Source organism: Carya illinoinensis, chromosome 10 (assembly GCF_018687715.1).
Source record: "Carya illinoinensis cultivar Pawnee chromosome 10, C.illinoinensisPawnee_v1, whole genome shotgun sequence".
Classification (NCBI taxonomy): Eukaryota; Viridiplantae; Streptophyta; class Magnoliopsida; order Fagales; family Juglandaceae; genus Carya; species Carya illinoinensis.
The window spans coordinates 13889917-13962005 of NC_056761.1; the positions used below are offsets into that span (position 1 = coordinate 13889917).

At 35.8% G+C, this 72089-nt stretch overlaps 1 protein-coding gene and 2 long non-coding RNA genes across 3 annotated transcripts; 2 read left to right on the plus strand and 1 right to left on the minus strand.

Moving 5' to 3' along the window:
- Positions 1 to 28060: 28060 nt before the first annotated feature.
- LOC122278450 lies at positions 28061 to 28753 on the minus strand. The gene is made up of 2 exons (XM_043088638.1): positions 28430 to 28753; positions 28061 to 28384 (listed from the first exon to the last, which is right to left on the minus strand). Exons 1-2 carry the CDS (start codon positions 28751 to 28753, stop codon positions 28061 to 28063), a joined length of 648 nt encoding a protein of 215 aa, XP_042944572.1.
- Positions 28754 to 42167: 13414 nt separating this feature from the next.
- Positions 42168 to 43927, plus strand: LOC122278327. Its single transcript, XR_006229329.1, has 2 exons — positions 42168 to 42307; positions 43651 to 43927. It is a non-coding gene; the product is annotated as an uncharacterized LOC122278327 (long non-coding RNA).
- A 2692-nt stretch (positions 43928 to 46619) lies between these two features.
- LOC122278946 lies at positions 46620 to 47580 on the plus strand. Its single transcript, XR_006229396.1, has 2 exons — positions 46620 to 46969; positions 47277 to 47580. It is a non-coding gene; the product is annotated as an uncharacterized LOC122278946 (long non-coding RNA).
- The last annotated feature ends 24509 nt before the right edge of the window (positions 47581 to 72089 follow it).

Genomic DNA, 72089 nt, shown 5'->3' on the forward strand with positions numbered 1-72089 from the left:
GAGAACCGGATGGGGATGCTCTTACAATACACACAAATAGAAGTCCACAAATATTAGAGCAATGAAGGCAAACAAGCCCATTCTTCTATTCTCAGATAACAATGACAGGAGTTCTTCTCCTTTTACTGTTGATCGGATTGTAACATATCTATCATTGTGTGTAGACGTGCTCCCAACATTTCAGCAGCAAGGGGTTGAAGTCAAGAATCTCAGTAATCCTGGTTTTGGCAACTTCGACAAGTCTCCTTAGTAAATTTTGCACTCTCTTCGTGAGGGATGTGGCATTGCCCCATTTTAGAGTTGTGTATATAGTAGTGACAGATCCAGAAATGATCTCTCTTTGGGGTTGCAACCTCCATTCCAATAATAAGTTTTTAATTATGATGGATATTGGTTTGTATAACAATACGAAAAGGATACTTCAAGCATTCAAGTTGTTTCAAGTTTTGACCCAAATCATGGTTAATAACAGATCATGAACAATGAAGTATGATTGTCTCTCTTCAACATAGAAATTACTATTTCCATCCAAAATTAAGATTTTAAAAAAAGAAAAAGAAAACAGTTGAATACACTAAGATATAATATATATATATATATACATATATATATATATATATATAGAAACAGATACATTGTTCCTTTTAGGGAAAAAAATACATCTTTTGACCTTTTAGAAACTTGTTGAGGTCAAACTTTTGAGCTTAAGTAATCTAAATAACTCAACCAAAAAGCCCTTAAACTGATTGACAAAATTATAACTTTTTACAAATCTTTCGGACGAATCTTTCCAGATTTTAGCAGCAATATTCATATATAGCAGTAATACCACGTCGTTACACGATGATCCAAGCATGCATGTACAGAGGATAGTCATCTATTGGTTTGCTTAGTGTTACATTATGTAAGCAAACTTGTTTTTAGTACAAATTCCCATTGACATTGACTGCCTCCCTGGATGAAATACCAGCACAACTCCTGAATTTATCCATGACTAATAAAAAAGGTTTGAAGGACCATCACAAAGATTAAGAACCAGTAAAGAAAGAGAAGAGAGGCGATAGATAATTTTACAAGAAATTTGACATCTTGATCAATTGTGGAAAGTATTACTCTAAGATCATGATAAAACATGAGAACCCAATGAAGCTTATCTCAAGAACTGAAAGAGAAGATAAGAACAGGGCACAAAGTAAGAGGAAAAAAAAGCAGAGAAGAAATATAGAATTTCATTTCTATTATCCTTTCTTTTCTTTTCTTTTCTTTTCTTTTTTTCCTAATGAGAGCAGTGGGGCTTGTCATACATGACTTAATTAAATAGGGCGATGGTGGTTGCAAGATTTTGAGTTTCCTACATGTGGAAGTTTAAGGACTTTATTCCTAGAAGTTCAAGAACTTTTTTATAGGCTAGAAGTTCAAAAGCTTGAACGCTTTCAAATTGTCCACTTATGTTAATCTTGGATTTGGGCTGGGCGTTGCTAGATGTTGGGCTCTAGTGGATTTATTTGGGTCTGCCGCTTATGTTCAAAACAGGAACTCTTCTCAAAAAATTAGAACACCTTCAAAGTTATCATTTAAGATGTCGGGTTCTAAAGTTGTCACTTCAGAAAAATGCATTCAAGTCAAGTCTAACTTATAGTTGGAATATATTAATTATAGACTTGAACTTATATAGTTGTTATCTTCGGCCAAGAAAGATTGATTTTTTTATTCAGTTTTTCTTTTATCTCCTAAGCATATGTATGTGAGAGCATGATAACAAAGGGTGTTGTATATATCATATCTTGTAGAATTATTTAGATTTCCGAATACATTATAAGAGAAATTTAGAAGGACAAGAGTGATTTAAAAAATTGTATTCAGGACAAGAAAATGTGGCAGTAGATATATACTATTGAAATGCCCCCCTATTTTTGGAATTGGTCCATTTGGCAAATTAATTTGTTTGTAAAGAAATTGACATTTTGGAATAAAGTTATGCCCAACAAAGATTGTTACTCAAATATTTTCTACAATCTAAATGAGATATATATATATATATAGTAAGTGGCCCACATTGTATTTGATGTTGAAATTAATATTACTTATGAATATTAACATTCAGTGCCGTGAGCTACATATTGTCTATTCTGAAATAATGCTACGTATATAAATCTCAAAACTTTGAAAATTTTATCTGAAAATGCAAAAGCCTAATCATTGCATAAAAAATTAACTAAACAAGAATCAAAACGTGAATTAAAATAACCTCAATTACTTGCAACGATTTAAATACTCAAGATAGTATAATACTATCAACATAGGATCTATTAATCTTAGGAGTGGTAATATGTTACATGGCCCGTTAATCCAACACAAACAAGACATGATAATAACGGGTTAGGATTTAGTCTTAACGGATTCGAGCCAAAATAGGTTGACCCGTTATCAACCCGTTACGTAATCGTGTCTTAACGGGTCAACCCGTTATGACACGTTAAGAAAGTTAAAATTACAATTATACCCTTATACTTAAAAGTAAAATTGTTAGAATTTCAATTTTGATATTTTTATTATTTAGATTGTAATTTAGACTTGTAGTTGGCTTTATAATTTTTATAAATATTGTGATTTTAAAATTTATATAAAATTATGTTAAATTTAATCAAATCAAACTTTTTAATTTCAGACCTATTCAAGTCATTTACATAAACAGTTTGAAACGGATCGTATTGTATCGTGTTAATCTATTTCATAATATTTACTAATGAGTCAAAACAGGTTGACACGACACAACCCGTTATATTAATGGGTCTTATTAGGGTTTGAGATTTTGATACGATAAGGTTAACGGATCGGGTTAAGGTTGAGCTATATAGTATAATATAAATATTTTGACACGATACAAATATGACCCGTTAACACGATTTGATACCCCTAATTAATCTACCTCTTTTTGAATGATTGAAACTGTTTCAATAAAAAAAGTTTTAAAAATCTCAATCCGTGTGTCGTCTACGGTTGTACGTTATGAATTAAGCAGTAGGGCATATGTCACAGCTAAGAGCTATAATGACAAATTATATATGAACAATTTATTTTACAATTATATTTTAAATGAGGGAAATTTTGATAAATTAATTTATACAATTAACATCGTTTTATAAAAATATCCTCAATTCAAAACATTTATAATTGTATATATAAAATATTATAAAAAAGATTAAACATATATTATTACTAAAAAGTAATTATATATAATACATTAACTTTGTCATATCCATTTTATTATCACATTCATTGATACTTATTCCAATAATACTTCGACTTTAGACCCTTGGGTACTGCTAAAAGACATGCCCAATATTACTATAAGAAAATGGAGCTTTTGTGACCAATGTATTACAATTAAAAGACTATTTGTAACTAATTTTAATTGAAAATAATCATTTCGCTAGAATTAACTGGTCACAAATAAATAGTTTTCTTATAATAAATTAAACAATATAATACTACAAAAAAAAGGAGTAAATTGGGCTACTTTTATTTCTGGCGACACTAAAATCATCGAAAATAGTCATATTTTTATTTCAGGCAAAATTTTGTGGCTATTTGAGAGGGTAGCCGGAATTAAAGACTTTTTTCCGCGAATTTTAGTCGCAGGATATAGTCATGTCGTCTTAATAACTTATTACAGTGACATAAATTCGCCACAATTTATTTCGCCGCTTAAATTGACTTATTACCGCGACTTATAGTCGTTGTAATAAGCCAATTTAAATCCCATCCTCCTCTCTCGATTTCTCCACTTTCTCCCTTTGTATCTCTCTCTTTTTCTCTAGGATTTAACATTCTCACAAATTTTTGACCGTTGCCACCGCCGCCGTCTTCTCTTCAACGTGGTCAGTTTCTCATGCTCTCTCTCTCTCTCTCTCTCTCTCTCTCTCTCTCTCTCTCTCTCTCTCTCTCTCTCTCTCTCTCTCTCTCTCTCTCTCTCTCTCTCTCTCTCTCTCTCGGATTAAAGAGCTACATTTTTCTGTCACTATCTATCATGGAGTCCACCATATCTCTCCATTTTCTCTTTGATTTTCTTTCCGTTGGCTATCAAAAACTCTGATAGCAACATTTCCTTCGCACGAAAGCAAGCCAATCCAGATTTGTGACATATTTGTTTTATTGTGATTGTAATCAAGAGATTTTCGATTTTAGGGTTTGTAATGAAGGGATTTTAGGGGTAAACCTATAGATATACAATAATATTGATTTGTATTCTCTCAAGTGAATTTTAAGAGAGTTGTTTCCTGATGTTTGGTTACTAATGTTAGGGGTCATTTTCATATCAGTTGTATTTTTCCATCAAACAAATTCAAGGCCAACCTAAAGTTATTGAAATGAGTTTTTTATGGAAGGTTGCTGTCATTTTCATACAGCATATATTAGATGTTTGTTTGGAAGAATCACTTGTAAAAATGTTTAATATAGATCTGTTTCTAAAACTCTCGGGTAATCATCTTCGAGCTGATTTTTTGTGAAGGATCAAACTTCTGGAGTTGATGTACTTCTTGGTGATGCTAATGGAATATTCCTTTCCATTAAGGTTCATTTTTGTAGCACCTATTCCTTTGAAGTAGTTCTAAGGCTGTCTAGGAACCATTGGGGATAACCCTTGGAACTTGCCATGTTAGACCAGTCTATGCCATGTTATCATTTGCTGGGAGGAAATGGTTTATCCATGTGATATTTTCTGTCACTGTTCTCATAGTGTCACCTGTTAAGTTACATTTTAGGTGACTGCAGAATGTGGTGTTGCATGCTACTTCATATCAATAGTCATCACATTTTCTATTTATGCTGGAGGTTTTATTATTATTTTTTATTAGTATACAAACTTTATTGATAGAATAGGCATTGCCCAAGTAAATGGGACATATACAAGAGCAACACGTGCATTTGGGTTCACAACACATTTGTATTCTGTGTGCAAGTACTAGAATTCTTTTTGTGGAGTACCCCTGCCACTCTCTGTCATATGAATTTAAACAGGCTTGCCAGAGAGAGACTACTTGACCTATAATCGGTCGATCAAGTTAAGTACTTGAACGACGATTGAATTATGTTGCAGTATCATTTATTTTAACTAACAAATTATTATTTTGAATAAAATATTAAATTTTGTTACTGAAAAATAATATCTATTATTACAAATTAATTTGTATCAATAGTGAGTTATTTATAAAAATACATATGTTGAATGAAAAATATTGTATTCGTAATAAGGCATAGACTTATATATGACTTTTTATCACAAGTCTCAATATACTGTAATCAGATATTTTCTCTTAATTTATTATTATTTACAAATTATTTATTAATATTTTTGCTGTTATTTATAGAACATCTTAAATACTTTTGGAATCTACATTAATGAAACTAAGGCCTGTTTGGATAGTTTGTTAGTCTCATTTCAACATCTAAATATTATTCAATTATAATTACTTTTCAATTTTCTCTGATATTTTTTATCTAATCATTACTAATTATTATAACTTTTTGAAACTACTTTATAAAATACAAAAAAAAATTACTTTTTTTAAAATTTCAAAAAGAATAATATTAAAATAATTATATTATAACAATATTTAAAATTTATAATATTTTTATTTTACTTTTTTTCTTTCATTTTTTAAAATCTAATAAAAATATGAACTCAAATTATTTCATCATTTCTTATAAATCATCTTATATTTATTATCAAATTTTATCTCATAGTATGATCCAAACAACTTCTTTATTTTTCTGGAATTCAACGCAAGACGTCAAAGTGGCAACGGGCAACGACAGAACAGATCACTTTTTAGAATAAATAATTAAATGAAATCTTTTTAGAACACCGTTAAAATCATGAGTACAAATATAAGAAAAATTTATAAATTATAAATTATAAATTTTTTTTCAATAATTTAAAAAAATAATATTATATACAGTCATTTTTCTATATTCTTTATGCACTCAATTGATGTGATTAACTACACTAATTTTTTTAATACTCAACCAACCACCTCAGTAGATTGCATAAAAGAATACGCAAAAATAACTATATATAAAATTTTTGTTTTAAAAATTATACTTATAGGCTTATCATATAATGTAATTAGAAAAATGCTAGATTTTGAAAACGAGCTATATAAAATTATAAAAAAGAGATATTTATATACGAAGGATAAACTAAATTTTAAGTTTTTTAAATAATATATAACAGTAAATTATATTAAACGGTTTTTTAATATAAATAATATGATATTAAATTATAATTTTCATCGAAGTAAACATGATAGAGAACAATTATTGAAAACCAAAAGCTATAATAATAAAAAAAATCATTGAAAACCAAAAGCTATAAAAATTATTAAAAAAATTATTTAAATAAAAAATACTTCGTGGGTTGTGATTATAATAGGATATAATAAAAAAATATGATATTTCAATAAATAATAAAACAAATAAAATAATATATAAAAAAATTTATTTATGAAACCGAAAAAATATAGTACCTTATTTAATGATTATGTCTTTTAATCTTTTTCTTAATAGAATGTGGAAAAAGAAATGAAATGAAAGTAAAAGTAATCATATAGAACGAGATGAGAATCCATGGGTGCAATCTGTTGCGCAATGGGTTGTATCTAAATTAATCTTCGGAAGCATACCATTGATACTTCTTCCTTCATGTTTATTAGATTTTCACAGGAAAAAAGATCTAATTGTATATTAACTGATAATTGTGCCTCCTTATGGGTGCGATATGTTTATTTTCTGCTGGCCGGGTTTCTATCAATAGAAGTAGACTTTGTTTTTTTTTTTAAACAAAAAAGAAAAAAGAAAGAAAGAAATCAGATTAAAACAAAAATCAAATAGATAAGTACTGTTTGGTGAAGATATATATATATATATATATAAAAAAAAAACCAATAGTTTTAAATTAGGCTCGTTTGAATTATGAGATGAGATGAGATGATTTTAGATGAAAGTTAAAAATTGAATAAAATATTATTAGAATATTATTATTATTTTGAGATTTGAAAAAGTTAAATTGGGATGTGAAAAAGTTGAATTGTTTATTATATTTTATGTGAAAATTTAAATAAATTATAGTGATAAGATGATATAAGATGAAACAAATTCTGAATCTAAACAAGCTCTAAATTGACGATTTCTATGTGCAAACCAGCCTCCAGCATTTATTCTCTCCATCCTTGGACATTGGGAGACATGTTTTGTCATTGGGTAGTGTAGAATTTCCAACGACTGACTGTTGACATGTGCCCCATCATGTAACTCTCCATCTGTTGAACCCAAGGTTCTAAGTTTCATGTGATTATAAATCTACACATAGATTTTGATGATAATAAATGAATTCAAAGAATAAAGGAGTTTCAAGCTCAAGTTGTCCACACAATGGAGTCAAGCACATCAAAGAACCAAGCATGAGCAAGAAGAAAACAAGTTCACATTAAAGTCATAGAGTAATGTTGTAAATCTCTTAAAATTCGAAATTAGGATTAATGCTCAAAATTAATATTTTATCATAAAGTATTAAAATACATTTTCCACATGTGCATGAATATTTTTGAAAATTAAATTTGAAAATTTTGAAAGATGATTGATTGTCATCTTTTACATGTGCATGCCTTGATTAAAGGGTTGAACTTTGAAAATATTAAAGATGATTGATTGTCATCTTTCACATGTGCATGTTTTATTTGAATATTTTCAAAAGTCATTTATGCTTTTTTAAACTTATACAAAAGGTAGATGATTTTGTTTGAAAAATTTGAAAAGTAAAGTGTGATCTTTTTGTCATATACAAAAAGTAAAAGATTAGGTTTGAATTTTTTGAAAAGGAAAGTGTGCTCATTTTGTCATATGCAAAAAGTAAAAGATTAGGTTTGAATTTTTTGAAAAGGAAAGTGTGCTCCTTTTGTCATATGCTAAAAGTAAAATATTAGGTTTGATTTTTTTGAAAAAGTGAATGATGTTGTCTTTGACAATTGAAAAAGAACCTTTTATTTGAATTTTTTGAAAAAGTGAATGATGTTGTTTTTGACATATGAATCTTTTTTAATTTGAATATGAAGTCTCATATGCCTATAAATAGATCATTTGAGAGTTTCACATTCACAACAATCAAGAGCATACAACATTCATTCAAAACTTTCATTCTCTCTTCTCTAAGCATTGAGCCTTAATCCTTGTTCATTTTGAAAGATATAGTTTGCGTTGTATTGTTCTTATTTCACTCATTGAGGAGTGTTTTCTGATAACCTACCCACTATCAGCTTTTGTATCAGAAAAAGGGTGTGTATAACCCTTGTGCGTGTAGAAAGTATTCTACACGGGAAATAGTTGAATCACCACGTGTAAGGTGATTGCAAGTGTAGAGGGTGTTCTACACGGATCCTTTGTAGCGGTGTTGTTCAAAGGTGTAATAGGTTTCTATCTCTACCTGAAGGAGGTTGAATAGTGAATTTGGGAATCCTCAAGGGGTAGCTTGAGGAGAGAACGTAGGCAGTGGGGCCGAACCTCGTTAACATACTGAGTTTGCTTCTCTCTTACCCTTACTCTTTATATTTATTGTTATTTCATATTTTGTTTATATTTTATATTATATATTTGATTTATAATTGTTATTTTTTTAATACAACTCAATTCACTCCTCTTCTTGTGTTAGTCATCTGGGCAACAATTTGGTATCAGAGCTAAGAGCTCTATTATAAGATTAACTATCTTTTGAGTTAAGATCTTATGGCTAACATTGCAGCTTCATTTGGTGAAAGTCAATCTAGCAGTCGGCCTCCACTCTTTTGTGGAGATAATTACTTATTCTAGAAAGTTAGAATGAGAATATTTCTTCAAGCTCAAGGTAGATAAATCTGGAAATGTATTGTAAATGGACCTTATATTCCAACAAAAGTGGTTGATGGAGTAAAGGTCAAAAAGGAAGAAGAAGAATTTGATCGTGAAGACGATAGACTTTATACTTTAAATTTAACTGCTATGAATTTATTATATAATGCTCTTAATGGAAATGAATTTAATAGAATAATGAATTGCGCTACGGCAAAGGAAATTTGGGATAACTTGGAAGTAACTTATGAAGGAACTTCGCAAGTCAAGGAATCAAAAATTTATATTCTTACTCATGAATATGAAATGTTTAAGATGAATGATGATGAATCTATTTCTAGTATGCACACTCGTTTTACTAACATCATAAACAGCTTGACAGCTCTTGGCAAAGTTTATTCCAAGGTGGAGATAGTAAGAAATTAAAATTCCAAGGTGGAGATAGTATGAAATGTTTAAGATGAATGATGATGAATCTATTTCTAGTATGCACACTCGTTTTACTAACATCATAAATAGCTTGACAGCTCTTGGCAAAGTTTATTCCAAGGTGGAGATAGTAAGAAAAATTCTCAACTCTTTACCAAAACGTTGGGAATCAAAAGTTACAGCGATTCTTGAAGCTAGAGACCTCAAGAAGCTCGAAGTCAATGAACTCATCGGGTCACTTATCACCCATGAGTACACATTGAAAAGAGGAAAAGAAGAAGGAAAGCCAAAGAAGAGCTTAGCACTTAAAGCTGTTCCTCATGAAAGTGAAAGTGATAAAGATGAGGAAAATGACGATAAAGATGAAGAAGTTGCGATGATAACAAGAAGAATTCAGAGGTTCTTGAAGAAAAATAGAACTCCTCCAAGGAAATCCTTCAAAAAGTTTTCCAAGAAAGATTCAGGTAAAAATGACACTTTAATTTGTTATAAATGCAATAAACCTGGTTATATCAAGCCAGATTGTCCTCTACTAAAGAAAGATCGAAACAAGGGCAAGAAAGCAATGAAAACTACATGGGATGATGATTCAAGTAACTCAGATAGTGAAGCAAGCAATGAAGAATCAGCAAATCTTTGTCTTATGGCTAAAGATGACATTGAGATAACAAATCTTGATAATATTGAAAATCCTTCATATGAAAAATTGCAAAATGTTTTAGAAGAGGTTTATGAGAAATTTGAAAAATTGGGTATCAAGTATACTGCTTTGAAAAAGAAAAATTCTTCTTTAACAAACGAAATTGAAATTTTAAGAAAAGAAAGTATCATTTTGAAAGATGAAAATCTTGAATTGAATAAGAAGAAAACCGATTTAGAAAATATTATTAAAAACTTTACGAATGGAAAAAGAAATTTTGAAAAACTTCTTGGGAGTCAAAGATGTGTTTTTGATAAGGCAGGTTTGGGATATATGCCAAAACAAAAATACAAACCTTATAAAAATTTCTTTGATAATCATTCTACATCAAAGACTAATATTCAAAATTCTTTTCATAAAAATAATTTTGTCAAAAAAGGATATTATTATAATCATTCAAGTTTTTCATATATGTCACATGCTATTTGTAATTTTTGTAATAGAAATGGTCATAATTATCATACTTGTCCTATTCGAAGAAATCATACAATGACTATTAGGGCCATATGGGTACCTAAAAATCTTGTTTCTTCTAATACTAATAAATAAAGGACCTAAAGAACTTGGGTACCAAGAAAAATCATTTTAATTGTTTTTATAGGTATGCATGAAGTCATCCACAAGCAAAAATAAATGGTTTTTAGATAGTGGATGTTCAAGACACATGACGGGAGACAAGACTAAGTTCTTTGATCTTAGATCTAAAGAAGAAGGACACGTGACATTTGGAGATAACTCGAAAGGGAAGATCGTGGGAATAGGTAAAATTGGTAATGAATCTTCTCTCATAATTGAAGATGTTCTACTTGTTGAAGGTCTAAAGCATAATCTTTTGAGTATAAGTCAATTATGTGATAAAGGATTTACAGTTACTTTCAAAATGAATAAATGCATTATTTTGAATGATCATGATTGTAATATTTGTTTTATTGCTTTTAGAAGTAACAATGTTTATACAATCGATTTTGAAGAAATTACCTCACAAGATGCTATTTGCTTTTCAGCTCAAAATGAAACTAGTTGGCTATGGCATAGAAGATTAGGTCATGCCAATATGGAACTTATTTCCAAACTTTCAAAAAATGATCTTGTAAGAGGTTTACCAAAAACAAATATTCTTAAAGACAAAATTTGTTATGCATGTCAATTTGGTAAACAAACAAAAACTTCTTTTAAAACTAAGAAACATATTTCCACTACTAGACCATTGCAACTGATACACATGGATCTTTTTGGACCAAATAGAGTTGCAAGTTTAGGAGGAAAATATTATGCATTTGTTATTATTGATGATTTCTTTAGATATACTTGGGTCATCTTTCTTGCTCATAAAGATGAGGCACATAATGCCTTTACCAAATTATGCAAGAGAATTCAAAATGAAAAGGGTTATACTATTTCAAGTATCCGAAATGATAGGGGAAAAGAGTTTATTAATAAAAATATTGAAACATTTTGTGATGAAAACGATTTTTTGCATAATTTTTCTGCTCCTCGAACTTCTCAACAAAATGGGATAGTAGAGAGGAAAAATAGATCTCTTCAAGAGATGGCAAGAACAATGCTCAATGAGAACAACTTGCCTAGTTATTTTTGGGCCGAAGCGGTAAGTACTGCATGTTATGTTATAAATAGAGTTATGCTAAGGTCTAAATTAGATAAAACCCCCTATGAGTTTTGGAATGAGAAAAAGCCCAACATTGATTACTTTCATGTATTTGGATGCAAATGTTTTATTTTGAATGACAGGGATAATTTAGGCAAGTTTGATGCAAAATCTGATGAAGGTATCTTTCTCGGGTATTCTACTAATAGTAAAGCTTATAGAGTATTCAATAAAAAGACTTTGACTGTACAAGAATCTATGCATGTAGTATTTGATGAATCTAATTCTCCATTCTCCAAGAAATTTATTGATGAAGAAACAAGAGGTATAAATTACACAGAAAGTCTCAATCTCAACAAAGAGAAAACAATAGAGGAAGTTCAACATGGAGCCATCAGGAAAGATCATCAAAATTTAATACAAGATGCAACCAAACAGTGGAAATTTGTGAAAGATCATCCAGTGGAACAAATTTTGGGAGAACCTTCACAAGGTGTAAGTACTTGATCATCTCTTAGAAATATTTGCAATCATACTGCTTTTTTATCTCAAATTGAACCCAAAAATATTGATGACGCACTTCTTGATGAATCTTGGATTTTAGCTATGCAAGAAGAGTTGAATCAATTTGAAAGAAATGATATTTGGACACTTGTTCCTAGACCCAAAAATCATACTATTATTGGAACAAAATGGGTTTTTCGAAACAAGAAAGATGAGTCCGGAGTCATTACTAGAAATAAGGCTCGACTTGTAGCCCAAGGTTTTAATCAAGAAGAAGGAATCGATTATGATGAGACATATGCACCAGTCGCAAGATTAGAAGCTATTCGAATGCTACTTGCATATGCTTGTTATAAAAATTTCAAACTTTTTCAAATTGATGTTAAAAGTGCTTTCTTAAATGGTTTTATAAATGAAGAGGTATATGTTGAGCAATCTCCAGGTTTTGAAAATCATATTTTCCCAAATCATGTTTTCAAACTCACAAAAGCACTATATGGACTTAAACAAGCTCCTAGAGCTTGGTACGAGAGACTCAGTGGTTTCTTGATTAAAAAAGATTTTTCAAGAAGAAAAATCGACACAACTCTTTTCATTAAATATGAAAATGATGATATTCTTTTGATTCAGATTTATGTTGATGATATAATATTCGGTGCTACTAATGAAAATATGTGTCAAGTTTTTGCTAAGACTATGCAGGAAGAATTTGAGATGAGCATGATGGGAGAACTTACATTCTTTCTCGGATTGCAAATTAAGCAAGCAAAAAGTGGGATATTCATCAATCAATCAAAATATATTAAGGAATTACTGAAGAAATTTGGGATGAAAAATGCTAAGGAAATTGGAACACCAATGAGCCCATCAACTAAACTTGATAAAGATGAATCCGGTAAGTCAGTTGACTCAAAGATATATCGAGGTATGATTGGTAGCTTATTATATTTAACAGCCAGTAGACCAGATATTATGTTTAGTGTGTGCTTATGTGCACGCTTTCAATCATCTCCAAAAGAATCACATTTAATTGCAGTTAAGCGCATTCTTAGATATCTTAGTGGTACAATTAACCTAGGGTTATGGTACCCTAAGCATACATCTTTCGATCTAATCAGTTACACAGATGCAGATTATGCTGGCTGTAAAATAGATCGAAAAAGCACTAGTGGAGCATGTCATTTCTTAGGTCATGCACTAGTTTCCTGGTTTAGTAAAAAATAAAATTCTGTTGCACTATCTACTGCTGAGGTAGAATATGTTGCTGCAGGTAGTTGTTGTACTCAAGTTCTCTACATGAAGCAACAACTTGAAGATTTTAAACTCATGTATAATCACATTCCAATCAAATGTGATAATACAAGTGCTATAAATCTTTCAAAGAACCCAATACAATATTCTAGAACTAAGCATATTGAAATAAGGTATCATTTTCTTCGAGATCATGTGCAAAAAGGCGATATAATATTAGAGTTCACAAACACACACGATCAGTTAGCAGATATTTTCACAAAACCTTTACCAGAAGATAGATTATGTATGATCAGAAGAGAAATAGGTATGATGCATGCTATGAATATATCTTAAAAGATAGACCAGAGTCAATAAAAATAGAGATAGATTTTTTAAATACTTTTACATAAACTTGAGATTCTTAGCCTCATGTTTGAGACGCTCATTCTCTTCATACAATATCATGTCATTCTTATCCATGGGAACCGGCAAGCGGAATGAAGAATCTAATAAAGATTTCAACTGTTTATTCTTCTGCCGAATGATTCCTTCCCTTGTATGAGACTCTTGAACAATTCGTTGAAGTACAACAATTTGTTCTTTGAGCTTTTCAACTTCATGATTTTTGGCTTGTAGCCGCTGAGAAAAAGTAACAATAGAGGAAGAGTAGCGAGTCGCAAGACTCACCAAGTCATAAATAGCATTAAAATCTAACTTATTAGTCAGATTATTATTTTCTTGCTGCAACATGGCACTAATGGTAGCTGCAGAAAGAACATGAGGTTGAGATGCAGAATGCCTCATGGATGGATTTAGAGAAATGTTAGAAGAATGAGCCATTGAGAAAAGAATAGAAGGCTTAAAACGAGAATGTTGAAGGAATACAAATGAGTTATAGAGATGAGAAGAAAACTTGATGCGGATTGGATGAACTTCAGGACTGATTTTATAGAGATAGCATAAAGAATAAGACAAGCTATCATCCAAGTCAAAGAACAATGTATTTTTTTCTAATCGGTGAAAATGACATTTTTTAGAAACTCGGAGCCTTCAATCTCGTTTGTCAACAACATCAGGCATTTTTTTTCAAATCTCCAGCCGCACTTGTCGGGTCATGGACGGATGAAATTTATTTATTTATTTATTTATTTTAATTATCTACAGTGTCTACTAATACACCGTTTTCTTCAGGTCCATTTACTTGCTGCCGATCCTTTTTAATGATGCCAAAAGGGTGAGAAGTTTTAGACTAGAACATTAACGTTGTTTAAATTGCTAAACTTGTTATATATGAAGTTTTAGACTAGAACATTAACGTTGTTTAAATTGCTAAACTTGTTATATATGAAGTTTTAGACTAGAACATTAACGTTGTTTAATTTGCTAAACTTGTTATATATGCTTGGAATTATATTTATACTTTTGCTTGAAAAACTAACGCATATTTTCAAGGAGAGCTTAAGTATTAATACAGGTTTCAAGTTCTATCAAGTATTTGTCATCATCAAAAAGGGAGAGATTGTTGAACCCAAGGTTTCAAGTTTCATGTGATTATAAATCTACACATGGATTTTGATGATAACAAATGAATTCAAAGAATAAAGGAGTTTCAATCTCAAGTTGTCCACACAATGGAGTCAAGCACATCAAAGAACCAAGCATGAGCAAGAAGGAAACAAGTTCACATTAAAATCATAGAGTAATGTTGTAAATCTCTTAAAATTCGAAATTAGGATTAATACTCAAAATTAATATTTTATCACAAAATATTAAAATACATTTTCCACATGTGCATGAATATTTTTGAAAATTAAATTTGAAAATTTTGAAAGATGATTGATTGTCATCTTTTACATGTGCATGCCTTGATTAAAGGGTTGAACTTTGAAAATATTAAAGATGATTTATTGTCATCCTTCACATGTGCATGTTTTATTTGAATATTTTCAAAAGTCATTTATGCTTTTCTAGACTTATACAAAAGGTAGATGATTTTGTTTGAAAAATTTGAAAAGTAAAGTGTGATCCTTTTGTCATATACAAAAAGTAAAAGATTAGGTTTGAATTTTTTGAAAAGGAAAGTGTGCTCATTTTGTCATATGCAAAAAGTAAAAGATTAGGTTTGAATTTTTTGAAAAGGAAAGTGTGCTCCTTTTGTCATATGCCAAAAGTAAAATATTAGGTTTGATTTTTTTGAAAAAGTGAATGATGTTGTCTTTGACAATTGAAAAAGACGAACCTTTTATTTGAATTTTTTGAAAAAGTGAATGATGTTGTTTTTGACATATGAATTTTTTTTAATTTGAATATGAAGTCTCATATGCCTATAAATAGATCATTTGAGAGTTTCACATTCACAACAATCAAGAGCATACAACATTCATTCAAAACTTTCATTTTCTCTTCTCTAAGCATTGAGCCTTAATCCTTGTTCATTTTGAGAGATATAGTTTGCGCTGTATTGTTCTTATTTCACTCATTGAGGAGTGTTTTCTGATAACCTACCCACTATCAGCTTTTGTATCAGAAAAAGGGTGTGTATAACCCTTGTGCGTGTAGAAAGTATTCTACACGGGGAATAGTTGAATCACCACGTGTAAGGTGATTGCAAGTGTAGAGGGTGTTCTACACGGATCCTTTGTAGCGGTGTTGTTCAAAGGTGTAATAGGTTTCTATCTCCACCTGAATGAGGTTGAATAGTGAATTTGGGAATCCTCAAGGGGTAGCTTGAGGCGAGGACGTAAGCAATGGGGCCAAACCTCGTTAACATACTGAGTTTGCTTCTCTCTTACCCTTACTCTTTATATTTATTGTTATTTCATATTTTGTTTATATTTTATATTATATATTTGATTTATAATTGTTATTTTTTTAATACAACTCAATTCACCCCCCCTCTTGTGTTAGTCATCTGGGCAACACCATCCACAGATCTATCGGGATGAAGCAGAACCACAACAAAAGTCTCGGCGCATAACGCACACAGGGAGCTTGCTCCGCACGTAGCCTACAAGCGCCACCATGCCGTGATGTGTCCATCAGCTACACGCGCCGCACCAGTAGATTCCATACCTCAAGATCTTTTAATTAGGTTTAATAACTAGGTTAAATCTCATTTATTATTTATTGAACGAACTAGAATCCTTTTAGAATTTAAAGATTGACCATTATAAATTTATTTTAATTAAAATCATCACTAATTGAAATCCCCAACTCAGTCTCAATCACTGCTAATTCTACATTGAATGGACTACTAGATCATATTTTTAAATTCAAATTCTCTTCTTGAATGATTGCTATCGAGTCCAACTCTAACTCTAACTCGTTGGCACCTTCTCCCAAATCTCTTTATAAACATCTCCCTTCCATGTGTTATTTGGAAAAAATCACAAATCTCTGCAAGTGCAGCAGCCGAACCAAAGAGACACAATCTAACACCGTGCGTATTCCACGTTCACTACACCAATAGCTGATTGTCTCATTCCTCTCATACATCACTCACATTTTCTCTCTCATTCTCTCTCACATTTATTTTCTCTCAAGCTCTCGGTTAATCTATTTATCTCTCTAGCTAGTGCTAAGCCCATAAATGAAAATCAATCACACCCCAAAAATATCAAATTAGCACTACAAGATAATTAACGTGATCATAAATTATGATTATAATACGTTTAACTAGTTATATATATTATTGTTAAAGCCAGTTCTTTGAAAGCTATTGTTTATGTACCACGCATGTCATGATATTTGCAAGCAAATCATTCATTATGTTTCATTCCACATATTATAGTTATGTATTTATTATGCATCTCACATTGCATATGACACATAAGCTTTCATAAGATCAAGTGTAAGATAAATTTAGAACAGTTAATCAGATGGCCATTTAGATGCATGATACCAATACGATTTATGGGTGGATGTGCAAGCCCCGGAATTAAGCATGATCCACCATAGTATGTTAGAATACTATTAGCGGCTGCAGGATGTGGAACTGGTGCACAATCTTGCACACATGGTTAAGTGTGTAGGGTATAATAAGTAAAATAAGTCAGATAAGCCAAGATAATTTATGCATGTCATAGCATACCTATCAACAGTCATGATTTTAAGTTCTTAGGATTAAATATTTTTTTGAAAAATCTTATATATGTTAAGTATGTTTATATTATGACAAGTTTCTTACTAAGTCATCCACTCATTTTAGTTGTTTTATATTTTTAAACCACCCAAGGTCAGAATATTTATGAAGGTAGAGCTGTAGGACGAGACTTAATCTAGGGAGGTGAAACAATGACCTAGATCATATATAAAGATTTTAAGTTATGATTTTTATAATACAGATTTTAAAAAATTTTAATAAATACTTCCGCGTACTCTTATTTATGATTTTAGTATTTTAATACAAAATATTTTTATTTATTATAAGGAATCTTTGTACTTATCACTTCCTTTAGAAAATATATATATATATTTTTAAGTCGAGTTGAGTAGTAACACTTTGCCTTTCCTGAAATGTTTTAAAAGTAATCTTATTCTTAAACTTGGGGAGTGTGATGTTAAAACCACACTATATTTAATATTGAAATTCATATTACTCAGGGTGATCTAGATATTTTCTAATTTTTCGAATCTTTTAAAAATTAAAACATCTAAGTCATGAAATTATAAAAAAATCCTGCTCCCGTTATGAAGGCTTGTGTCTTGTCCTTAATTTAGATGATGATAAGGTTATGTTGATGACATGCATGCCAGTGGGAGTTATGTGACAGCCTGCGGAATTAATATACAATACATTAACTTTGTCATACATGTCCAATTTCTCAAATTCATCTGACTACTTGCTTCAATGCCCTTGACTTTTAGACCTCTTATCAATGCAGAGGACATGCCCTTTAATCAAAAGTGCTGGTTGATTTTTTTATTGGAATATCTACATTTTCTAGTCCTAGCTTAAGTGGTGCACGGCAACCTTAAAGTCGAGCTAGCTCGGTCTTGTCAGTTGAAAACTGCATGTTGGTGACCCTGCTACTGGGCAAAGAACCTATTGGTCGTACTCTGCCGGCTTCAGTTTATCAACTCCCTCTAGTGTACACACTAAAAAATTCAGTTCTGCTATATACTGTCGCCAGCTATAGTTTGTGCAATTGGCGTCAGACTATTGACATGTAGCTACAAATAATTTAAAAAATTAAAATAAAAAAAAACGAAAAATACATTTCAGATTCCATCCCCGCTTCTCATTTTCCTTCCTAGACTTTTTTTATTAATATGTAAAGCTTCTCTCTCTTTACCTTTCATTGTTCGTCGAGAGAGTTTTTGAGCTTTCTATATAATACAACAAAAGCAAATTGGGGCAAGACTTTTAAGTGGGTCTGAGCTCGAGAGTGATTGAGTTTGTGTGGATGAGTTTTTCATTTTCATGGATTGCTTTTCAATAATCTGTGCTTCTCATCTTCGGCCAGCTACAGTATTTGGAGGTTTAAGTGAAAAAAAAAAAAAAGAACTACCTAGCTTTGTCGACAAGATTGATTCACAGGCATTGACATAAGAATAATTCGGTTGTTTAAGTAAAAAGTTGTCTCTGTGCAGTGTTACAACTTGAAAATTTGAAGGGACTTTGATTTGATAAATTTGAAAGGATACGAGACTATCAGCCTATCACCGCACATTACAATTCATTAAAAACAAAAAAGTTGAAATGACATGGTACGACGGCTGGATGCCGTTTGCATCAGGCGCTTGCCTTTAGCATTTTACAAAAAAAAATAGTGTTTTTCCATCGCTCAAAACAATTGGTTTAACATGAGAATTTCAATTGGTGTAGCTTTGCCGCAGCTTGAGCTGTATCGACTATCGAGTTTAGCTGAGTTGGTTTATTATTAGGTTTTATTTCATATATCCATAAATAATATTTTTAAACGAATTTTAATTTATTCATGAATTTTTAGTTGATTTATTCTTTTTTAGAAGAAATAAATGCCGTTATTGAAATTATATAATATATTTTATAATTTGTATCATTAACGAGCTACTTTATTTAATTAATTGGCTAGGTCAACTATACATATATAAATGAAAAATTCTAATATCAAGCTTGTATATAGAACACATATAATAAATTTTAAAATTTAAATTTTATAAATTAAATATTACTATTGAAATAATATATACGGATAATATGGTTTATCGACTTGAAAATAGAATAATTCTATATAAAATCTGATTCTTTTAATAATTAAACCATTTATAACTTTTTATAAAGTCCTAGAACAAACTACGGAATTAGTCCCGTCTTTCTACGTAAATTGCTATATATATAATATTATTTTTTTCTTTTGATTTTTAAATATTCATGAATACGAAGTTTTATCGATTTAAAACTATGTTTATTTTTTGAAAGAAAACCTCCTTTGTATTGCTTATGAATCACTCATATACAAGTATTCCTGTGTAACAACATTTTGAACTTCCGGTGGACAACACTCCATCCAGATTTGTTCCTCATTGAAAGTAAAAGAAACTTTAGCAAGTAGGTGTGAAACTTGATTACATTCCCTAAAAACATGTTGAACTTTCCACCTTTGTCTGTTCTTAAGCACTCCCTTCATGTCTTCTACCATTTGTCCATACCATTCCCAGCTTTCTTTCTCACTGTTTACAGCATTCACAACAACTAAAGCATCCCCTTCAAATATCACATTCTCAAAATTAAGCTCTGCACATAGCTTCATAGTTCTCCATAAAGCCCGGAGCTCAGCTACAACTGGACTGCAACAGCCTGCATTCGAGTAGCAGAGAGACACCATCACCTCCCCCCTTCCATCCCTCACCACAACCCCTATTCCCACTCTTTCATCTTTTTTATTTATACCAGCATCCCAATTGACTTTTATGCAATCACCAATCGGAGCTTTCCATTTACAACCCTGTCTTCCCCTTTCATTACTTCCCATACCCCCCTTTTTTATAGTTTGTGATGTCTGAAAATTCTCAAGTGAAATGGTAGCCTGCTCTACTATAGTTCCAGGATCTGTAAACTTATTTTCAAAAATAAAAGCATTTCTCCTGAACCATACTCCCCTCATAACAACTGCTATTAGTTCCAGTTCCTCCTTTGCTACCAAAGCTGATAGCCTTTCCCATAATTCATAAAACTGGACTTCATTACTTGACCATTTCTGTAGAGGACTCTTCTTATCAGCCCAAACATCCATTGATCCCCTGCAGCTCCATATGGCAGGAGTGATCAATTCATCCTCAGTTTCACAGATAGGACAGCAGGCATCTTTCACCACTTTTCTTTTTTTCAGATTAGTCCTGGTTGGTAAACAGTCATTTAAGGCTTTCCAAAGGAATACTTTAACAACCCCTGGTACATTCAATCCCCATAACTTTTTCCAGTTAAAAGAGTGCCCCTCTGAACTTTCCCCTTTCTCTCTTCTTTTCCTACTCACCTCCAAATGATATGCACTCTTAACACTAAACAAGCCATCCTTTGTATAACCCCAAATCTGTTTATCAGGCAAACCAGATTTACTAATTGGTAAATTGCATACAACCATAGCTTCATTTTCATTTAGCACCTCCTTTACAAGCTCTTCCTTCCATGCCCCTCTGCTGTTATCAATTAATTCATTTACTCTTGCTTCACTGTTTAAAACTGCAACAGGAGATTGTATGCTGTGTGATGTCAAAGTTGGAATCCACCTATCACCCCACACTTTGATTTTCTGACCCGTACCCACCCTCCACACCAAACCATGTTTCAGTAAACCCAAAGAACTCCATAGACTCTTCCAAATCAAAGATGGTCTGTGACCCAAATTTGCTTGAAGGAAATCTGAATGTCTAAAGTATTTATCTTTTAATACTCTTGCTGCCAAAGAATGAGGTTCAGTGAAAATTCTCCAACACTGCTTGGCAAGTAAAGCAGAATTAAAACTTTCTAACTCTCGAAATCCCAACCCCCCTTCAGCTTTTGATACCCCCATCTTCGACCAACTCTTCTACTGAATCTTCCTTTCATTTTCCTTGAATCCCCACCAGAATTTTCCCATAACAGCAGCTATTTCCTTGCAAAGTTTCCTTGGGAGTCTGAAAACATTCATGTGATAATTAGGCACAGCTTGAATAACAGCTTTTAGAAGAACTTCTTTACCAGCAGGAGACAAAAACTTATGCTTCCAATTGTTAACCCTCTGCCAGACCCTATCCTTTATGCTTCTAAAAGAATCATACTTAGATCTGCCAACCATAATTGGCAAACCTAAATACTTCTCACAGCTTGTAACCAATCTAGCACCCAACTCCTTTAGTACACCCTCCTTTACATTTTTCTTTGCATTAGGACTGAAAAGAATGATTGTTTTCTGCTTATTTAAGCTCTGTCCCGAGGCTTGTTCATACATCTCCAATATGCTCATTATCTTCCTCCATTCACTCCAGCTAGCTTTGCCAAAAATAATACAATCATCTGCAAATAGCAGATGAGTTACTTTTGTACCTCCTCTAGCTACTGCTACCCCCTTTAACTCTCTTGTCTCTTCTGCTGATTGAATCATGGCACTCAAACCTTCTGCACACAACAGAAATAGATAGGGGGAAAGTGGATCCCCCTGTCTCAAGCCTCTTGTTGGTTTGAACTTTTCGATCACCTGGACTCCCATTTGTTAAAACTGCATATGAGACAGTAGACACACACTCCATGATTAAAGCCACCCACCTCTCACAAAACCCCAACTTCTCCATGATTTTTTCCAAGAAAACCCATTCTACTTTGTCATAAGCCTTCGAGATATCCAATTTGAGAGCCATACTCCCCACCCTATCCTTCTGCCTTGTTTGCATTGAATGTAACACTTCATAAGCAGTGATAATGTTGTTAGTGATAAGTCTTTGAGGGACAAAAGCACTCTGATTTCTTGAGATAACATCACCTAGAACCTTTTTTAACTTGTTAGCTAATGTCTTTGCAATGATTTTATACATAACATTGCAAAGACTGATTGGGCGAAAGTCATTAACAGATTCTGGTTTTTTTGCTTTAGGGATCAAAGCAATGAAGGTATGGTTCATACCCTTATCCATCCCTCCTCCATTCAGAAATTTAAGAGCAGCCTCACACACATCTTTCCCCACAATATCCCAGTAAGACTGAAAAAAACATGCCCCATAACCATCTGGCCCAGGTGATTTTAGTGGGCCCATCAACCTTACAGCTTCCACCACCTCCTCCCTTGTAAAAGTCTTTAACAGAAACTGATTCATTTCATCTGTCACTTTACTTTTAACTGCACTTAAACAAGCCTCAATAGAACTACTAGAAGGAACTATAGTTCTATAGATCTCAGAAAAATGATCCTTAAAAGCTTCAGCAATCCCTTCTTGATTCACCCTTAGATTGGAATTCAAATCCACAACTGACAGGATCTGGTTTTTCTTTTTTCTCTGGTTTGCACAGGCATGAAAAAATTTTGTATTCTTGTCTCCCAAGCAATACCAATTTCTCTTGGCTCGTTGCTTCCATTTAAGATCCTCCTGTTCTAAAAGAAGTCCCACTTTATCCTGAAGATTTCTGAGTTCTTCAGTATTCTGTGGTCCCTCATGCTCTTGCAACTTTTGAATCTTTTCAGTTAGCTTCTCTATCTCATTTGCCCTTTCTCGATCCTTCTTCTTAAACCATCCCACCAGACCCCCTTTGCATGTCTCCAACCTTGCAGAAACTCTTCTAAAGGGATCCTCCATAACTCCCTTTCCATACCAACCCTGCCTAATAAGCTGCTCACACTTGTCTTCTTTGATCCAGCTAGCCTCAAATCTGAATGGAAACTTCCTTTTACCATCATGTTTTTCCTCTTTTCCCATCACTGTTAATAGAATGGGAAGATGGTCTGAACATCTTCCTGTAAGACTAAAACTACGTTTATTAAATGAACTAGTTTGAATTTATCCGAACAGAGTTAGAACCGTTCGTAAAAAGGCCGTAAGATAATGGTAATTAATATATTGCTAAAATCTCTATTATTAAAAAAACATTCTGCTTATTATTTTCTACAATATCACACTAATATGTAATGGACAATGCTAGGGATCCCGCTGGGGGATCCCGTTCACTTGTCCCGCTGCACTTTTTTCTTTTTTTTTTTGAAAATTTTTTTTACAGAAAGATTAAGAAAATTATATTTAATTATATTGTGAATTTTATTCATTTTTTCAAAATATTTAAAAGTGTTAAAAAAATGATATGAAAAAACAAAAAAAAACACTTTTAAATATTTTTTTCAAATCATTTTTTTAACACTTTTAAATATTTTGAAAAAATGAATAAAATTCACAATATAATTAAATATAATTTTCTTAATCTTTCTGTAAAAAAAAATTTCAAAAAAAAAAAATGCAGCGGAAGAGCAATACTACATACAGTCACTTTTACGTACTCTCTGCGCACTCTACTGATATGATTGGCTGGATTAATTTTTTTTTAATATCCAACCAATCATATCATTGAACTGCACAAAAGAATGCACAAATATAACTGCACATAGAATTTTTGTATGCGGTATAGCTAGAGACGATAAATATGATTCATCTCTTCAACAAACACGTACAAGATGTTGAAGAAGAGTAACAATTAACGTCATGGTCGTGGCTCGTGGGCCTGGAATTGATTTCTTTCTTTTTGTGGACCCTTTTCTCTCCTACTTATAATTTCGGGACGATGGCATCCCTTTAAATACAAGTGATGTCTCGCTTCTTCTTCCTCTCACTGCAACAACACTACCATATGCTTGAAATACCTCAACCAATATATACGCTACTCATGGCGGACCCAACTTCTTTCCTCTTCCTCCTTTCTATGACGCTGCTTTTGCTACAATCTTACCTATTTAGCTTTGCTAATGCAGAAATTCTAAACGTTACCACCGATAAATTTGCTCTTTTTGAATTGAAAGCTCACATTTCTTCTAAGGACCCTTATCATATTTTGATAAGCAACTGGTCCTCCAACACTCATATTTGCACTTGGGTCGGTGTTACCTGTGGTTCTAAACATCTCCGAGTCAAAGCTTTAAACCTTTCGTACATGGACCTTGTAGGTACCATTCCTCCGCACCTTGGAAATCTTTCGTTCCTGGTTAGTCTAAGCATAGGCAACAACAGTTTTCATGGTTCATTGCCAAATGAGTTGTCTCGTCTTTATCGGTTGCAATTCCTAGACTTTAGTTATAATGAATTCAGCGGAGAAATCCCACCATAGATGGGTTTGCTAAACAAACTTCAAATATTGTTTCTTTCGTAAGAATTTCAAAGGTATTATTCCACAGTCTCTATCTAATATATCATCATTGCAGCGGATTAATCTTGCATATAACCGGCTTTCAGGCTCCATACGTTCCTCTTTATTCAAGATGCCTACTTGCAACAAATTTCCCTCCGCTCAAATAAGCTTTCAGGTCCAATAACCTCCCTTGACTTCAATGCGTCTTCACTACAATACATTCACCTCGATGATAACGAGTTATCTGGTGGACTACCAATATTTGATCATCTTCCCCACTTACAATTTCTTTGTCTCCCTTAACCATTTCTCTGGCGTACTCCCAGAAATAGGCTGGAACTTAACAATGCTTTCATGGTTAAACCTTTCTGATAACAACTTTGAAGGTATGTTAAGTATGTTTAGGTTTAATTGATCGATTGACTATTATAATCTTTAGTTGGTTTGCAAACTCCAAATTTAATTTCTGGATCTTAAATGTTTCACGTACAGGTACGATTCCATCCTCGTTGCTAAATTGTACACAGCTACAATATTTATAATATATGTGGAATAATAATTTCACAGGAAGACTACCCAAGAAATAGGGAATTTAACTATGCTTAAGCGCTTATATCTTACCGGGAACAAGTTTGAAGGTATGCTCATAATTAGTCTTGTTCTAGTCTTATGCAGTGTGTTAGCTTGGTTTCTTTCTCGTTGCTTATTAGTGGGGAACCTAAGGGGCCTATTTTTCCTTCTAGAGGGCTCCGACAAGGGAACCCTTTGTCCCCCTATCTTTTTCTCTTATGTTCTGAAGGTTTAACATCTTTATTAAAAGAAGCGGGTTTGAGGAGACAACTTTCAGGCATTAAAATATGTAGAGGGGCCCCGAACATTACTCATTTATTATTTGCTGATGATAGCTTGATCTTTTGCAAGGCTGATTTAGAAGAAAACAGACGAATTCAAGCTATTTTGGCAAAGTATGAGGAAGTCTCTGGTCAGCTGATAAACAAGGAAAAAACAGCAATGGTTTTCAGTAGAAATGTGTCCAGGAGAACCCAAGAAGATATTAAAAATTTATGGGGTAATTCTGATATTCAGCAGTACGAGAGGTATCTCGGGTTGCCACCTTTAGTAGGAAGATCTAGAGGCCGAGCATTTCAGTCCATTAAACAGAGGGTGTGGCAGAAGCTGCAAATTTGGAAAGAAAAATTGCTTTCTCAAGGGGGTAAGGAAATCTTGATAAAAACAGTAGCACTTTCAATTCCATCCTATTCTATGAGCTGTTTCCTTCTTCCTTCTACTTTATATGATGATTTGGAGGCTATGATGGCCCGTTTTTGGTGGGGTCATAAAGATAATGAAAGGAAAATACATTGGTTAAGCTTGAATAAAATGTGTTCTTCGAAAGCCTGGGGCGGATTGGGTTTTAAAAAGCTGAAAATTCATAATTTAGCTATGTTAGCAAAACAAGGGTGGCGTTTGCTCCAAGATGAGGGTTCTTTACTCCATAGACTTCTAAAGGCTGAATATTTTCCATCTTCAAATTTTTTGGCAGCCGGGTTGGGTAGATGTCCTTCTTACTCTTGGAGAGGGATTTGGGAGGCTAGAAAGTGGGCTGTGGATGGGAGTAGATGGAGCATAGGTGATGGCACTAGTGTTAATATTTGGACTGATAAATGGATTCCAGGTCATACCTCTTTGGAGAAGGAGGGTATTGAGATAAGAAGGGGAACTGAACAGGATAGTGTTAATAGTCTATTCTCTGAAAATTCTGTTTCTTGGGATATAGACAAACTTAGAGCTCTCTTTAATCCAAGTTTAGTTATGGAAATTCTGAAAATGCCGTGTGGTGCTGTGAATCAAGGAGATAAAAGGATGTGGGAGTTTGAAAGAAATGGTGTTTTTAGTGTCAGAAGTTGCTACCGGTTCATTATGGATAAACAAGGCTTTCAAGCAGCTGAATCTTTTAATGCTACATCTCAAAGAGTGCTTTGGAAACATTTATGGAAGTTGCCGGTTCCAAACAAGATAAAAATTTTTGCGTGGCGTGCTTGCAAAGATGGATTACCAACAAAGTCTAATCTTTTGCTAAAACATGTTCCTATCAATGGGATTTGCAGTTTCTATAAGAAGCAGGAAGAGGGAGTTTATCACGCGTTGGTGGGCTGTAAATTTCTGGAAAGAACTTGGCTGAAAGTTCTACCTTCTATGCATGCAACATCTCATTCAAATTTTTTTGATCTTGCTTTCTAGTTTTGTTTGGACAAGCGTTGGGAGAGTTTATCTATTTTCTTCACAGTGGCTTGGGGTTTTTGGTATAGACGCAATAAGTTTTATCATGATCAAATTGTTGTTTCTCCATATCATGCTGCTGATCATGCTTTATCTGTGTTGAAAAGTTATAAATCTGTACAAAAACATAACCGACGGCAAGTGCAAGCTCTTTACCACTGGAAGGTGCCTCAAGCAGATTTTCTCAAGCTTAATGTTGATGGTTCTTTGCATATAGAAGCTGGAAAAGCTAGAACTGGGGCTATATTACGAGATAATATGGGCAGCACTCTGTTAGCAGCAGCACTACCGGAAGTATTTGTTGATGAAGTCGAGCATATTGAACTTTTAGCTATCTTCCATGGGTTACAGCTTTGTGCAGGTAGGGGTATTTCTAATATCCAAGTGAAAAGTGATTGCCTTTTGGTAATTGAAGCTTTAAACAATGATAGTATGTCCAATTCATAGTATGGAGGGATGTATTTGGAGATTAAAAAGTTGTATTCTTTATTCCGAAATTGCTTGTTTACACATGTTTATAGGGAAGCAAACAAGGCTGCCCATTCTTTAGCTCAACATGGTAGACATCTTGATAGTATTACAACTTGGTGGGATTGTATTCCGGACTTTTTATCTAAAACCTTATGGTTTGATTTATGTCTGTAATCTTCTCTTTGATTTAATGAAGTTGTAAGTTTGAGTATCAAAAAAAATATATGGTGTCCGTGTCATTGATTTAGTATGATTGTTTTATGATCGTATCTGATTAAGTGTCTTTTCAATTGAAATCTCAAAAAATATTTCCCCACAACCTATGTGCATGGAAACTAAACTGATTGCTCCTTTCTTATAAGCATCTTTCTTTCTTACTTTTCATTAATCAATAGGACTTTTCTTGATAAACGAGGATCATACTTTTATCCAATACCACATGCAATCAATATAACGTCTAGTAGATGACAGTGTAATGTTTTTTTGTTTTTTTCTGCACCATGATCAGAAAATGAAAATCAAATGTTAGGTAATCAATTAGAAGCAGAGAGTTATAATAAAATTTAAAATAAAAAAGTCAATTTGGATAATGATCCATAAGTTGCAATCCAACTCTTTTGATTATTTCTTTCATTTTTTTTTATCCGAAAACACCTTGTCGTATTCATATTGATCAACTTGTATCAGATACAACATACATTTGATCTATAATTAACTGATTCACAATTGACTCAAGACCCTCCTTAATCCAATATATGTCTTTCTCATAGTTTAATGCCATCTTAGCTAATTGGTGAGCATCCTCATTGTCCTCTCTATGAGTAAAACTCACTTTCCACCTGGAATAGGAACTCAGCTTCTGCTGCAAAGCCTCCACCTGGTGACCAGCTTTGGAGTCATCCATTTCCCCCTTCCTCACTGCATCAATAACTCCCTTCGCATCCCTTTCAAACTGAACATCCCCTAACCCTAGATCTTCACATAGAACCATGGCTTCCTAAAAAGCAAAACATTCTGCAACAAAAGCATAGCTACTTAACACCTTAATAGCACATTTTGCAGCAAAAACTTCATGCTCACAATCTCTGATTACCAAACCAATTCCCAATCTCTGGGAGGACACATTAATAGCAGCATCAAAATTAACTTTTAGCTTCGAATGCCCTGGTTTCCTCCACCCTTTTCCTCCACACATAGTTGGATTGACAGCAACTTTGTTTATCTCACCCCTTAACATCTCTTGAGCCAGCTTGAAATCTTCATATCCTACTAATGAAAGCTGCACAACACTAGTAGGAGTTAAGAATTTTTTATCAAACATGAATTTGTTCCTTCTATACCAGATATTTCTCATGATCATAGCCATTTTTTCAATGTTATCAATAGGGGGCTTACTATACACTTCCTCCCAAAGCTGAAAAAAATTTGTTACTCCCACTCTCCATTTCTGTACAGGGCTACCCATCTCAGCCTAAACATTAGTAGCCGCATGGCACCACCAAATAGCATGCATCTATGATTCCATATTTGTCAAATAAATAGGACATTTTGCATCTTCCACCACCCTCCTTTGCCTTAGATTTATCATAGTAGGCAAGATGTTGTTAGCTACTTTCCACAAGAAATGTTTAACAGCCCCTAGAACTCCCAACTTCCAAATCTACTTAAATATAAATTCTTATCATACTCTGAGCTCTCTCCAACCCCTTGCTTCCTAGGTTGCTGTTCCATATAATAAGCACTTATTACCGAAAACTTTCCATCTTTTGAATGTTCTCAAATTAATCTATCTTCTGCTCCTATAGGGCTAATAGGTAAAGTCAATCTTAAAAATCAATATTAAATATTAGTATAGATTCGCAAGTTTGCTATTGTTAATCCCCACAATATAATAAAATCCCTGTGGGAATTAATTTAAAAGATCAAAATTAGATGAAGAATCCAAAAAGACTATTTTTTATGGAAAAGTATTTTACATCCAAATATCAATAGTAAATCAATTTAAGAACATGTAATTCCCTACGCATATATATTATGGATACCATATCTAACTAACATGGTATCATGAGTCCAAAGTAGGGCTGAAAATTAACTGAACTAGTAGGTTTCAGTCCAAAATTGAAACAAAACCGACTGAATTTTTATTTGCTTGAAACTGAGTGACTATGGGAGAGAGATGTGGTGCCCTCGACTCTCATGTACGGAAAGGTAGGAATCGTGATGCTAGAATGATGACAACAAGGATCACGCACCCCAATGACAAATGTTAATTGTGTGCACATGCAACAAGTGTAAAATAAAAGTCACAGTAGATAAATTAAATTCAGTCAACTAAGTACCCAAATTTTAAAGACAAGTCTCCCAAAATAAAATGCCTTCAAAAGATTATACAGTAATCTGATAAAAATATATTACAAACCAAAGGTACAACGCAAAAGAGGAAAACAAATCCCCATACACGAGAAAGTGACCCCAGGTCACTCCTCTGGTCGAGCCGGAGCCTCAGGCTCTACATCATCATCTGCATCAAAATCTACGATTCCATAAAACGGAACCGCAGGGTAAGAATACCACACGAGATTATGAATCTCAGTAAGTAACTAACCAAATAACCTATGAGATAAAAATACATTAATTCAATCAACATGTATGAGTGCATATGATGAAATATGCATGATACCCAAAATCATAGTTCCCCCAAAATAATTATTTTTCCAATGCACGCCAAAATTCGCATTTGGTCTAAAACCATTTCATTAAAAATAAACACCTGCCATTTTTCCAGAAAATGTTTCACATATCCAATTATTAAAATTCGCCATTTTTTAGAAAATGACCCACTATCCAATTTTTTCGTATGTACCATGATCTCCTCTAGAGATCATCTGTACACCCAGACTCTCTTTGTCACACCACGAGTAACGACCGTGCGTGTGACTTTGTAACGAGCGATGCTCAGTTCCGCGCCCAGCGCGTTTATGGCAAAACATTCTCTAACCCTTGCCAGCAAAGGGGCCATAGAGTCGGCATGAGAGTGTTATCATCTCGTCTGATCCTGTTGTTGCCCAGAGACAACCTAGGGAACGTCACTCAGTTTTATTTGCTCCCGAATGACCAGAGGAGCTCCACCAAGATAATGTTCTATCTCGGCTTGGGGTGGTGAAATGCAAGCATCCAAAAATCCTTTCTTACATGAAAATATAGTTTTTCATTTACAACACATGAACATGCATGAAATTATGCAATGAATATCATGATACCAAACGTGACATAAAAACACCTAGCACAATTCAATTCATCAAACCAACACATCCTCCTATCCAACCCAACCTCCATACTCCTTGGACACAAGGCTCAACATATCTAACCAGATTGCATAAAATTTTTTAGTCTAAAAATATATATAACTCTCAAAAGTTCTTTAGAAAATTACTTACAATGTTGAAGGAAATTCTAAAAGATCAAAGGTCATATGCCAAAAGTGGTAGAGCAGCGATAGACAGTGATTTTACAGGTGTTGGTCGTCAATGACAATTTGAGAAAATCAAAAGGGAGCTACGGGAGGCTTGGATGGTCATGAACGGGTTTATGGAGGTCGGTGGAGTTGATGGTGGTGGTTGGTGGCTATGGGTGGCGGCACATGGTGGAGATCGGCCCAAGAAAAGTGGAGAGAGGCCGTGAGAGAGTGAGAGAGAGTGTGATGTGTAGGGGTCATGGTGGGGCATGAGATTGAATAGGGAAGGTCACCAGTGGAAGGGGAAGGCCTTTGGTGGTGGCGCACAGTGGCGTTGGGGTTTGCAACCTGTGTGTGAAAGAGAGGGAAAGAAGAGAGGTTCGTGGGGCACGACTGGGAAAGGGGGAGGCGTTGGGAAGCTTGGGGGAGGTTGATGGTGCTCAGGCGAGGCCATGGTGGCTGCAGGTGGTGACTCTAAGGCCGTGTGAAGGAAATGAATTGAGGAAACCCATTCAGGTTGGCCATGCACGAGGGAGGTAGAGGGCGGCGTGGGGGCTAAGATTGGTGGGGTGGGTCTCCGGTGTGAGGGGAAGCGGTTGAGGTGGGCGGTGACGCCACCGGGTGGTGCACGACGGGGCTGGGTTGGTTGAAAGGGCGCACAAGGAAGAAAAGGGAAGGGGGGTCACACGCAGGACGGGAAACAGGGGAGTAAAAAAAAAGAAAGAAGAAAAAGAGAAAAGGGAAAGGAAAAAAGAGGAAAAAGAAAAAGGAATGGAAAGAAATGAGGTCCATCTTTGTTAACTCGGGGCTCAAAACTGATCCAACGAAAAGAATTTCAAGATGGCAAGCTAAATAAAATAATTTAAATGCAGCCACTAAATAAAATAAAATAATAAAATCTAACAATAAAATAATAAAATAATTCAAAATAAAGAGGAATTTAAATGATGACCAATATTTAATAACAACACATTAAATTAAATTTCACAGAAGTTGCAAAATAATACAACGTAAATCATCTAAAATTTAAAACAAGAAATCTCATAATCTTAATAAATAAAATAATTATTTAATTAAAATACACATACATACGAGTTATCACAAGAGATCTGACCGGACCGGTTATGGTCCATTCGATAGTTTGGAGCCGATTCAGGATGGACAGATGAGTGAGAGAGAGAAAGAGATGGGATGGATAGATGCAAGAGAGGAGAGATATGCAGCCAGATCAAACAAAGGCTGACTGAGGGAGAGGCGAGATCGAGGATAGTTCTAAGAGATGAGAGAGAGAGACATCAATGGACTAAGTAAGGGTTGAGAGGAAAACGGATAAGTGAGGAAGAAGGGGAGTGGGAGGGTCCGGAGGTAGGGCGTTTGGGTCCCAAAATGATGCTTTTTGGTTTATTTATTTTTTTCTAATTTCATGGTGATAAAACGAAGCCATTTGACCTACTTAAGTTAAACATGGTTGTTTTATATAAGAATAATATATATATATATATATATATATATATATATATATATATATATCGGTCGGTTCACTAGTTTGGTTCAAGCTGGATTCGAACCAGTTGGTTTCCCCCAATTTGAATTGCTAACCGACCGGTTCTCCACCGATTTTGACCAATTCCTAAATCTGGCAATCTATTCAATCGATATTAACCAATTCCATTGGTTCTTGTTCACTCAGTTAATTAACCCCAACTCAATCGATAATTAAATTAAAGTGCCACTTTAACAATATTTTAAATCTTTGTTCTTATATGTCTTGGGCTGTTTATGGTCAACGCTATATTTGTTGACATCTTAGGTTTTTTTTTTTTTTTTTTTTTTTTTTTTTTTTTTTTTTTTTTTTTTTTAACAGGAATGATGTGCAACTAACTTCTATGATTCACTATATGCACTTTTTAAATAAACATATATAAGAATTATTATTCACATATTTGTGCAGGTGCAATACCGAGTCAAATTGGAAATCTACAAAAATTAGAGCTATTTGCTATTAACTCAAACTATTTTGCTGGACTGATTCCGTATGAGATCTTCAATATCTCAACTTTACAAAATATTTGGATGGAATTAAATAATCTCTCAGGTCACCTTCCATCAAATATGGGCCATTTTCTTCCAAATCTTCAGGTCTTTACTCTTGGTGGGAATGAACTGAGCGGAACGATTCCCAACTCTATTGTTAATGCGTCACAGCTCTTTATTCTAGATTTGAGTCATAACTCATTCTCTGGCTCAATTCCAACAACGATCGGTAATTTAAGGCTTATCCAAAAGCTGAGCCTCGCATCAAATAAGTTTACATTTCAGTCTCCAGAACTTAGGAGCATTTTCTCTTCTTTGTCAAGCTGCAAATATCTCATATTATTAACTTTGTCCAAAAATTAGTTGAATGACATCCTTCCCAATTCCGTTGGGAACATCTCAACCTCTCTTCAAAGATTTCAATTATATGACTGCAATATTAAGGGCAACATTCCAGAAGAGATTGGCAATTTAGGTAGCTTGATTGATTTGAGCCTATTCCACAATGAACTAGGAGGACCTGTTCCAACAACAATTGGAAGATTGCACAAGCTCCAAGGTTTGTTTCTTTATGGTAATAGACTAAAAGGTTCAATCCCATATACGCTCTACCATTTAGGAAGCTTGAATACACTAAGGTTAAGTGGTAATGAGCTTTATGGACACATTCTTGCATGCATAGATAACATGACTTCATTAAGAAATCTTGACTTGGGTTTCAACCAATTAACTTCTTCAATTCCTTTGAGCTTGTGGAGGCTTACAGATCTCTTGTTGGTTGATTTATCATCAACTTCTCTTAATGGCCCTCTATCTTTAGATATTGGGAATATGATTGTCTTGAGAATATTAGATTTGTCAAAAAACCAAATAACAGGTCATATCCCAGTTACAATTGGTGGGCTAAAAAGTATTGCCAATCCTCTTTGGCAATTAATCAACTAGATGGCTCAATTCATACAACTGTTAGTGAATTGGTAAGCTTAGAGCTTTTAGATCTTTCCTACAATAACTTGTATGGAGAGATTCCCAAGTTCTTAGAAAAACTCTCATTCTTGAAACATCTAAATTTGTCATTTAATAAGCTACAAGGAGAAATTCCTTCTAGAGGACAGTTTGTACACTTCCCAGCTACATCATTCATCTCAAACAATGGACTTTGTAGTGAGGCTCAAATGCAAGTCCCCCCATGTAAAGGAAAAAAGGCCATAGGAATGCGGATACTGAAATATGTTTCAATTGCAGTGGGGTTAATGGTACTTGGAGTGTTGGCTCTTCTTTTAAATTGCCTTCCTAGTGCAGAATGTGTTCAACTTGAGTATAATGGGAGTCCAAGGTTGAGTACAAATTAAAACCAAAAGAAAGAACCAAAACCAAGTGAAACCCATTGTGCAAAGGGTTCCCTTGACTTAGGTTACTTGAAAATTACTCTTTCATCAAATATGAAAATAAATTGTTAAAATCGAAAAAGAGATGATTAATCACACCAGAAAATGAAAAGAAACAAAGAAAATCCAGATTGAGAGCAAAATCCTCTCTGAGTGATTTTTTTGAGCTCTACCAGAAAAATCCACCATCCCCTTCTCGCGCCCCACTGCTCTCCTTTTAGCCTCTCCTCCCTCATCCTATCCAATGATTCTGTTGCACTCTCTCTCCAGGTTGTTACTCCCTCCAATTCCATGTGGTTCTCTAAGGTGTGGAGTCTGCAATGTAGAGTAACAAGGGTTAGGGCACTCGAGAGGGTTCTGTTTTCCCATTTTTTCTAAGTGTCGGGTGAGAGTTAAGTGGCAGAGTGAATATTTCACATTCATTTCTTCCCATTTTGACCCTGTGATGCTTCTTCTGCAATGTAGGATATGAATGTGCATATGTGACTTTTTAAGACCAAAAAACCTTAGTTTTCATGTTCAATTTTCATATTATTTCCACTCAATCAAGTGTGTCTTGTATTTTTCTCAATAAGACGCCATAAGAGGAACGCTAAATTGTCACATGACACAAATTCAATGCCTTTAGCAACATGGATGAGAATTTCACATCAAGAACTTACTCGAGCAATAAAAGGGTTCAGTGCAAACAACTTAATTGGAGAATGAAGTTTTGGGTTTGTTTACAAAGGAACACTCTTAGAAGGTACAACTGTCGCTATAAAAGTTTTAAATTTGCAAGTGGAGGGGGATTCAAAAGCTTTCACATAACATGTGAGGTATTATGCAATATTCGTCACTAGAATCTTGTCAAGATCATTACCACTTGTTGTAACATGGACTTCAAAGCCTTGGTATTAGAATACATGCCTAATGGGAACCTAGATATGTGGTTGTGCTCTAAAAACCGTTGCTTGAATATGTTACAAAGGCTAAATATAATGATTGATGTGGAACAGAAGTAGAATACCTTCATCTTGGTTACGCAATGCCTATTGTTCATTGTGATCTGAAGCCTACCAATGTCTTATTAGATGAAGATATGGTTCGACATGTCGCTGATTTTGGCATCGCCAAACTCCTTGGTGATGGAGTTTCTCTAACACAAACAATGACTCTTGCTACAATTGGATATATGGCACCAGGTGAGGTTAAGTTCCATGTTTACCATTCTAGTATTCTCATATAAACACATAATATTGTTATCTTTTGGTAATGTATTGACCCTTTTCATTTAAGTACCATATATTTATATTTTCTCATGATAAGTTGTAATATATGTATAGAGTATGGATCTGAAGGACTTGTTTCTACAAGGGGAGATGTGTATAGTTATGGCATTTTATTGATGGAAACTTTTACAAAAAAAGAAGCCCATAGATGATATGTTTACCGGAAAATTGAGTTTGGTACAAGAATCGTTAGCCCTTTCTGTACTTGAAGTTGTTGACGCCAATTTGTTAAGAAACGAAAATGATTATGTTGCAATGGAGGAGTGTTTGCTATCCACCATGGGATTGGCTTTGCGTTGTTGTACCGACTTGCCTAAACAAAGGATTGGTATAGAAAATGTTGTAGCTACACTCAACAAGATCAAATTGAGGTTTCTCAAAGATATTAGTGGACACTAATCATGTGAGAGAATAAGGTTAGTTTACAGCTCTCGATTTCATGTTTATTGCTTTCCATTTGGTAATATTTACAGTAAATTGGGTTATCCTAAAATGAGACTTTTTTTATGGTAATTAGTTTGTCATGGGACTTACTAGCTAATAGAAGGTAGAAGTTTACATATGTTGCAGGCGATGATTGGAGTTAATATCATTAGCATCCAACGGGCTTTGAAATCATATTCAAATCAATGGATGCTAGCAAAATCATTGTTTCTGTAGACATGCTTGGTACAAATTAAGTAAAGGTGAGGGTGTTTTCAACTATGAGTGGCTCTATAGCCAGCCACACATGGGGATCCCCGACTGGGATCCTAACAGTGCATATTTTTATTTTTTTCTTTTTTTTCATGCATTTTTTAAATATTTTTAAATATTTAAAAAAATTTACAACATTATAAAAATACTTCCTTAATCACTAATTAAAAAAACAAAAACCACTCTCGGGATCCCAGTTTGTGGCTTTAGCATTTCTGTTTCTATGTATATATGAAATATTATATTTTTCTGTACATGCAGTTACTTGAAAATAAGTACACAGCAGCATGAATTCTTGCCATTTTGTACCCCAGTATCTTCAAAATCATTGATTAAAAAAAAAAAAAAAAAACTTCAAAGTCATCATTATTATATCATGCAGAAAAGCAGTCAAAGGAAGCCATTACTCTGCTAGATTTATGTCTACTATACAAGAATTTGATCAAATGGTGGAGAATCTCAACCTAAGCTTTCTTTTATTCACTGGAAAAAAAAATTAAAATACTTATGCGAATGTCAATGATGTTATTTATGCAGGTTAGTTGCCTTTTCTCTATTTCTCAAAAGAATTAAATGTGTTGGACAATTCTTCAGCGGGCCTTTAGCATAATGTGTTGGCCATCATGATTTGGCGGTCGAATCACTTAATGTAATGGGTATGCTCTATTAATTAGATGGGACCATATTAATGGACTGCAGATTTAAAGAGATTATATCAATGAAATAAAATCGAATGTGTGTGTATATCTATAGTGCAATATTTGGGAACGGAATTTACATTGACCCACTCTCCTTTATGTTGCACCTGATGACCAGAGATCCCATTATGTATGAGGAGGGGTCAAGAGGCCATGATCAGAATGAGAAGGCATGCCCATTGCTACTTCTGGCTCTGGACATGGCGGATACAAGTTTGTAGCCAGGATCTTTAAACCTGATTCCAAATTCATGGCCTTTTCCAGCAAGTCTCTAGCTAGTTTTCAGGTTCTTTTGCCATAATCAGGCCAATGAGATCTTTTTCTATGGCAACAAATACAAGAGTCAATTGAAATTAAATTGACATAGTTCCACTGATATGGAAACTAGAAAGCATATTATCCAAATATCAATCAGTTTAGTAGTCAAGAACAAAAGAAGCAGCATAATTAACTACGCACAGAATCACATGGAGACTAGAAGTCCATCGATTTTGTCACAAGTTTACGACTGGGATAGTAGGATTCAACGTTATCAACATATTCAGGTCAAATTGTCACAAAAAAAGTTGCTAAAGAGTAAAGAGAACGAGAAATCAGGTAAGGCCAACAAACAAAACAGAGTTTGAAAAAGTTGCAACTCCATTCATATTGAACATGGAATAAATTTCTTCTCATCTGTCGAATAGTTTTACATCCTCATCTTTCTTCCATCTCTTTTTCATTGCGATGCAAGCTCTGTTAAAATGCATAGTGATGATCAATCAGTAAATCCCTATCATTTACAGAATGGAGATTTGACTAGTTCTGTCTTAGTTACTCTCAAGTCCTAACGGGGGATAATTACCACACATGGTATAGATCCATGTAAATATCTTTGAAGGCCAAGGACAAGATGGGGTTTAACGCCCATTGATTTTGGCTAACAAATAAAGCTCTAGGACTTTGGAGTGTAATTGTGTTTTTTTGTGATGATCAAAGCCCCACCAAAATTTCATAAGGATTCTATCAATTTTCCTAGAGATATTCATAGGGATCAAAGTAGCTTTTACTTACCATGAATACCACAACCACAAGCACAAATAAAAATAATCATAAAAAAATGTCATGATCATGATGTAGATCTTTAATTCTTGATTATTCTCACATTTTTGCAATGACCATTTTAGTTGCTTAGAGGCTGAGCCATTTAGAAATATTCCGTCGTCATTGATTTTCAAAATTAGAAAAATAAAAAGTCGAAAAAACAAATTATCCAATGTTAATAACTAGAAAAAATAAGAAATAAGTGCTACAAGTTCAAAAAAAAAAAAAAGAGGTACAAAAAAAATTGTAAAAATAAATTGACAAACTAAACGGAATTTAATGTGATATGTTTGATCTAATTTATAATTAAAATACATTTACAATTTGACGTATCCCATCAAATCATATAAGTTTGTGAGATGTTGATTCAGTAATTTCAAACAGCACCTCAGAGTTTACATTTGGAACTCAACCAAGCACTTATTGTAAACTTGAGATCTTTGTTTAGTATTTTCAAAAAGCCATATTTCTCAAGTTTGACTCATCTCATGTTATCAATTTTGAGGATAATCTAACCATTTATTTTGATAATAATATGTTGTGTGAAGGGTTCCTCATCAGGCTATATGCATGTGTGGTACGGTTATACTTTATTATTGGAGTATAGTGGGTTATTTTTTGTTGGTGTCCTAAACTTTATTAGGAATTACAAATACTTTCATTATTTTCTTTGAGATTTTATTGCTATTTTTTATGATTTTGTTTATAAATTTTTCTAGTAACCTCACTCTGAGTGTCACTTGAGCTCTGTCCCGGGATCTTATCAAATTGTCTCTTGAACCCTTAAATTAGCTCAATTTGTCTCCATAAATACATGGATCCATAATCACCATAAATACATGGATCCATAATCAAGTCATGACCAACAATTCAGCCTTCAAGAATGCTTACAACTGCTGCCATGGTAGATTGAAAAGCCGGTGATGGATTAGATTTGGTGTGCTATATAGAAATAGAGAAGAAAATGGAAGAAAGACACAAACTATGCTATTTGATTTCAATGGAAACTGAGTTCATCCATTTCATATTGTGTCATTACCAAGGGCTCCTTTCTAACCAAAAAGAATAGAAGTACATAAGGAATGCCTAGCACTTTGAATAACTTAATCAGAACTAAGTCAGTGTTATTTTATTTCAATGGAGTTGGAATTAATGTGTAGACTGAAACTCTTACGCTATTAGTTTCAACCATTAGAACAAGGAGAAGAGATCTTCTAACTTACCCAATTGAGAAGGCAAACAAAATGATCATTGGGTTGATAATTTATATCGTTCTTCCAGGCAACAAATTCCAATGCAACGATACCAGAAGTATATAATCTCGTTATATGTTAAATTCCCATATAATGTATATTCTAGCGCCATGTATCCTCTTCACAGAAAGCAGAACATTCCTTTTTGTAACTATTATTTTAAAAGTTTGAGCTGTTACAAAATGCAGATAACTCCCATTTGGATTGCAAGATCTTTCTATCTCAACACCACAAACACAAATACTTTTCAATTTTAAAATCTCAACTTTGTCCCCTCTTCAATCACGAATCTTTTTCTTTCTTTGGAAAAACTGGGTCTCCAGAATCTCACAAAGCTTTACGACAGTTGTCACAAAAACTTCAGCTACTGGCTTGGCTCAATTCTATCAATCACGAATAAAATTGAATTCTTCCAGTAGACAATGGTAGCCCATCTATAAAGAAAGAAAAAGAATTGAGACGATATTATGACTTTGCCATTATAAAAAAGAGAAAGAAAAGGCAATCATCCTCTTTTTAATAATTATGATTTTCTTTTTCAGGAGCTCCAAATAAAAATGGTCTTCTTGGTGGGCCTTCGTTAGATCGGCCCATATATGAAATTGAGAGTGTTAGATAGGTTGTTGGGTTGTTTCTTCTTCATCATTGGCAGCAAGCATGTCCGTATTGGAATGGTTTCTCGGTTGCTAAGTTAGTTTTCCCTGGCCCATATATTATTTCATACCCGTAGCCCAACAACTTTGAGACTCATTTCAAGGAAAAACTCATTTTGGGCCAACATTACCCCCCCAACGCCATTGTCTGATGCATCAGGTTTGGCAGGCCTGATACAGAAGTAGTTGTCAAGGTATTTTTATTAAGATAAATGTTTTGGTGATAAATAGATTTCATCAAAATAAATCAATAAATTAATATAATTTAATGTGATATATAGTTAAAAATCTCACCAATCCAATTACTCATACATATACTTCTGTTTTAATTTCTAAACCTGCCCACGTACTAGGCCTGTGCATAAATGGCTTGGTCCTGATCCATCCAAATTATTCAACTTGCCCAACCCATCAAAGATGGGTTCATTGGGTCAACAATTAGATATCATATTTAGTTAGATGCCAGCCCATCGAACCCTTGTAAATCGATAATTTCCTCTGCTCGTGTAAGTTGGGTCGCCATCACGATTCACTTCCGTTGTTGCTCCCCTAGTCCAGGTTACTCTCTCTTACTTTTTGTTTCTCTTTGGCTTGTCTCCATTGTCGCCGTTCTTCTTCTTGCTATTGTTTGTCTTTCTTGCATTGATGGTGAAGCCTAGTTGCTGGGCCCTCTTCTTCCGGGTTGGGTTGACCCAGAATGGCTTCTAGGCTCCCCCATCAACGCCTTCCCTATAATCTCCTTATACTGTTTGAAACTTCCTAGAACTAGTATTTTTCCTTCAGATACCTCTGCACAAAAGACCAAACCCTTTTCAACATAGAGAATGAGACATTCCTTTGAATTCTACACAAAAGCTGTCAAGAAAACAGTAAGTTCTAGTCTACCAAACTAGTCAGCAATTTAGAAGCAACTTAATAATGAATAGTGTAGGTCAGATTTTAAATTAAATCGCATGTCATTGGCCCCCTAGTACCCCCACACAGATCAAAAGTTACAATCCATATCAGAGGTAGCTGAATAGCAGGACCCACTGGAATAGAGAAAAACACTAACTTTAGGTATTGCTTACGGGTTATGCCATGTTAAGCTCAACATCTGAAAACCCAGCTTTTTGACAAATTTTGCTAATTAATGTTGGATTAGCTGCTTAATTAAAATGTTCACAACTGTTTCTTTCAGCTTGATTCTAATTGGAAATGGGGTCTTAGAATGGTGAAATTTTTAATTGAACATAGTGATCATATTATATAGTGCAGGCTGGTGAAGAAAAAGAGAGCTGATGGTACTCATCAACTTGTTAAAAAGTCCGTTTTATTAAAGCTCTTCCTAATATTGATAGTGATTGGCCTAAGGTCGTGGCCAATTAATTACCTGTGCATCTTCTTTAATGTGCCTCAAGTACTGAATTGTTTTCCATTTGTTTTGTATTATCTGTTTGTCTTTCATCACAGAAATAAATAGCTAATGGACATTGATGGTGCACCTTGAGTGGGTCCAAACAAAGAAAAGATTGCTCTGCCCAACAAAATCAGATTGGGGTTGATTAATGAACAATTCATAACCTTACAGTCCTCTCACATTTGGACATGTATAGTGGCCGTGTATATTTGCATTATCTCCAATTATCACCTGCTTTTACAGTGTTAGACATTTATTACACATTTATTATTTTTTGTGATCTGTTTAACTTGATACGACCTGTATTGCATGCAAATCTTGGCTAAATTTTTGCATTCAGAGAACGCTGAAGTGATCTTTGACATGGTAACTTCTAAGGATGTTCTTTAGGAATTGGTGAAAGCCTCTTTAAAATTTTGTCCCAATTTAACAGTTTTAAATGTGAGAGAAATGGACATATAAAATAATTTTTACAATATTTATTTCTACTCTTATAAATATTTTGGTCGCTAACGTTAAATGTGTAATAAATGTAGTGGCTGTATTAGGTGGACTAGTGAATGTCAAAAAAAAAACCTTAACAAGACCCGACCCGGGTTGCTAGCCTACGCGGTAAGTCCTCTCCATCCACATCCCTATCTTACCCAATCCTCGCAGCGACCACCTTCACCACACACAATTGCCACTGCAGAGCCCTCATTCCCTTTGCTGCACCGCTCACCACGCAACCGTACCTCAGCCCCTCCCACGCCGCCTACCCTCGATTTTGTTGATCTGCTGCAAGCCGCCGCCTCTCGTCTCTTGTAGTGCCTCACGACGGCTAAATCTCCGTCCGTGTATGTTATCTCTCTTTGTTTAATCTCTCATCTCTCTGTTGTTTGTAGCCACCGCGACCAGTAGAGGACAACGGGGCCAACCGTATAGCCTTACGCCACCAAACCACCTGCTGCATGCAGCACCACCACCTGGCCCCATCGTCACTGTCGTACCGGTGAGATGCTCTTTTTACCAATATTCTTCTTGTCCAAACGACTAATCCGAATTGTTGATAAAATAGATGGTTTTGAAATTTCGCAGAGTTTATTGTGCTGTTGTTGGGTTGATGGTAGTGTTTGAGCGAGGGTCAATTGATGTACTGGAGATCGGTTTTGGTTTGAGTGAGAGTAAGCGTATTTGGAGAGAGAGGGAGAATAAGTTATGTGGGGTTATGCACCTTGGGTGTAGTGGTATTGGAAAGGGAATTTGGACGTGTATCATGTATGCCTCTAGTAGTGGGCAGTGGCCGAGCCACATTGGGGTAGGGGGCCATGCCCCCCTCTCCCCCCCCCCCCCCAAAAAGAAATTTGAAAAAATATATATATATGTTAATTTTTTAATTTAATAAAATAATATTAATTTATCATGTGTTGGTTAATTTTTTTAATTTAATAAAATAATATTAATTTATCATGTGTTGGCCCCCCTCTAAATATTATTTTGGCCTCTCCATAAAATTTAATCTAATATAAAAATGAAATAAATAAAACACATCTCATATAAAATAAAATACATATTTTTATTATAAATAAAATTTAAAAAAAAATTATAACTATGACTAGGAGCATTTCTAGGTTCTTTCCATTTTCTAAAGAATTTCAATCGACTTATGGCAATATGCCAGAATGCTTTTTGCAGACTATATTTCCTTTTCACACGGCATAACACCATACTTTCATATCTCATCCTTCACATTTTGTTTTCTCAATTTTCCAACATCAAAATACATTTCGTCCTTCAAATTTTATTTTCTTCATTTTTCAACATCAAAATGAAGAAGAAAGGAAGCAGAAGATTTTACCTGATCTGCTGCTCGACTGTGAGGTGCGATGCGGCGATTGGCAACAGACCATTTCTAGTTTCTAGGACCAAAAATTTTCTCGCCTCCTCACATCAACACATGATCGCATCTCTCTCAGGCTCTCTCTCTCACAAGTTTGCAAGAATCGCAACCTCTCTCGGTCGCTCTCATTCTCGGCGTCTCGCTTTATCGCATTTTCACGCTAAAAAAGTTAGGCCTTTTTATTTTTGAAGCTTCCGGAATCTAGATTGATGAGAATCTCAAGAGATAGTCAAATAATCAAAATGGAAGTCTAAAGTTGGCCCCTTTTGTTTGTCTCGACATGCTTTTTTCTAATTTATTTTTTTTCTTTTCTAATCCTTGACAGTGGTTACTCACGTCTGTAACAAATTTCAGAATATTATTTAATTATTTATTTAATATATTAATACTTTTATTTATTTAGTAGATTAATAATTTTTTTCTATATAGTAAACTAACATTTTATTTTTTAGTAGATTAGTAGACGTATTTGATAGCCCCTGTCAGACTGCCAGTTCTCTCTGCACGATCCCACGGAGCACCATTTCCTTAGACCTTACTCCTTTATCTGTATGCTGATATGTCTTTTTTCTTTATAAAAATTTTATATTGGTATTAATCATATTATATATATATATATATTACATATATTAATTGTGTATGGTTGTATATACTGATTTAAGTTGTTGTTTTTATAGCATTATGTGTATTAATAAATTGTTTGATTTTCAATTTTAGATTGTTTGATTTTAATTTGAGACCTTATTATTAGAATATCTATAAAGTTTATCTAAGTTTCTAACTTTATTTTATATGTTTCAATTTGATTTTAAATTTAAGTTCATGAATGATGTCTAAATTAAAAACTATCGACTCATTCTTTAAAAGAAAAGAAATTGATCTTCCAGAAAATTCTTCTAAACTTCCAAGGATTGAACCTGAGGAAAATCTTGATCTTAAATTTTCAATTTTGGAATATGAAAGAATTCATTTTACATCATCAATACTTAATTCTAAAAAGATTGATATATCTTCTCTACAACAAGATCCGGGATTACATCCTCCTATTTGGGAGTATCTAGTCAATATGTATGATGAAATAAGAAGAGCTTATTTAAAAATGGGCCCATATCAAATAAGTCTCTCAAAATATCCATTTTCTGGTTCTGAAAAGCATCCTTGTCCCTTTTAAGCTTCATGGTTTGTACAATTTGGATCTTGGTTAGAGTATTCTCCATCAAAGGATGCCGCATATTGTTTACCTTGTTATCTTTTTACAATGAAAGCATCTCAACGTTCTGGATGGGATGTATTTACTGTCATGGGATTTAGAAATTGGAAGAAGATTAATAATGGAAAAAATTGTGCCTTTTTTAATCATATTGGGGAGGATTCTTGTTCTTGTCATAATAATGCTATGAAATCTTGTGAGGATTTATCAAAACAATCACAGCATATTGATAAAGTAATGAATGCATAAAGCTCTGAATAAATTCTGAACAATCGACTCCACGTAAAAACATCTATTGATGTTGTTCGATGGCTTGTATTTCAAGGATGTGCCTTTAGAGGTCATGATGAGACCCTTGATTCAAACAATTGAGGTAATTTCTTGGAGATACTTAAGCTCTTGGCTTCCTATAATGATAAGGTTGGAAAACTTGTTTTGGAAAATGCTCCTAAATTTTCAAAGTATATTTCACCCCAAATTTAAAAAAAGATTTTAGTAGTTCTTGCAAAGAAAGTAAGAAATAAAATTCATGAAGATGTTGGGGATTCTCGATTTTATATTATTGTTAATGAGGCACGAGATGAGTCTAAGAGGAAGCAAATGACTATAATATTGAGATTTGTTGATGTTGATGGTTTTATATAAGAACGATATTTTGATCTTGTACATGTTAAAGATACATCGGCATTGATTCTAAAGAATGAAATATCTGCAGCTCTTTCTCGTCATTGTCTTGATATTCAAAATATTTGTGTGCAAGGATATGATGGTACTAGTAATATGCATGGTGAATGGAACGGATTGCAAGCATTATTTCTTAAAGATTGCTCATATGCATACTATGTTCATTATTTTGCTCACCGATTACAGTTACCATTAGTTGTTGCATCTAGAGAGGTGATTTATGTTCATGAGTTTTTTTCAAATCTAAACTTTATTATCAATGTGGTGGGCACTTTATGTAAACGTCATGATGAATTGCAAGCTGCTCAAGCAACACATATTGCACATATGATAGCCATTGATGAACTTGAAAGTGGAAAATGAGCTAACCAAATTGGCACTATCAAACAAGCTGGTGATTCTCGTTGGGTTCTCATTTTTCTTCTATTTACAGTCTACTGCGAATATTTGAAACTACTTGCTCGGTGCTTGAAACCATAATAAAAGAATAATAATTTACTCTCAACACGGGAATGCAAATGTTGCTTACAAAATGATTACCTCATTCTAATTCATATTTATTTACATTTAATGAAAGAAATCATGGGTATTACTGATGTTTTTTGTTAAGTTTTGCAACAAAAATCTCAAGATATTTTGAATGTCATGAATATGGCTTCTACTACAAAATGACTTATTCAAAAGTTGAGAAATGAAGGTTGGGAAAATCTGATTGAGAATATTGTCTCTTTTTCTAAGAAATTTGATATTGACATCCTAGAATTGAGCTCTCGTTATATACAAGGTCGTGGTCGTCATCAACGAGATCACATTATGATAGAACATTATTTTCATTTTAAAATATTTAATACTGCTATAGATTTTCAAATGCAAGAGCTTGACAATAGGTTTGGTAAAGGAACGACAAAGCTTTTAACCCTTAGATCAGCTTTGGATCCAAAGGATGGGTATAAATTCTTTAATATTGGTGATATATGTTGTCTTACAGAAGAGTATTATCCTCTTGATTTTTCTGAGAATGAGGAAATCAATTTAAGATTTCAATTGAAACATTTTGAAGTTGATGCGCTTAACAATCCAAAGTTTCAAGATTTGAGATCCATTGCAGATTTATGTCGAAAATTGGTAGAGATAGAGAAATAAAAAATATACTATCTATTGATAGATTGATTCGTCTAATTTTGACTCTTCCAGTGTCTACAACAACCAGTGAATGAGCATTTTCAGCTATGAAGATTGTTAAAACAAGGCTTCGCAACAAGATTGAAGATGAATGCTTAGCAAATAATTTAGTTGTCTATACTGAAGGAGAAATAGCTAATAATTTTGATTTAGATTCAATACTTGATAATTTTGCTTGTTTAAAAGAACACAAGTTACAATTTTAGACACTAGGTTTTTTTTTATTTAATATATTTGTATGAATGTCTTCATATTATTTCAATGATATATTGTTTTTGACATATCAAATACTTTTTTAATATATAAGTTGTATTAAATGTATTTTATTTTTATTATAAATCTTCATATTAGATTATTATATATCATAAAAAAATTGTATAAAAGTATAACAAAAAATATGTTATATATATTGTTCTAATTTTGTTTGGCCCTCCTAGAGTAAATTCCTGGCTCCGCCACTGGTAGTGGGAAATTTATGATTGATATTTGTAGTGCTGGGATTATTTGCAATTGGTTAAAGGAGTGATTTTGGCTCTTTTTGAGCTATGGGTCGGGTTTTAGAATTTTGTTAGATATGTTGATTTTGTACTGATATGAGCCATTAACATGGAGTGATATTTTTCTGGATTAGGTTATGAAACTGCTATTGTTCAGGTTTAAGGTGTAATTGGATTGGTTTTGTATACTGCAAAAGTTAGGTAAGCAGTGCTCTTATTTAAGATTTTGTCTAAAATTGATTGAGGTTGATTTTGTGAAAAACATGCATATTTTGTGAAACACATGCATATTTTGTTATGAAAACAGTCTCAATTATTTTCTATACGAGTCTCAATATCTTAACTTTGAAATCTGACATTTTATCATAACACGTATAGACAGGAGCAGTTTTTGTACATTGTTTCTCTACTGCATAAAATATGAATATTGAATCTAAAATTTTTATTTGATTTATATGGTAATATATGTTCAGTATGATATTCTGCTATTGATTGTATCTGACTGTAGGTCTGAAATATTGAAGATTTATTTACATTGAAGGGGCTGGGATTGACACTGTGTATATTGATTTCGTCGACTAGTTTGTGTTGGCAATTTCCACCCAAGAGTTCGATAAAATTCCCAATAAAGAACAGAAAGCAAAACAAACGAAACCATGGGCAAGCAAGAAGGGGGGATACCCTCACCGAGGGTATCAAAAGTTATGATTTTGTTATTCTTCAGTAGAAGAATGCTCCCAAGAGGATACCGTGTAAGGGAGAGTTAGGGATGCATACATTGTAAATTTGTAATTTAGGGATGTTTTCTATCAGTCTATAGTTTGGACTCGTCCCATGTTCAATCACGAATCACTCCTGGTTCATTTCCTCGGCTTGGATCCTTGTTTGTGTCATTGTTAAACTGTGCTAAATGTTGCTTTAGCCATCTCGATCTTGGTATTAGGGTGTGGAATCATAATATATACAATCAAGGTAGAACTCATACCACAAACGTGCTTGTGAAGGAGAGGGTGTCTTTTCTCAATATAAAGCCACTAGCAGGATCACTGCTAGCCGATCCCTTCCCTCACCTCAGGGGTCCCTTGCCATGGACCCATATCCACCTCAGGGGATCCTTGCTAGTAGAGACCTTGCACCCAATCGGCACATCGTTTGGCTCTCGCTACTAATCAAGATAGAACTCATCCTACAAAAGCATTTGTTAAGGCCTTCTCGATATAATGCCACTAGCAGGATTGCTACTAATCGATGTGGGACAATCCCATATATATATACATATAAACACCTCTGTTTGTGATTTGAGGGAAATGAAGATCTTAACTCTACAAAGCCAAACGATAGTTGCTCAGCCTAGGAGTACGGAAAGTTTACATTTTAGTAGATCACATACTTGTTGAAATTTCTGTTTGACATTGAAGTCCATCTCGGTAACACTAGCACATCTTCCAATTTACTGAGTCTAGTTCAAACAACCGATTGCAAATCCTTGGGCCATTACCCTGTTTCCTATCCCATCAGAGAGAATTTTAGACGAAATAGAGGGATAAATTTGCTTGGCGCATTTAAAGATTAGTAAAAGATCGCTCAAGTTCCTCCGGACTCTGGTGTTAATTTGTTCTTGAAATAGACAAGCATGAGCATCGCAGACAATTCATTTACAGATTTGAGGGATTGTAAAAATCGTTGTTAAAAAGACGACACTGAGGAGGAAGAGAGAGGAAAAGATAATGGTATTTGTTGGGATTTAGATGAGATTGAAGCTATTTCATCGCTTTTCCGAGGAAGAGTACCTTAAAATCTTGGACAGTTGAATAGACAAATGACGTCCGCTGACCCTTCCTCTTCCCTATAAGCTTCAGCCTTTACTTCCTGCGCCAAAGAAGCATGTTAAACCAGCTCCTCCATTGGCAATTTCTACGGGTGCATCTCTATCAAATCAAGCGTGCAAAACCCAGTTGTGCTTATTGGTATATCCAAAGAGATCAAGGGCCCTTGTTCAGAGGAAGGCGTGTCTTGTAATTCTCAACAAGCGGGCTAGATTTAAGAAAGGGATTTATTATTAGTAATTTAAGTACATGCATTTTTCTTTCTTTTTTCCATCATTATTGTTTTTTCTTTGCTGACTATGTTGATTTCCTTTCCCAATATCTATCTGGGTGTTCTCTGTTGCACTGGGCATCTAAGGAAGACAGACATTAGAAACGTTATTGATTTCTTTCAAGTTTTACTTGTTTGGGAAGGGGTCTATAATCTACAGAATTATTTGATATGCCTAGATAGGCCTTCACCATTAAACAAACACATCGACCAAGTGGCTTACATTCGTAACTCTTTCATGTCAATGAACAATACACGAGCCAGCTTTTATTTTGGCGTTGGCTTTTAGTTGCTCTTTATCTCTCTATCTATGACTTCGGCCCCCGATTCTAGTAACTAACAGTTTTTTCCTTCCAAGTGTTCTTGTCAAGAAACATCTCAAAGAAGCTCACTTCCCCACTTGCTTTTACAGTTAATGCAGCAGAGCTCCTAGTGCCATAAGGTCCCTGTACGTGCCTAGATAGGCCTTCACCATTAAACAAACACATCGACCAAGTGGCTTACATTCGTAACTCTTTCATGTCAATGAACAATACATGAGCCAGCTCTTATTTTGGAGTTGGCTTTCAGTTGCTCTTTATCTCTCTATCTATGACCTCGCCCCCGATTCTAGTAACTAACAGTTTTTTCCTTCCAAGTGTTCTTGTCAAGAAACATCTCAAAGAAGCTCCCTTCCCCACTTGCTTTTACAGTTATTGCAGCAGAGTTCCTAGTGCCATAAGGTCCCTGTACGTGCATCAGAAGAAGGATGGATGACACAACTCAGAAACTTGTATGGTTGTAGGTGGTGTATATATAATAGGTTATAACTTATATATACCAGTGGGGTGTCAAACTTCAACGAATATGGAGCTCAAGTTGAACTCCCAATCGAGGGAACAAACATGAGGTAATTTGCTTCATCCGCTTTAACTGTGTCTCTCATTAGCATCTTAAGCATATCTTTCACAGGTACCTCTCCCTTACCATATTTACACAGTTGTTCTTTAAAACTCAACCCTAAGCGCTGAGCCTACAGAAATGAATAAGTGGTAATTTAAGATGATATATATCATAGCAGAATTCTTGAGTTTTAACTCTAAACACAATGCAAATCTCGTATTCAAATTATATATAAGAAAGCAAAAATCAGTGGTACGTAGGGAAGAATCCTGACTATGTTGATCTAATTTGTGGCCATTCTCTAGATACAACTTGTGTTTGAGTTGGGTGTTACATAGCTATCCAATTTGAATTCTACCAGCACGTACCATTTGTTTCAACTATCATGAACCTCCAACCCATGTTTGAGGATCCCTATCATACTAACATGCCTCAATCTTGAATTGGGACCATCCTATTGATTGGTAGCTAGGATATAAGAAAACGAAATGACTCAATATTGTCTGAGATGTCAAGATGATCATTTCCACAAAGTGATCTACTAGGAAATTCTGAATTCTATTTACTGAGCTAACATTTTCACAGATGTTTGAATTCCCTTGTCCCTTACACCCCCTCCCCTCTTTCAGTGATTGGATCATGCGAGGAGAACAATTTTACATGCGATGTGGCTATTTTTAGTGGCTAGATTTTGATTATGGGTGCTTCAACCAGACAAGGAGATTGATAAATAAATTGTAATTTGATCGTGTTGATGTTTTATATATCATTTTGTGCACTCGAGGACCGTTGTTGGATGTAATGGTGTTGAAATAAAAATTTAGGTGCAACTGTGTGTTAATGATGGCTGAATGGAGATGGGTTAGTGGAATTATCAAATCAATTAGTAAGATGTTTGAGTTTGTGCAAAAGCATGATGCGATGATGGCTATCACAAACAACTTAAAATGGTGCATTTTAAATGGCTTATTGCTTGATAACAAAAGCTTTACACGAATTTTTAATTTTAATTGGTATGTTTTATTTAAGTTAACTAGTTTCCTATAAAAGAGTATATGACTTATAATGAGTTGTTTCATTTCATATTTAAGATTAAATAAATATGGCACATCGTAATTATTTCTGCACGTCGTGTAGGTATACGATCGACTAGTTAATACCAAATTACCAATAACTGAAATATCAAATCCTATTTTGAGCATGGATTTATCTTTCATTCACTTGGGTAATTGATCTAGAGTAAAATGTACCAAAGGAAAGTTAAATAAGCATATTTATGTCCAAACTGAAATGAAAAATAAATAAATAAATAAATTTAAAGATTAAAAAAAAAAAACACTCCTTTATTCATATACACTACAACAAAAAATATTTTTTGGGATGGAAATTTTCATCCCAAAATATATAGATTTCGTTTCGAAAGATTTTTTGGGACGAAACAAGGTTGTCCCAAGATCACTGTCCCAGAAGATATATTGGGACTAAAATCATAATTTCGTCCCAAAATATATCTTTTGGAACGATTTTGAAATTGTCCGTTCGATACTGTTCGAATGATGACATTTTTTGTCACGGTTAAAATTCGTTCCAGAATGGCGTTCGAATGCTTCTCAGTTACCGTTCGAACGTTAATGTATCTTTTGAATGGTTATCAAGATACGTTCAAACGATTAGTAGAATTACGTTCGAACATTACAGGAACAGATCGAACGGTAGAAGAGATCGAACGGTGCTGATCAATGTTCGAATGCTATGTTAATGACCTGCGTTTGAACGTTTTTTTGAGCATTTGGTACCGTTCGAACGGTTTGGTTATTAATGTTTGAACGGTACATTATCGTTTGAACGGCCTACCCATTAATGTTCGAATGTGACACGATCGTTCGAACGGATATTATTTTTATTAAAACCAATAATTATAAAAATACTAAATAAACATCCATAATATTTGAAAAACATAAATTAGGAACTGTTTAATTACTCATAAAAGTTTTATAATAAGTGCGAAGAAATAAATAACCATGAGACTAGCATTGTTCATACATAATTAGATAATGTCATAAGCTAGACGTAAAAAACCATCAGTTAGTTGGAGGCCTGTACTGTTGCATAAGCTGTTGCATTTGGAGTTGCATATCTCTCCTGAACTCTGCTTGTTCTTCTTCATGTTGTTTGAGGCGCATCTCCATGTCTCCTTATCTCGCCAATTGAGCGTCTAACTCTTATTGTTTTGCAACCAATTCTTCAATTCTACGATTCACATTCTCTTGCGCTATAGAGGCAGACCCGGAAGAAGAGGAAGAGGGAAAAGGGTTTACACAGCGACCCAAACCCCTCAAATATCCTGAACGTTCACCCATAACTTGTGTAAAAATCTCAACATCATTATTTGAGGAATTTTGATCTGACGCAGATTCAGCACGCAAGGCAACCATTTTATCCTACACATAAGATAAAAAGTTAATATTATCATAAATATTCAAATATATTTATTTAAAATAAATTATAATACTTACATAATTTTCACGGGCATCAGGATGACTCCACTCTCCATTACGATTAGTATGTGATGCAGCATATAATTTTGTCAGATTATAATTGGCATCTGAATCTTACTATAATAAAGATTTGTTAAGATATAAAGTTATTATGATTCATATATTCAGTTAACTATATACAAATAAAAGAATAGCAATACCAATTTCTTAAAGAGACGGTGGAAAGATCTTGAGCCTGCATGATGAGTAATCTTCAATTTTGATCTATTTGTTTTGTTTATAGAACTTCGCTCTTAAATAAGAATTTAAAATATTAGAAAACGAAATTAAAAATAGGACGACTAAAATAATTAAATTAATTATACCTTATATGAAGGATCCTCAAACATGTCATAAAGTTTTTCCCAATCAGAAGTTTGCACATCTTGAAAAGGAAATATAAGATATGCCAATATTTAACATGTATCAAACAAACAATGCAAGATATGTTAATTAAGTATTTATATTATTAAATAATTAGATAGTTGTTTTATATCTTTCAAAATATTTTATTAATTCTAACTATTTGTATTTTAATTAACATTCTAGTTAATAATTATAACTATTTGTATTTTAATTAACATTCTAGTTAAAAATTATAACTATTTGTATTGTAATTAACATTCTAGTTAATAATTATAACTATTTGTATTGTAATTAACATTCATTTTATTAATTATAATTCGAAATTTATATTTTAATTCAAATTCATTTGATTACTTTTAACTTTTAAGTATTTAAGTATTATTAAATTTAGATTATTTGTATTTTATTTAAAATTCATTTTATTAATTCAAAGATTAAGTATTTTTGTGTTATTAAAATAAAACTATTTGTGTTATTTGGAACTGGGCATCGCTTGTTAGGTGTCACGCGCGCGGTGGTACTCTGCGGTGTGGCACTGGAGCCAGGGTGTGCGGATGACCCCTAGGGGAGGTCATGGTGCACACGGTTAAAATTGGATAATGGTTTGTGAGGCCAAATGGGACTTTTGGCGTGGGCCAGATGGACTTCTGGCGAGATATTGGGCCGGATGGACTTCTGGCGAGATATTGGGCCAAATGGACTTTTGGCGGCCAAATGTGACTTTTGGCGTGTTTTTTTGGAAAGGATGTGTTTTTGGGCCAAATGGGTATTTGGCGTGTGTGGAAAACTTGTGTTTTATGGGGCTTTGTGCATTGGGCATGTATCATGCATCTTGTTTGAGTTTTATGTGTTTTTATCTGGTAGTGTTTGGGTTTTACTTACCTGCGGTACCATTTTTGGTTCCATAGCCTTTGGTGCAGAGTTAGAGGTCGATGAGGAGGAGGCTGAGCCCGAGGATGCGGCTCCGCCGGGCTGCTGATGCGGTGTTTTATATTTGTTAAAACTGTATTTGTGTTTTGTAATATTTTATCTATGTATGTTTTAAACAGCTTGTATTACGTTAAGAAAAAATTCTGGTACTTAGTTACGACTTTCGTTATCCGCTGCGTGTTTCTCTGTACACATATGTTGCCTTGCACACACTCGGCACCCATCGATGGGATGGTGACCCGGGTTGTCACCATCCGGACGTCTCAATTTTCCCGTGTTCGGGCGTGGGGGTTTGGGGGCGTCACAGGTGGTATCAGAGCGGTTTGGCTCTGGGTAAAACCACATGTCCCGTAGGTAGTACCAGAATGTTTTTAAAGTTGTGCTTTGAAAATTATGTTGAGTATAGTTGTTTTATTTGTTTTAATTGTGTGAGCTTGTTTGTTTGTTTTTATTTATTTAGTTATGTTTTGGCATGCTGGTTCCTTTTGTTTCTTGTTGTGTAGTGCTGTTTTGTTTTTGTTGGTTTTATGATGGTTTTATTTGTTTTCTTAAAGGAGGGTCAAGAGTGGTGTTGTGACAGAAATATGGGGAGACCAGGGAGACCAAGGAAAAATACTTAGGAGCCACGGGACAATACCTCCAGGGATGACTCCATAGCCGAAGCAATTCGGCAGATGACGGAGTTTATGCAACAGAGTGCGAGGTCTCAACAGGCAGGGCCTTGGCCACCACAAGGACCTTGGCCACCACAAGGGGGTCCTTGGCCACCATCAGGAGGGCCTTGTCCACCATCAGGAGGGCCTTGTCCACCATCAGGAGGGCCTTATCCACCGTCAGGAGAGCCTTGTCCGCAACAAGGAGGGTATTGGCCACAACTAGGAGGTCCCTGGCCATATCAGGGAGGGCCTTGGATGTATCCAGGAGGGTCCAGTAGCATGGTGCAAGCCGGATGCACCTATGAGCGCTTCCTGGCGCATAGGACTCCACACTTCACTGGAAATGAGGATCCACTTCAGGCTGGAAAATGGATCAAAGATCTGGAGAAGACTTTTGAGGTGTGTGGGTGCACTGAGGCACAGCAAGTACTTTACGCCAGCTATCTCTTGCAAGGTACCGCTTCTGATTGGTGGGATACCAAGAGGGTGCTGTTGGAATCTGAACTGGGATCTTTCGCTGCGGTGACCTGGCAGCGTTTCAAGAAGGAGTTCAATGACCGCTTCTTTCCTGCATCGGTAAGGAAGCAAAAGGCAAGAGAGTTCTCCAATCTGGTCCAAGGGGGCGCGACAGTGGAGCTGTACGCCCGGAGGTTCATAGAACTTGAGCGGTTTGCTCCTCACCTTGTCGCCACGGAGGAGATGCGAGCAGATCGTTTCCAGGAGGGGCTGCGTCATGACATACGCCGTATGGTGGTCAGCCATCGGATATCCACTTTTCAGGAGTTAGTGGATGTGGCCACCCTTATAGAGCTGGAAAATAATCTGAGTATGGGCTCCCCTCCAGGGCAAAAGAGGCGGAGTTTATCTGGTGAAGGAAGCAGCTCGGGTTCGCCTCAGAAGTTTGTTCAGCGGACCGGGGCTCGACCTCAAGCATCTTCAAGTGTTCGCATGGGAGGGCGTATGCCTATTTGTGGAGCTTGTAATAGAGCTCATGAGGGCGAGTGTCGGACGAGTAGCGGACCCCAGTATTATCGGTGCGGCCAAGTGGGACATATTGCTCGGGATTGCCCCGTCAGAGTTCAAGGAAGCCGTGGAGGTAGACACGGTGGTAGAACCAACCCGAGACAAGCAGTGCAAGCCCGGGTTTATGCTGTCACACCCGGAGAGGTGGATGATGAGGCACCAGCGACCCATGATGCTGGAGTAATCACAGGTATGGATTAATTTAATTTTTAAGTTGGATTTAATTTTTGGTGCATTTGGTTTCTTCGTTGTTTTTTGGATTTCATGGGTTGTGTGTTTGGTTCAGGAAGAGTCCGTTTGTATGAGTTTTATGCTTGTACTTTATTTGATTCCAGTGCTTCACGATCGTTTGTGTCTTCCACGTTTGCTCGAGTGTGTAACTTGGTCACGGAACCGTTGCCGAAGGCTATGGTAGTGGCTCTACCCGATGGTGAGATGGTGTGGTGTTCCAAGGTTGCTTTGGGATGCTCGTTAAATTTTGAGGGAAGATTCTTGGATGCTGATTTGGTGGTGTTCAAGCTGTTGGGTTTTGATATCATCCTCGGGATGGATTGGCTATACCGATATTCTGCGAGTATTAATTGCAGAAATCGGATAATTAGCTTTCAGCTTCCAGATGGTGATTGTCTGGAATTTGTGGGGAGTAGATTAAAAGAGAAACCGATAATTATATCGGCGATTCAGGCAAGATGAGAGATTGCATGGGGAGCGGATGCATTCTTGGTGCAGATGGTGTCCACGCCGTCTGAGAAGAAGTCTTTGGCAGACATTCCAGTTGTGGAAGAATTCCCCGATGTGTTTGTGGATGACTTGCCCGGACTACCTCCTGTTCGGGAGATGGAGTTTGTTATAGACTTGGAACCTGGAGAGGCTCCTGTGCATAAAGCTCCTTATCGCATGGCACCGGCTGAATTGAAAGAGTTGAAGACTCAGTTGCAAGAACTGGTAGAGAAGGGATTTATTCAGCCTAGTACGTCGCCGTGGGGTGCACCAGTTTTATTTGTTAAGAAGAAAGATGGAACCCTCCGTATGTGCATTGACTATCGAGAATTGAATAAGATGACCATCAAAAATAAATACCCTCTCCCGCGGATTGATGATTTGTTTGACCAGCTTCAAGGAGCAACCGTGTTCTCTAAGATTGATCTGAGGTCGGGATACTACCAGCTGAGAATCAGAGACCAGGATGTGCCTAAAACTGCTTTCAGGTCGAGGTATGGGCATTATGAATTTAAGGTGATGCCGTTTGGGTTAGCTAATGCCCCTGCTGCCTTCATGGATTTAATGAATAGGGTGTTTCAACCTTACCTGGATTCCTTTGTGGTAGTATTTATTGATGATATACTGATTTATTCCCGAGATGTTGAAGAGCATGTGTATCATCTTAGTCTGGTACTTGAGAGATTGAGAGAACACCAGCTATACGCCAAGCTCAGCGAGTGTGAGTTCTGGTTGGAAGAGGTTAAATTTCTTGGGCATGTAATTTCCCGGGGCGGAGTGGCAGTTGATCCTAGTAAGGTAGGAGCCATATTGTCATGGCAGCGCCCGACTACAGTGCGTGAGATCCGGAGTTTCTTGGGGCTCGCCGGTTATTACCGAAGATTTGTAGAGGGTTTTGCTCGCCTATCCGGACCTCTCACAACTTTGACTCGGAAGAATACAGAATTTGTTTGGTCAGAGAAATGTGAGAGAAGCTTCCAGGAATTGAAGAACAGGTTGACAACGGCACCAGTGTTAGCACTCCCAGAACCGCATAAGCCATTCGTAGTCTTCAGTGATGCGTCTAAGTTTGGTTTGGGTTGTGTCCTTATGCAGGAAGGACGGGTTGTAGCCTATGCATCTCGTCAGCTAAAGGACCATGAAAAGAATTATCCAACGCATGATCTAGAATTGGCTGCGATTGTTTTTGCCCTTAAGATCTGGCGGCATTTCTTGTATGGGGAAGCTTGCGAGGTATTTACTGATCATAAGAGCTTGAAGCATTTGTTTTCCCAGAAAAATCTGAATATGAGGCAAAGGCGTTGGCTGGAGCTAATCAGTGACTATCAGTGTGAGATCAAGTACCACCCGGGGAAGGCTAATATAGTTGCTAATGCTTTGAGCCGGAAGTCTCATTTGGAAGATGAAGCCGAGTCGTCAGAATTGGAATCGTTGCTTTGTGGGATGAGAAGGCTCCTTATAGAGAGTTCGCAGCAAGTGGAGATTTTATCTTCAGTTCTTGATATTCGGGTAACTGATTTTGAAGAATTGAAGACTCTCCAAAGAAAGGATCTGAAGCTGCTGATCATCAGAAAAAGAGTCAGAAAATCTCGAGCACCGTTGCATTATAGCATGGACAATGATGGGATACTTCGGTTCCGAGATCGCAGAGTGGTCCCCAAGGACTCTGAATTCAAAGAGCGGATCATGGCGGAAGCTCATGCGGCCCCTTATTCAGTTCATCCCGGCAGTACAAAGATGTATTGGGACCTGAAGAAAAATTTCTGGTGGGATGGAATGAAGAAGGACATTGCCTTATATGTTGAGAAATGCCACACATGCCGACAGGTAAAGGCCGAGCATCAGAGACCTGCAGGCATGCTCCAACCCCTCCCTATTCCTGAGTGGAAATGGGATGATATCACGATGGACTTCGTGGTGGGTTTGCCGAGAACGCCTAGTGGGAAGAATTCTGTTTGGGTGATTGTGGACCGGTTAACGAAGAGTGCTCATTTTCTGCCTGTTAATAACACTGACTCTTTGGGTAAGTTGACCCGTTTGTATGTCAAAGAGATAGTGCGACTACACGGCGTACCAAAGAGTGTAGTGTCGGATCGAGACCCGAGGTTTACGTCGCAGTTCTGGAAGAGTTTGCAGGCAGCTTTGGGTACTAAGTTGAAGTTCAGTACTGCTTATCACCCGCAGACAGACGGCCAGTCAAAGCGTACCATTCAGACCCTGGAAGACATGTTGCGAGCATGTGTCATGGAGTTCCAAGGGAGTTGGGAAAACCATTTGCCGCTCATTGAGTCTGCCTACAATAACAGCTACCATGCGACCATTCAGATGGCTCCCTATGAAGCTCTTTATGGGAGAAAGTGTAGGTCGCCCTTGTGTTGGGATGAAGTTGGGGAGAGTAGGGTAATTGGACCTGAAATAATTCAAGAAATGCAAAGCCAAGTCTGGATCATTAGAGATAAAATGGCAGCAGCTCAGAGTCGCCAAAAAAGCTACGCTGATACCAGGAGGAGAGAATTGTCATTTGAAGTTGGTGATTGGGTTTATCTTAAAGTCTCTCCCATGAGAGGTGTTAAGCGTTTTGGTAAGAAGAGGAAACTAGATCCGAGGTACGTCGGCCCTTTTCAGATTCTGGAGAGAGTAGGGTCCGTCGCCTACAGAGTTGCTTTGCCAGATTATTTTGGGGATGTTCATGATGTCTTCCACGTATCATCCCTGAAGAAGAGCTTTGGACAGCAAGAGCCACGTTTCGTCGACCCAGCAGGTATTCAGTTGCAACCGGATCTCACTTACGAAAGTTGTTCCGTCGCGGATTTTGGATTGGAAGGAGCAACAGTTGAGGTCCAAGACGATACCTTTGGTTAAAGTGGCTTGGGGAGATCCGTTAGCACAAGACTTCTCTTGGGAGCGAGCAGCGGACATGAGGGAGCAGTACCCGTATTTGTTCGAATAAGGAATGTATGTGTTTTAATCTTGATCTCAGTTGGTCTATGAGCGTTTATGTGGCTTGCTTTAAGTTGGTGGTTGATTTGCAATTTCGAGGACGAAATTGTTTTTAAGGAGGGGAGGATGTGATGACCCGCTTTTAAGTGTATTTTCGCTTAAATGGTTGTTTTTATTTTAATTAATATATTAGTTTATTATTTTAATTTATTTGCGTTTTAAAATTGGTTTTTTTATTTAATTTAATTTATTTGATGTTGTGTTTTATTTCTTTAAGTTGTTTTGTGGTTTTTAATCTTTTTGGCGGTTTAGTTTCGTTTCCCGGAATGAGGATTGGACCTCATTTCTTTTTACATCTTTTTCCTTTTTCTCTTTTTCCTTTTTTCTTTTTCCCTTCTTTTCTTTTTCCTTTTTTTTTCTTTTTTTTTTTCTTTTTCTTTTTTCTCTCTTCTCTCTCCCCGATCGGTCCCCCCCCCGAGCTCTCTCTCTCTCCTCCCTCTCCCTCACACCGAACCCCTTCTCTCTACCGGCCCGCCGCCGTCCGGCCACCACTCGGCCTCCCACCGGTCTCATTCTCTTCCCCTCCCTCCGGCGCACCACCCCACCCAAGCTCACCCCCAACCGGCCGGCCATTTGGCCGGAAAAAGCCCAACAAAGCCGCACAGTTTTGGCTCCGATCCACCGCCGTCGCTCCACCTCCGGCCACCATTTCTTCACCACTTCATCACCGGTCCCTTGCCGTCCTAACCCACCCATTTCCGGCCTCCAACGACCACCGGAGCAGCTCCTACGAGCTTGCTTTCCGATTTGGGTATTTCGGCCATTTTCCGGCGATTCCGCCGCCACCCACGGCCGTTCATCACTTCCAATAGCTTCACAACCATCCCTTGACCACCCCCTATCAATCTCGTGTCCTAGTTTGTCCCCGTTCAAAAGTGGGTTTTTCAGACCCACGGCCACAGTGAATTTTCACTGTGACGTTGCTGTTTTTCCGCCGTTTGCATCGCCTCGTGTTTTCTAAAATTGCCATATAGCGCTGTAAGTATTTTCCAAACCCTATTTTCAGATTTTATTATATATTGCTCATTCAATTATTTATTGTTGTTGGTTGTTGATTCCGGACTGAGTCCGAGGAGTTTCGGGGGTCGGATGGATGGAGGACGGAGTTGTCTGTTTAATTGTTTTATGTTGTTTGATTATTTTATTATGCATTGTTATGGCATTGCATGGTGCATGCACGTGTGTTTGTGGAATTGTGTGAAAAGCCTGTGTATTGGCGTGAGTGGTTTTACGGGTGCGTGTGTATCACGAGCCCAAGCCGGGATGGGTTATTATCTCGGTGGAGCTCCTCTGGTCACTCGGAAGCGGAATAAACTGAGTGATGTCCCCTGAGTTGTCGAGAGCAATGACGGGAGCGGGGCTAGGGGATGCTTGGCTACGAACGCGCCGGGCGCGGAACCGGGCATCGCCCTACTCACCGACTCCGTGGCTCTTCGCTGGCGAGGGCTAGAGGATGCTTGGCTACGCACTCGCGGGGCGCGGAACTGGGCATCGCTTGTTAGGTGTCACGCGCGCGGTGGTACTCTGCGGTGTGGCACTGGAGCCAGGGTGTGCGGATGACCCCTAGGGGAGGTCATGGTGCACGCGGTTAAAATTGGATAATGGTTTGTGAGGCCAAATGGGACTTTTGGCGTGGGCCGAATGGACTTCTGGCGAGATATTGGGCCAAATGGACTTTTGGCGGCCAAATGTGACTTTTGGCGTGTTTTTTTGGAAAGGATGTGTTTTTGGGCCAAATGGGTTTTTGGCGTGTGTGGAAAACTTGTGTTTTATAGGGCTTTGTGCATTGGGCATGTATCATGCATCTTGTTTGAGTTTTATGTATTTTTATCTGGTAGTGTTTGGGTTTTACTTACCTGCGGTACCATTTTTGGTTCCGTAGCCTTTGGTGCAGAGTTAGAGGTCGATGAGGAGGAGGCTGAGCCCGAGGATGCGGCTCCGCCGGGCTGCTGATGCGGTGTTTTATATTTGTTAAAACTATATTTCTGTTTTGTAATATTTTATCTATGTATGTTTTAAACAGCTTGTATTACGTTAAGAAAAAATTCTGGTACTTAGTTATGACTTTCGTTATCCGCTGCGTGTTTCTCTGTACACATATGTTGCCTTGCACACACTCGGCACCCGTCGATGGGATGGTGACCCGGGTTGTCACCATCCGGACGTCTCAATTTCCCCGTGTTCGGGCGTGGGGGTTTGGGGGCGTCACATATAACATATATATGGTATCATAGCATAGGGTTATATGTATCACATGCATATATATAATGTTTATTATATTATATTATTATTATAATATTATTTAATAATAGGATATCTACTATTATATATAGTGTCATCTGTACTACTAGCAATTAGAGTGTATTATAATGATACAAAAGCTAAAATTGAGCATATATAGTGTCATTTATAGTGCTAGAATAGAGAATGTCATCTAATTAGCCTATAACTGCAATATAATATGAAAAATATACTAAACAAGTCATGTATACATATACTATTAAATATATATATATATTAGTTAATATCACATATAATATATATGTTATATAAATACATGAACAGAGTTTCATGTATATAGTAGTCTATATTATATTAATTATACTATATAATATAACTTATACTATATACTATATAATATTCAATAGTATAATATATTTTAATTAAATATAATATAATATATACTATATATATAAAAAATTATAAATATAATATATAGTGTTTAATAATATATAAGTGCATTAAATATATTGTATTTAATATATTTAACAGTTAAAATATATTATAATTGAATTAATTATTATATTTAATATAATTAATACCGAATATTGCATTTAAATAACATTTATTATCATGAAATTTGGATTAATTAGGGAAATGTATTAATTTTCAGTTAATACGTTCAAACGGTATTAACTTACCGTTCAAACGGTATTGCTTACCGTTGGAACGTTACACGAATAGTTCGAACGATAATTCATATGGTCAAACGGTCAACATATTTTCCAATACATTAATATTAGAAATCTAATATTTTCCAGTCTTTTTTTAATATTATATTTCTAGTAATATTTATCTAATTAATATTGATATTGAGAGATATATTTATTAAAAATAATGTTGTTCATAATATCAAATATTATTAAATTGCTATTTGTTTCAAACTACTGTAAATAGTTCTTTATTGTATTTTTTTTTTTTGGAAGGAAACAGAACATTTTATTCATCTCAAAGAAATGGAAGGAAGCATATTACAATTGGGACTAAACACCATTGTAGATGATTCCTCATAAAGCTCTAAGGCTTTCCTAGCGAGACAGTGGGCATATTCATTGCCACTTCTCTTAACAAATGTCGTGTGCCAGTGCTCAAAACTAGCTAAAAGGACTCGAGTATCTGATAGGACCATGCCCACACAATCCAAGCGTTCCTTTTGGACTTTAAGACCTTGTATCACCTGAAGCGAGTCACCCTCAATAATTACTGAATCCAAATTCAGTTCAGAAGCAAAAACAGCAGCTTGGAAGGCTCCCATTGCCTCAGCCAATAATGGACTTACAGAACCGGTCTTTGCCACCAACTTAGAAGCTACCATGTTACCAGCATGATCACGAGCAACCAGTCCAAAACCCACCTTGTTATGAGCCTCTCTCAAACCTGCGTCCCAGTTAATCTTAATAACTCCCTCAGGAGGAGGGGACCATGTTGTAGTATGAGGGACTTGTAGTCGAGTTGCTGAAGAAGAAACCAACTGAGCAGCCTTAAACACTGAAAGTTGTTGTGCAGCAGACTGAGCTAGAAACTTTGGGTGCATGAACGAACCCTCAAACACATGCTTATTCCTTCTCTGCCAGATTCCTCTTGCAATCATCACAAATATTTCCATGGCTTGTAAGTCACAGTGGGCATTGAACCATTCAATGAGCTCCATAAACCCCGCTGTTCTCATTGAGCTTTTTTGAAAAACCATGGGCCCATCACTCCACACATCCCTGGCTGAAGAGCAATTCCATAAGATATGAGCTACTGTTTCATCTGATCTGCAGCATATTGGACAGAGAGGAGAATCCACAATTTTCTTCTTGAAAAGATTCAGCTTGGTAGGCAAGGACTCTAGACAGGCTCTCCACACAAATACCTTGGCTACATTGGGAATTTTAAATTTCCAAAAACATGTCCAGTTTTTAAAGTTGATAACACCACGTGAGGATTGACCCCTATGTGCTGATAATAGATCCTTCTGAATATGATATGCACTTTTCACTGAAAATCCCCCATCCTTAGTACCTAACCACATTAGTTTGTCCTCTGCCCCCGTTGAGCTCACTTGGATTCCCTGAATGATTGCAGCATTTGCTGGACCAAGCATATTGAAAACCTTCTCTCTATCCCACTGCTTAGTATTTTCATTGATAAGAACTGCAACTTTTGCCTCCTCATCAACCCCTTGCCTTTGACCTTGGACCATATATGAAGAAGGTTGAGGTAACCACCTATCCTTCCAAATTCTGGTCTCCTTCCCACTTCCAATCCTCCACATGGATCCCTGCACGATAAGACTTTTAGAAGCTAATATACTCATCCATATGAATGAAGGTCTAGCTCCCAGCTTAGCTTGAAGGAAATTAGCACTTCTAAAGTATTTTGCCTTGAGAACTTGGGATGCTAATGAGTCAGGAAATTGAATTACCCTCCAAGCTTGCTTAGCCAACAATGCTAGATTGAAGCTCTCAAACTCTCTAAAGCCCATACCCCCTGCTGCCTTGGACAGTCCCATCTTACTCCAAGAGACCCAATGTACTTTATTCTCCTTATCTTGTTGACCCCACCAGAACTGGTGCATTACTCGATCAATTTCCTGCAATAAAGACTTAGGTAGCTTAAAAACTCCCATGCAGTAGGTAGGGAGAGCCTGAACAACAGCTTTAAGAAGAATCTCTTTTCCTGCCTGTGAGAGGAATTTAGCCTTCCAATTACTCACTCTACTCCTTACTCTATCAAGGATACTTTTAAAAGCCTTGTATCTTGATCTTCCCACAAGGGCAGGTAAGCCTAGATACCTTTCATAGCATGAAGTTGCTCTTGTACCAGCAATCCTCAAGATGAAATCTCTTGTTGCTTGTCGAGTATTAGCACTGAAAAAAATTGCAGTTTTATCTTTATTCAACTTTTGTCCCGATGCCCCTTCATAAATACTGAGTAAAGAGTTGATGGTGGCCCATTCCTGTGCTTGTGCTCTGCAAAACAATAAGCTGTCATCTGCAAAAAATAGGTGACTAATGATAATCTGGCCCCTTCCTATAGGATAACCATGGATACTTTTAACTCTTTCAGCATGATGGAGAAGATTGCTAAGCACTTCAGCCACCAAAAGGAAAAGATAAGGGGACAATGGGTCCCCTTGTCTAATACCTCTAGATGGTTGGAAAAAGCCTTGGGAGGAGCCATTTAGGAGTAATGAGTAAGATACTGTGGACACACACCCCATCACCTGCCTGATCCACCTCTCTGAAAAACCCATCTTGACCATCACAGCTCTAAGAAATTCCCATTCAACACGATCATAAGCCTTACTTATGTCTAGTTTAATTGCCATATGACCTTGCTGCCTCCCACCTTTCATGGACATAGAATGCATGGCCTCAAATGCTACTATCACATTATCAAGTATCAACCTCCCGGGAACAAATGCACTTTGGGAAGAAGAGATAATTTGAGGAAGGATTTGCTTTAATCTGTTGGCTAAAACTTTCGACACCACCTTATATAAAACATTGCATAATGAGATAGGTCTGAAATCAAGAACAGTTTTGGGGCCCTTCACTTTAGGGATGAGTACAATAAATGTATTATTAATACAACTAATATCCCCCCCTGAATAGAGAATTTCTAACACAGCTTGAGTAACTTTACCTCCAACTATATCCCAATGCACCTAGTAGAATTCAGCTGGGAACCCGTCTGGTCCAGGAGAGCCCATAGGGTTCATTTGAAATAATGCTTCTTTAACCTCAACAGCAGAGAACTTAGCATCAAGCAACCTATTCATATCACTATCAACTTTGTTCTCCAAATTGGAAAGGCATGCCTCTATTCCAATAGGATTACTAGAAGTGAACAGGGACTGGAAATATTTACTGAAACATTCAGAAATTTCCTCCCATTCTCTGGTCAGGCTACCATCATCTCTAACCAGGCACTTAATCTCATTAGTTTTCCTTCTCTGATTTGCACACTTGTGGAAGAACTTAGAATTTCTGTCACCATCTCTGAGCCATGATTGCTTTGCTCTTTGCTTCCATCTGATATTATCCTCTTCTAGTAACTTATCAATGTCCATCTGAATCTCCTTAATAGTACTCGAACTGCTACCTGTATTGGCTTCCTGCTCTTTAGCTAACTGTAGCATCTTAGCTTGAGTTACTTTTCTGTTTTGTTTAAGGGAGGTTCTACTCCACTGCACTGGTGCTTCTTTAGACCTTCCAAGGCATTTCTGAGATATCCAAAGGTGGGACCCTCTGTGCATCTCCTGTGAGGACCAGCAGTTGGCAACAATTTTAGAACATTTTGCATGTAACTTCCAAGAGGCTTCATATCTAAATATCCTCTCCCTACCACCCCCCTTACTGACTCCTCCACCCCCCTGAGTGACCTCTCCACCCCCTCTCTTCTTAAGATGTATGAAAAGGGGACAGTGGTCTGATGACAGAGCTGCAAGGGCCTGCATACTCCAATCAGGAAAAATCATAGTCAACTCCAAGTTCCCCAAGGCTTGGTCTAGCCTCTCTTTGGTGAAATAAGGCCCCTCTCTATTATTGCACCACGTAAATTTGTTGCCTTCAAATCCCATGTCACTTAATCCACAATGCTCAGTGTTGCTTCTAAACTCTTCCATCTGCTTGTAGTGTCTCTTAGCTCCCCCTTGTTTCTCATGGTGATGCATAAGCTCATTAAAGTCTCCAAAGCAAAGCCATGCTAAATTCTCACTTGGCTTCAAAAACCTCAAAAGCTTCCAACTATCCTTTTTGTGAACAGAATCTGGTGATCCATAAAAACCAGTCAACAGAACTCTCTCCTCAGTATGCACCTCCTGTAAAATCATGGAAATGTGATGCTGAGAATAAGATTGGAGAATAAAGTTGTCCTTACTATGCCACAAGAAAGCTAGGCCACCACTCAAACCCCTACTCTCAACAACAATACTGCAATCAAAACCCACCCTTCTTCTCACCTCTTCTACCTTCTTCCTTCCACACTTTGTTTCCATTAAGAAAACAAACTTGGGCCACTTAGTCTTCACCAACAAGCGAAGTTCTCTGACTGTACAGGGGTTCCCAAGCCCCCGACAGTTCCAACTTAGGCCCTCTTCACTACACTTCCCCCTTTTACCCCTCTTTCGAGAAGTCAACCCCTCTTCCTTATCATTCCTACAAATTACTTCCCTAGCCCTCTTCTTCCAAGTGGACCCCCTTTTCTTAGCATTGCTGCCAGCAGAACTTGGAAGAACTTCCACTGACTTCTTGTCCTTACCTAAGGAACACTTGCCTAAAATAGACACATCATCTTTAGCCCAGGAGGCCTTAGGTATAGCATCTTCGTCAATTTGCATAAGGAAAGAATCCCCTCGAGGAGACTCCACCACTGAGACTTCATAATTCCCTACTGTGATTGGGGACTCAACACTGATTGGGGCTGGTATCTTGGAAACTCGAGCCCTTCCCATCATGGGAATTCCCCTCCTTTAAAAAAGTTTCCTTATAAACTTGGACAGCAGGCTTCCCTTTTAGAGACTCCGTAATTGGCTCTAGAAAATCCTCCCCAATACACTCCTTACCATCTTTAGTTGTAACCTCAGCTGCACCACTGTTTTCCTCCTTGTGCCACCCTTGCTGGTGGTTGGACCCATGAGAGCCACCATATTTACGTAAATCAATGGTGGAGTTCATGGGCTGAGCTCTAATCCAAGGACCAAAATGCTCACGAACCAAGCCTACCTCAGACTGATCACTCCTCGGTTTACTACAGCTACGTCCTTTGTGGGATAAGATACCACACATGAAGCAAATGTTTTGAAGCCTCTCGTACTTGCATGAAATCCAGTGTTTCTGGTTATCCATCATCAACCATTTACCTCTTAGCAAAGGTTTGTGCAGATTCACAGCCACACGCACCCTCATGCACTTACCCCATGCATTGCCATCAGAGTCTACATCAACTCGAATGACTTCACCAATTGAAGCACCAAAATGGATCCCAACCTCCTCAGTCATAGCAGCAAGAGGAAGGCCATGCAACTGAACCCAAAACGGTTCAAAGTTGAACTTGACTGCACTCAAAGGCAACTTCTCATCCACTTCTTGAAGGGACAGGAGATTTCTATCAAAAAACCACGGCCTGCCCCCAAGAACTTTCTCCTTATCAGACTCATATTGGAATGCAATCAAGAACCTATGGTTACCGAGGTCCTTGAATTGCACCCAACCCTCTAAACGCCACACTTGAGACATGGTCGCTCGAAAAGCTTCACTACTAATCCCCTTGTCCACCAAAATGCTTCCTACTATACAGCTTTTCCAACGAGAAAAACCATCTGACGCCCCCTCAGTGTGAATTTGAAGCACATTACTTTCCTCCTGAGACATATGTAATCTCTCCCACCTACGCGACAGTTCCTCTTCCTCCATACTCATACTCCTGATCTGACTATAACTCCCAACCCCTTGAGAGACCCAACTCCCTACTAGACGTAAGGAGACTAAAACCTTACTCTCCCTCTAGAGAGAAAGAGAAGGACCAGAAAACTCCTCCACCAACTTCTTCATCCAATTCAACTTGAAAGAAAAAAGATTCAATCCTAATTTTTTATTGTATTTTTCTTGCTAATGTTATATATCTAATTTGTAATTATAAATTTCAGGTTGATTATAATGTCTACTTCTAGACCGGCACGTAAGCGACGCAGTATTTAAGTATGAAATAGTATTGTTTTATATTTTCTAAACTAATTCTTAATTTAGATTATTCATATTATTTAATTAACCAAGTTTTTATAATTACTAGTTAATCTAAATATAATTTGGCAAAAAACTTAAAAAATTAAAATCCTAGTCACCATTCGACCGCTTCAAATAACGTTTGAACAGTGAATATGCATCATTCGAACGTTTATAATTTACCGTTCGAACGGTTTGTCAATTTTCCTCCAAAATAATTTTGCCTATCACGTCAATATTACGTTCAAACGGTAACAATTAAACGTTCGAATGGTTAATCATTAACGGTCGAACGGTTAACTTATTTGGGACAAAAAATTTCGTCCCTAAGAATAGCGTTCGAACGCATTCAAACGGTCTAGCATTCCGTCGTTATTTTGGAACGTTCCAAAATCTCACTTTTTGAGACGATTTCCAATTCGTCCCAAAGTAATTTCGTCCCAAAAAATGATTTTTGTTGTAGTGATAGGTTTAATGACTTTTTTACATTACTAATATAGGCAAGAGGTTCAATAACTTAGAAGCTTACAAGTTGTCCACTTATGTTACTCTTGGACATGGGCTGGGGATTGCCAGATGTTGGGCCTAGTGGATTTATTTAGGTCTGTCGCTGTTGTCCGAAACAAAAACGCATCTTAAAAAATTAAAACATCTTCAGAGTTGTCATTTAGGATATTGGGGGCTCTAAAGTTGTCATTCTAGAGCAGGATTTTCAATGATCAGAAAAAGCCAAATGGATTGGACTGAGACAGACTGAAAATCAAGTTGATCGTCCATGGTGTATCAAAAATTAATTTATGGTCTGATCCCAGGGTGTATTTTTTTAGACCGGATTGGACAGAAATGCCTAGATATTAATTTTTAAAATTTTTTTATATATAATATATTATTTTAAATAGTAATTATATAAATTAATTATGTAATTTTCATCTAGTCCATCACCATTGATTATATAAAATATAAAATAATATATGCTATCAAGTAAATAATATATCATATGATAATATATGTTATTATATGTAGAGAATTTTTTTTTTAAGATACCTAAATTGCAAGTACGCATGAATAATTTATAGATAATAAAATTATTTAATATTCATTAACCATATATAAAATGTTAGAATTTTAATATAGGCCATTATGAATACTAAAGTACTAAGTTAGTAACTATTAATATCATAAATATAATTATAATTAATTATTTTTTTAATGAGTTAGTTACATAATCCACATTAAAGAGCTTAATTTTAATTTTTCTAATTTAATTAATTTTTTGTATTAATTTTTTGTCAAAAAAAGAAAATAGGAAAAAGATATTAATGGACCGAATCAGACCTATTCGACTGACCAGATCGATAGCTTTGGTCTGGTTTATAGTTGTTGATTTGTTGGTTTAATTTAATTGGATGACTGTATTAGTTTTTCTAAAATGTCGGTGTTTGGGAGACTGGTGACTTATGGTTTTTGTTGGTGATGTAATTTTAAATTTTGGTACTGATAGCATTCCTAACTGTCCTTTTTCTTTTTACCATTGCTAATTAACTGCACACTATTATATTGCATGCTTGCACACACTTGCTTCCACAGTGTGCTAGGGGTGCGTGACCTAAGCGGCCAACATCTCGGCATCGCAACTACCACTAAAACATAAGTGGTGAACAAGGGCGCCACAATAAATACTGTGAAAATGCACTACTATTGTCAGGATGGTTCTAATTTTCAAATAAAGTTAGGGCAATTCAGATTTGTTTCTCAAATATTTTCTATAATTTGAATCGAGATAGATATACTATGTGGACCTATACGGTATATAATGCTGAAATTCATATTACAATTGAGTACTAATATTCAGAATATTATTGTTAGCTACATATTATCTATTCTTTATGAATCTTTTAAAATATTTGAGTCATAAAATTATAGAAAAAATCATGTTGTAGTCATGACTGCTTGAGTGTAATCCTGTAACAACCCTCCTCGTAGGTCAGAAATGTCACTTGCTTACTTACATAAAGCCAGGCAGGAGACATGCATAATTTGCAAATTTTATTAATACATTGTTCATCACTTAAAAAAGTTTATAAAAAAATAAGTTGTCTTAAGAAATCATAACCAAATCCTTAAAATTACTAAATTGGAAATACTAAGTTCACAGTCTGGTTCTTCTAAACTTGACCCACCTGCTCGTACTGATCATCATTTTGACTTAGGTGGTTTAAAAACATGAAATAAAACTAAAATGAGTCGAATACTCAATAAACATTGCTTCATACAGTTAAAATATACTAACATAAGTTTTCCAATCATGCATTCACATTTATCTACGTACTATACATAATACATGCATTCCATTTTTAAAACATCACAAGGTAGGGTTTTTATTTAAAAAGGTTTTCCTTTCTCATAAAATATTCCCACACCTTGTACTTCTTAAAGAGCTAAATGACTCCACAATATTCATTTCTACTATTATGATTTTCCTTTCGCTGGTACACAATGTTGCACTCCGTGGATTGGGATTAGCAGTTTTTTGGACCTGACTACACCCATGATCATGGGTAGGGAATCCCTCAATCAGGATGGTGCCAATGGGTGCACTACTAATGGGACTAATCCAGCATTGCAATCTGCACATTCCTTTGGTACCATTATTCATTCAGTCATGGCCATTACGTAACTTTATACATTAAAACATTCTTTTCTTTTCAGTCATTTCCTTTTCTTTTATTCATTTCCTTTTCATTATTTTCATTCATCAGTCCATTTCATTTTACAAAGCATCATTTCATAACATAAAACATAAACATCATCATTTCATTTCTGTTTTGGAGATTCACAGTTGTTCCATCGTGGCTTCGGGACTGAGAGCACACACATGCTCTGTTTTGGGTTCCAGAAACAGAGGTTTATTTTTGTTGTTGGTTTGACCGTGGAGTAGGTAGGGGGTTGGGCTACGATGGTTCATGCTTGGTGATGGAGAAGGGAGGACGTGCTACGGTTGCTGGACAATGGCTTACGGCGTCGAAGGAGAGGAACACAAGTTGGAGGCTTAAGGGTGGCATTTGCTGAGCTAAGAGGGAGGAATAGGCAATGTGGAGATGGAGGGAAAGCTCACGATGTGGAGGCATGTTGAGGTTGCACATAGGCTAAGCAGTGGGGGTCTTGCCATGGGGTGTGTTTAAGGTGGTGGTGGCTGTGACAGAGTCAAGGTCATGGGGAAGACATGGTGGTTGGCTTGACTTGGGGTGCTAGCGTGCTGCTAATTCGTGAAGAAGATAAAGAATCAGAGCATCCATATAGGCTTCATCAAACATATCTTCAAAATTTGATGAAAAGTATATATTTTTCATAAATCTAAAACCTTCCTATTCATAATCCTATATTAGATTAGCTATTGGATTTATCAAAATAATAATATAACGAGCTTATAACCCACACAATGTGCATACCGTTATTTATTTTGAATTGTATAAATCTAAATAGTTTATTATACATAATTAATACCACAACTATTAATAAAATGTATATCAAATATTTATAAAATGGAGCATGCATATATAAAAGAATTCATTTTACCAATAAATATTCATGATCAGTTTACAATATTAACATCTAATTCAAACATTTAACTAAACACCTTGTGCGCACTTACCTTGAAAATTGTAAAATGATTTTAATGAAAAGACTATTGTTTTCAACGATAAACAAAAGAAGAGAACAGTCTTTGGTTTATGAGTTTCTTCATAGTCTGTTGCTCAAACACATCTAAAGTTATCGTATGCTAGTAAAACATTGGTAAAACGAAGGTGCAAAACCAATAGAAGCAAAGTCATGAAAACACACCTGAATATGCTTTAGGAAAAAACGCAGGCCCCTGATCATTGCAATTACATATGAATATCTTGACTCATCACGATGGGCTTAGAGAGTCTGTTGGATAGTGGGTTGTTATTAAATGTTATAGGTCAGTTAGTTAATTAGTGGGAAGTTATCTATTTAGTCCGTAGGTCATTGTTGACCAACTCTAAATTGTAGTCCTTTTGGCCCATCGAAGTGCCTAACAGATTTACTACATTATCAACAACCATAACAGTGGTATAACAGCCACGTTCCTGCG

What these genes read in the sequence shown, in the direction of transcription:
- LOC122278450 (XM_043088638.1), bottom strand. Translation starts at nt 28,753, where the DNA reads ATGGCTATGATCATGAGAAATATCTGGTATAGAAGGAACAAATTCATG. An exon ending in CTGCAAAATGTGCTATTAAG is followed by an intron (nt 28,385 to 28,429) that starts GTGTTAAGTAGC and finishes TTTGCTTTTTAG; the next exon opens with GAAGCCATGGTTCTATGTGA.